The sequence below is a fragment of the Microcaecilia unicolor genome, chromosome 5, assembly GCF_901765095.1.
Source record: "Microcaecilia unicolor chromosome 5, aMicUni1.1, whole genome shotgun sequence".
Classification (NCBI taxonomy): Eukaryota; Metazoa; Chordata; class Amphibia; order Gymnophiona; family Siphonopidae; genus Microcaecilia; species Microcaecilia unicolor.
Genome location: NC_044035.1, coordinates 133,814,368 through 133,886,456, shown reverse-complemented (window position 1 = coordinate 133,886,456; position 72,089 = coordinate 133,814,368). Strand labels below are relative to the sequence as shown.

At 40.7% G+C, this 72,089-nt stretch overlaps 1 long non-coding RNA gene across 1 annotated transcript; it reads left to right on the top strand.

Annotated features, from left to right (window-relative positions):
• The first annotated feature begins 23,436 nt into the window (after positions 1-23,436).
• Positions 23,437-36,007, top strand: LOC115471182. The gene is made up of 3 exons (XR_003942289.1): positions 23,437-23,686; positions 31,094-31,159; positions 35,773-36,007. It is a non-coding gene; the product is annotated as an uncharacterized LOC115471182 (long non-coding RNA).
• The last annotated feature ends 36,082 nt before the right edge of the window (positions 36,008-72,089 follow it).

Sequence of the window (72,089 nt, the reverse complement as noted above, 5' to 3'; positions counted from 1 at the left end):
CCCTCTCTCCTGACCCTTGCAGCACCAATCTAAAATGGCTGCCACAACCTCTCAGAGCAACTCATGGTAGTGTAGTACCGCGAGCTGCCACAACAGGTCACAGCAGCCTTTTTAGAGAAGCACCACAAGGGGCATGAGAAAGGGGGGAGGGCCTGCCTCCATGGCTGGGGGGGGGCTTCTGGGGAGGATGCCAATATGGGCTGGGAGGGGGAGGAAAAGAGTGGACACTGGCGGGGGGGCTTGAGGGAACTCGAGAGCTTAAAGAAAAAGTTACACCGGCTGGCTGGCTCGATATTCAGAGCTGGCACCTGCATGGCTAAGCAGCCTTATTTAGGATAGCTCTTGAGCTGTCCTAAATGAAGTCACTTAGCCATGTAGGTGCTTGCACTGAATATTGCCTGCACCTGTATAACCTGGGGCTCTTCCTCAGTGTTGTCCATGACCTGCCCAGTTTTTGTTTGGCTAGTCTGAGGGAATGTTTAGCAGCACTCTCCAGTTAAGTGCCACTGAATATTCCTAGTTAGGCGGTGGGAAGCTTTTTAAGTGGGCAGGAGTCTCTCCTGTCTGCATAAATTGCTTTGAATATCGGCCCGAAGGTAATAATTTTTTGTAAATTTTTTTTGAGGGGATATTTCAGGAGTGGAGAGTGGGATTTCCAGTTAGTGCATCTACATTACCGCGCTATAACTAGTTAATGTATAGTTAACACATGAGTCCTTACTGCCACTTAGAGGCAGATGCACTAAAGCTAAATGAGCCTTTAATGACTCTCCAACGAGGAAAATTTGATCCGTTGCATGCATCAAAGGGCTTTTACCGAGGAAGCCAGCAGCTAACGAAAACGGAATGGAGATGAGCAATTAGTGTGAAAACCCCATTGAAACGACATGCACTAACCTTTTCCGATTGCCTTTACGCAGGAAAAAGGCAGGAAAAGTAACGAGAGGTCTGGCCCACTCGTTAGGTCAGCTCTGTGGCAGGAAAAATCATTAAGAGAAAAAATAAACAAACTTTGAGCCAATCCCAGCGCATTAGCAGAGCTAAAAGCGCTGTGATTGGTCCAAAGGACGTCAGAAAAACAAAATAAATAAAAATAAAAAAAGGATTGGGAGGGGGCAAGGGCGCTCATCAGGAGCGTCCTGTACGGACGGCCTTGCCCCCCCCCTCCCCCGCTGCTCGCCACTTTCCGCCGCTCCCCCCACCCCGAAAAAGCAAAATTCGAGCAGCCCCTGCCCCCCTCCCTTCCTCACTACTCTCTCACCTGACGTCAGACAGGGGCGGGCCCAGCAGGAGAAAGACGCGCCATCGAAGCTGGGCGAAGGCAGGCATCAGGCTTTCTTCTTGCCCGTGCAGCGCCTTCGGACAGAGAGAGAGGGCTGCACGGGCCCGGTAAGAGGGAGGGGGCCCGATGGAAGAGGGGAATGGCGGTGACGACCCCAAAAGGGGGCGGGGCACAGGACGGAGGATGTCGGGAGGCGGAGCTGAGGTGAGAGAGTAGTGAGGAAGGGAGGGGGCAGGGGCTGCTCGAATTTTGCTTTTTCGGGGTGGGGGGAGCGGCGGAAAGTGGGAGCAGCGGGGGAGGGGGGGCAAGGCCGTCCGTACAGGACGCTCCTGATGAGCGCCCTTGCCCCCTCCCGACCCTTTTTTTTTTTTGTTTTGATTTGATTTGGGAGCCATGTGCTTGTGATTTGACTGTGTTTTGACTGTTTGTGGCATGCGCAGAGCAGCTAACATAACGCTTGGCTGCTCTGCGCATGATTTGGGGGCCGATTAACGATGTGTATTGTGATTCTTTGGTACATTGTACGTTTCAATACCGATCTCAGCATGTGTGACTTTTTTTTTGGTGCATTTTTCGTTATTTTAAAATTGTTAGGGACTTTAACGATTTAGATTTTTTTACGTTTGGTTGCTGCATCTGCCTCTTAAACAGGAGGTAATAATTGCTCCTGCAGTCATTTTCGTTAATGGCCGTGTGCTAATACTAACAGTGCATGCTCCCAGATTCTATATATAGCTCCCCAAATTAGGCGCCAATATTTGAGTGTGCCCAAATCCCATGACACGTGACTCAAAAGTGGGTGTGGCCATGGGAGGTATATGGGCAGATTGGGATGTTCCTATAATTTACAAGCGATGCTATAGAATACCAGAGATGTGAACCCAAATTGGGCACTGGGAATTACACCTGGATTCAGCAGGTGTAATTTTTGGTGCCAAAAATTTGGCCACCAAAAATTGATACTCAATGCTATTCTATAATGGGCACATGCTCATCTTTGAGTATCCATTATAGAATAGTGTTGAGAGCCAATTTTTTTCTGAGCGCCATTTATTGAATCCAGCCCCTGGACATTAATAAAACAAACTGAAAAAAAACCCCTTTTGCCAGCCATGACCATGTTTTAGTGTAGCTTAGTAAAAGGACCCCAATGTGAATTATAGGTAGCAAAACTGCACAGCCTCAAAAAATGTCCATTAGCTGGCCATTTCCAAATAAAGTCTTTAACAGCGGAGGTGCATCATGACAGTGCCCACAAGCTGACTGATCATAATTCTTGTGTGATATCATTTGCTTATCACAAACATTCTTTCTCTAATATTTTTGCTCCATTGATAGGCTATAATTGGATTCAAGAAAATTCAGAATGTAATGCTAAAACCTCTCCGCTAGTGCGTGCTTACAACAGAAAAAACTGCCATACCGTGGAGTGCACTGAGATGTCCCAAGGTAGTTCTGCCATTTACACACGCTTTTTTGGTGTAAGGGGTACGTCTGAGACAGAGAGTGAGCATCTATGCAAATCGGTTAGCATGTCAGCATTGCCGCACAATAACCAATTAGCACAGGTTTAGCCCGAAACCCTACTGCCTACAAAATAAAGGGAAAACTAGCATGTAGACTTTAATGGAAATTTTTGAAAATTGGCCATTTTATCCCTGTGGAAAAAATGGTCCTTAGCACATGGGAAAGACCCGCGTAAGGGTACGCTAAGGCCTCTTTTTGCTGCAACTTAGTAAAAGGGCCTCCAAGAATGGGCCATTTGCTTTGAAATTATAGAGTAAGAGATTATGTATGGAAATATCTTTTGAGTGTCTTTCTTCCTCACGAGATCAACACTAGAGACCTGCAAATTATACTCATCTTGATAAGAGGTGGAGTTGGAATCTGGTTTGTATCTACATACAGACGTTTGAAAATATATGCATTTGTGTGGTGTGAATCAATCCTGCAAACTGGTGCATGTTAAGTAGCGTTTGTAAATGAAAGCATCTACATTGCCTGGGTTAATTATTAGAGTGGAAATGCATGCATATTTTGGCTTGAAGGTTTGAAGGTTTGCTGGAATCTGCACTGAGATATACTTACACATACTGTTTATGCATCCATGCAATTTTCAATACTACAATCAATAGAGCAATCATTATTTCTGAATGGGAACAACATCTGGAATTCGTAGAGTAATTGGTCTGTAATAGGATTTAGCACAGCACTCTTTAGGATAATCTGGTCTAGATACATTTTTGTGATATGAACTCAACAGGTTAATTACTATGATTATGGATAATACCATAATTAGCACTCCAATTTGATATTTTAGTGAATATTTCATTCCAGTTGACATTATTCTTCGATGGAGGATGTGATTCACACTGAGGATAAAATACATGGCTGCATATTTTCTTTTCAAGAATTGGCATTATCATTTTTGGGGCAGAGAAGCCTGGAAGGGAGAAAGGTATCCTTGAGGCCTAAAAGATTAAAGGGTTTAATATTTTAAAAAGCTGATATTCCATAGGAAAAGGGTTCATGGAATTCACTGTGTGGAGCAGTTATAAAGGTAGCTGAAACTGTATGAGTTATCCAAAAAAACTCTGTAGGAAAGCTCTGAGTGTGTATCCTGAACCAGAGAGGAGGTGAGAGCAAGATCCATATATAAAAAGGCAAGCTGCAAGGAAAATACTGGTGGAGAGTGTATGGATTAAAGAAGTCGGCCTGGAGAGTAATCATGTAATAATTTGGGAATTGACAAAGATATAGAGGAACTCTGTCTAGTATAAATTGAAGTCGCATGTTTTGTTTTCCTTTATGATTATATGATACTAATTCAAGTGTTTAGCCTTCTAAACTCATGGCCTCAGTGTTTGAGATACTATTGAGAGACTAGGGGCATGACTAGGAGGCTCTTTTCTAAGGCACGCCGAAACATGACCTGCACTGGTGTAGGTGCATATTTTGGAAGCACACGGGTCCATTTTTTAGAGCACCTGGAAAAAAGGCCTTTATTTTTTGTGGCCAAAAATGGACATACGGCAAAATTAAAACCAGTGTGCATCCATTTTTGGCATTAGACCTGTTCCAGGGCAGAGAGAGCAGGGAACCAGCAGAGCCGACACTCCCCAGCGGCTTGCACCCGGGGCGGACCGCCCCACCATCCCCCCCCTTCCTACGCCACTGCACGCTAACCGGGCAGTAATCAGCGCGCGTAAACTGCTGATTTTGTCCCACTCTACTACCTTTTAGTAATAGAGTGGGACAAAAAACACACTGAACCACGAGCAGTATGATACAAAAATACCTTCATTGTTTAGGTAAGTATATAAGTATTGCCACACTGTGACAGACCAAAGGTCCATCAAGCCCAGCATCCTCTTTCCAACAGTGGCCATACATTTTATGCAGCTTATCCTAGAAATAAGCAGTGGATTTTCCCCAAGTCCATTTTAATATTGTTTATGGACTTTTCTTTTAAGAAACTATCCAAATCTTTTTGAAACCCTGCTAAGCTAACTACCTTTACTACATTCTGTGGCAATGAATTCCAGAGTTTAATTACACACTGAGTGAAGAAATATTTTCTCTGATTTGCTTTGAATTTACTACTTTATAGCTTCATTGCATGCCCCCTAGTCCTAGTATTTTTGGAAAGAGTAAACAAGCGATTCACGACTACCCATTCCACTCCACTCATTCTTATATAGACCTCTATCATTTCTCCCCTCAGCCATCTTTTCACCAAGCTGAAGAACCCTAGCCACTTTAGCCTTTCCTCCTAGGGAAGTTGCCCCATTTTTTTAAATCATTTTTGATGCCTTTCTCTGTACCTTTTCTAATTCCACTATATGGTTTTGAGTAGAGCAAGCGCTGGCTTTTGCTTAACCTTTTAGTGATATTAACCTAGACAATCATTTATGTTCAGAATGTTTTAAAGCAATAGATTGCAGGAGACTTACAGCAAGGAAAATGCCAATCTAAATTGTCTAATTGCTAGCCTTTGTTTACATTGCAATGGTTTTAATGATGATGGGTTTATAAACATAATTTACTCAGAATACACACTGGATGAAATTCAGTAAATGGAGATGAGAAAACAACACCGAAAAAATCCACAAAGGGCACTATTCTATAAACAATGCTCCAAAATTGTGCACCATTTATAGAATACTGCTTGGAGCCAATTTCCATGCTAAACTTTGGTCGCTAAGATTTACATCAACTGAAATCTGGTGGAAATACTGGTGCGTAAGTTAGGCGTGGTCCACATTATTCATTAATACTTTGTGCCCTTAAGTGAATGCCCCGACCCAACCATGCCCCTCCCATGGCCATACCCCCCTCTTGAGTTGCACACTATGAGGTTCTTTTACAAAGGTAAGTGAGGGCCTACATGTGTCCAGCACATGCCAAATCAATATTATTGCCTGGCTACCATGTGCCCCAGGTGCTAATTCTGAATTTGGCACGCATCAAAACACATGGTAAACACAGTAGAAATATTTTCTATTTTCTACCACATGGCTTACGGCAGTGCATGCCTACCATCCAGGTAGCGTGGGAGACCTTACTGCTAAGTCAATAGGTGGCAGTAAGGTCTCAGGCTGAAAATGGATGCGCGCTGGTTTTAATTTTGCCGCATGTCCATTTTCCATCACCTTAACAAAAGGCCCTTTTTCCAGGATGTGGTAAAAACTGGCCCGGCGCATCCCCAAAAGATGCGCTCGTACTGCCGCAGGCCAGTTTTTGCTGTGGCTTAGAAAAAGGGCCCCTATAAGATTTGCAATGGAGCTTTATAGAATAACGCTTAGCAAAATGTGTGTACAAATCCAAAATGTTATCAATTAATGGCAATAATTGATTGTTCGCACCCAATTACTGGCGCTAATTGGCTCGTTAGCCAGTTTAGCTGTGCCCACATATCAGGATAGCTCACAATTTTCCATGTGGAAATTTGCACCAGTTATCGAACCTGCCCCACAGTGTTTTTGTACGCCTTTGAGAACAGTGACACAAGAAAAGAATGCAACAGTTTCCTCGGTTATTGTTAAGACATATTCAGCATGGGTATTTCCCCTTTAACTGGCTACGACAAGAATGATCCAAAGACAGAGGGGTCCTTTTGCTAAGGTATGCTGAAGTTTGGCTTGCGGTAGTGTAGGCATGGGTTTTGGGTGTCGGCAGAATCATTTTTCAACACACCTGTAAAAAATGTCTTTTTTTAAATTTTTGCCAAAAATGGATGTGCGGCAAAATCAAAATTGTCGCATGTCCATTTTGGGCCTGTGACCTTACCACCAGTCATTGACTAGCAGTAAAGTCTTACGCAGTAACCGGGCGATAATGACCTACGTGTAAGTTTATATAGGAAATCAAATACGTTAGCGTTTAACTTTAAAAAAGGAGACTATGATAAAATGAGAAGAACGATGAAAAAAAAACTTAGAGGAGCAGCTGCGAGGGTCAAAAATTTACATCAGGCATGGATTCTATTCAAAAACACCATCCTGGAAGCCCAGGCCAAATATATTCCACGTATTATAAAATGAGGACGGAAGACTAAACAACAGCCAGCATGGTTGAAAAGTGAGGTGAAAGAAGCTATTAGAGCTAAAAGAAAATCCTTCAGAAAATGGAAGAAGGAACCGACTGAAAGTAATAAGAAACAGCATAAGGAATGTCAAGTCAAATGCAAAGCGCTGATAAGGAAGGCTAAGAGGGACTTCGAAAAAAAAGATTGCATTGTAGGCAAAAACATATAGTAAAAAATTTTTTAGGTATATTAAAAACAAAGCCGGCAAAAGAATTGGTTGGACCGCTAGATGACCGAGGAGTAAAAGGGGAGATCAGGGAAGACAACAGGAAAACAAGGAAAGGAGACCAGCAAGTTTGTTACATTTTTTACATTCTTCCATTCACAGTGTTCATCCATATCTCCAAAAATCCTTACTATAAGTCAGAACACCTTTCTTGAAACTATAAATGCCCCATTTTTCACAATCCCAATTGATATGAATATCTAAAGACCTTCAGTAGCTTAGCAAACTATTATAAGTTCACAGATCCACAGGCAACAGAATGGTGGGCCACTGGGTCAATGACTTGACCAATATTTTGTTAACACAGAATCAGCAACTAGATAGCTTAGGAATGGGAACGGAGTTTGGTTTGTTTGGTCCTTCCAACCTAAAAGGTGTTCCACTTCCACTGCCCCTGCCAAAATGTCAGTTCTCAGTAGGCAGAATTGTTGCAATTCATATGTTTTTCCAGTCAATAAGCATTTAACTGTTCACATATCACATATTATATTCAATAACGTGACTATAATTTCAAAGGAGACTCCCTTTTGTAAGGAATAAATTGTAATTCAGAAGAAAAAGGATTAAGGTAAGGCTCTGAGGAGTCCTTTTACTAAACTGTGGGAAAAAGGGTCCTGAAGTAGCGGCAGGGGCCGTATTTCCACACACCAGGGCCCTTTATACTTCCTGACATTATTCCTGAGTTGGCCCCCTTTCAACCTCTATTCATGTCCTCTAGTTCTACCGTCTTTCCGTTTCTGTAAAATGTGTGTTTGTGAATTAATATCGTTCAAATATTTGAACGTCTGTATCATATCACCCCCTGTTTCTCCTTTCCTCCAGGGTATACATGTTTAAGTCAGCAAGTCTCTCCATGTACGCCTTGCATATTAAATTTAAGTGGCCAGGAACCTCCCCTATCATTTAAATCACTTTAATGTTGACACCACAGCATATATTTGTAAAGACAGACCCAAAAATGATAACTTGATTCTTAAAAAAAGAAAATACACAGCTATTTGTTTCATTCTCAGTGTGAATCACATCCTCCATTAAAGAATAAAGCAGACCGGAAATGAAATATCCATTAAAATATCAAAAGGGAGTGCTAATTATACTTTTATCCATAATCATAGCAATTAACCTGTTGAGATCATATCACAAAAATGTATCTAGACCAGATTATCCCAAAGAACAATTATTCTACCAATTCTAGGTGTTCTTTCTATTCAGAAGTAATGCTCGTTCTATTGTGTGTAATATTGTAATTTCATGGATGCATAAACAGTTTGTGCAGATTCCAGCAAACCTTCAAGTCAAAATGTACATGTATTTCCACTTTAATAATTAACCCAGGGAATGTATATGTTTTCATTTTCAAATGCTCCTTAACATGCACCAGCGTGCAGGCTAAGGCCGGCTTGATTTATACACATATGCATGTATTTTCAAAAGTTTGTATGTAAATACAAACCATATTTCAACCCCACCTCCACTCAATCTAAGTAAAGTTACAGGTCTCCAGGCTGTTGATCTGGTAAGAGAAAAAGACACTCAGGAGAGATTTACATTTGTAATCCCTTAGTCTGTAGTTTCAACCCGGGTTGTCCATGTCGTATTTTCTCATAGGGAGATTTTGGCATTGCATTCTGAATTATCTCAGCCTTCAATTATAGCCTATCAACAGGGAAAAAAATATTGGAGAAATATTGACTATTTCTGCTAAATAAATTATATTACACAAGAATTATCATTATTCAGCTTGTGGGCACTGCAGCTCTTGAAGGCTCTGCTTGGAAACACCCAGCTAATGTGCATTTTTTTGAGATTGTGCATTTTCCTACCTATAATTTATATTTGAGTCCTTTTACTAAGCTGCACTAAGAAATGGGCTAGCCCCCAGATTCTCTATAGCATGCCTAAAAATCTGTGCCAAAATCCAAGCATATTCTATAACAAGATGCATAACTTAATTGTCTTTAAAAGCTAATCAGTATTGTTAACAGCTCTTAGCAAGCAATAATGAGCACTAATTGGCAATAATTAGAATTTATGTACACCACTCACTAAGCGCATTCTGTATTGCAGTGCATCTAACTTCTAATGCACATAGGCAAAAAGGGGCATGGTTATAGGTAGGGAAATGGGTGTTTTGTAGGCGTTCTGAAATTTGCACGCATAGTTATAGAATATGGCCCAGTGCGCCTAAATCTACTTGCTGGGATTTACACCACATAATTGTTGGTATAAATGGAGGCACGTAGTTTGGGGCACTGAGATATCAACTAGCATATAATATATACTGCGCCTAAAATGAGGTGCCAATTATAGAATACGCTAAGTCGTTATTGATTTCCACACCGATGTTTTTAGGCGACATATGGAATCACCCCTTTAGCGTGCCCTTACATGGGACTTTCACAAGTGCTAAGCCCATTTCTTTTTTTCTTAAATCATGTTTATTGAGTTTTCAAAGAAATTAAAACAAATTTAACATACAACATATGAAAAAGAGAAAAAAAGCCAAATGCATTACACAAAACTAAACATGAAACATAATTTTAAATATAAGAGATCTAAACTCAAGGAGATGCTGCTGTTTTGATGTAATGATCTAAAGGAGCCCAATGCTTTATAAAGGTGGATAAATGATTAAATTTAAAAGCTGCAGCTTCTTCATAATTTCTAATAGTACAGAGATGATTCCACCATTCATGAATATTTAAATGAGAGTTGTTCTTACAGTGAAATATATTAGGTGAGTGGCAAGAGGCATCTTAATATTAAAAAGTTTTTGATACTGTTCTTCAAATGTTAGTTTAGGGGTTGAAGAACGGAGTATTATCACATCGTATGACAGATCATCAGGAAAGGAGAAGGGAATAATTGCTTTTATTTTCTTCCATATTAGAGTCCAGAAGGTGCGAACATAAAAACATTCAAAGAGAAGATTCCTTAGATGACCATTAGGAGTCAAACAGGACCAACATGGTGCCTACATGGTTAGAGTGCGTGCTAATTGTAGATGCGTTAAAAATGCTAACACGCCTTAGTAAACAGGACCCACGGTGACCTAAACTTGTTTTTCTTTATTTTTTTTCTTTTATTTGGCATTTGGCCTAGACTCTTAACAGATGGCATTTCTTTTTTTTGCACTAGGTTAAAAATTTCAAGGTTTGGAGACCTGCACATTAGAATTTCTTCTGTATATCATATTAATATCCATTGAGCATTTATTTAATTTATTTATTTGTTTGTTACATTTGTATCCCACCTTTTCCCACTTATTAGTAGGCTCAAAGTGGCTTATATAGTTGCGGAGAGGTGGTTACAGAACTCCGGTGTGTACAAATACAGTATAGGGGTACTATTACAGTGACAAATACAGTAAAGTATCGGTTAGGGTGTGATCATGCGTCGGGGTTGAAAACTGTCCATTTCCTGATTAAAATGCCATATTTCATTATTCGGTATTTATGTCAGATACTGTGGGGTATGCATTCTTGAACAGGTGAGTTTTTAGTTTTTTTCAGAACTCTTGATGATTATTCGTAGATTTCAGGAGTTTTGGTAGAGAATTCCAGAGCTATGTAAGAGAAACTTGACACGTATGTTAATTTATACTTCAGGCTTTTACAACTTGGGAAGTGACGAGTTAAGAGAATCTGTATGTGAATTCTTAATTCCTACTTTTCCAGATGTAGGCTGCATTGTTGTCAAACAAAAAGCTTTCCAACTATTATGCAAAATGGCTAATTACATATGTGAGATATAATTAGTCTATAGAACCTGTTTCAACTGATGATCTTCTTCCATAGGAGAAACATTTTTTTAATTGCCATCTGAGTTAATTTATGCTACATACTTCCATAAATTAACACATATTATTCGCATAAATTGACCATGATCAAAAGCACCAACATTTCTTTGGCCAAAACTGCTATGTCAAAAAATGACAGGCATCCCTTAAATTATATTGTAATTACTAGTTTCATGCACAAATTACTGTTTTCCTTGAAGACTTCCTTGACAAACTCCTGTATAAAAGCATCATGTTGAAGTGATGAGACAAAGCTCAGAGTATCACTCCTTGGATCCTTCTTCTTGGCTCTACCATACCAGAAATCAAGAATGCCTTGCGGCCGTCAAAGACAATGCTGTCCAGTCACACCTCCCAACCGAAACCGCTCTCCCAGCCCGGATCGTTGCGGTAGACAAAACCCATGTAATAATCGTAAGTAATGCTACGGTCTGATACTATTGGGAACTATATCTTTATTGTAATTATGATACTTATCTACTTTATAATTACTGAACTTTAGAACTTGAGGGTGGCAGCTACATTTTGCTTTATTACATATGCTCTAAGCATATTTCAAAGCATGAATTAGTAGTGAATTATGTCAAGCAGGTAGAACCTTAGGGGTATGTTCACTAAGGTGCATTAGCGTTTTTAATGCACCTGTAAATTTAAGTCATGTCAAACGCTAATGTGCCTGTACATTTCTTTGGATGCATTAGCATTTAACTGCATACACCATTTACGTGCGTTAAAAGTACTATCATGTCCATAGCACCGCTTAGTAAACATAGAGGGGCATAATCGAAAGGAATGTCCAAGTTTTGATGAAGACGTGCTCGCAAAACGCCCCATCCAGGGGCGGGGAAACCTGTATTTCGAAACAAGATGGACGTCCATCTTTTGTTTCAAAAATACGGTCAGGGACACCCAAATCCTGAAATTTGGTCATCCTTAGAGATGGTCATCCTTAGACTTGGTCGTTTCTGATTTTCGGCGATAATGGAAACCAAGGACGTCCATCTCAGAAATGACCAAATGCAAGCCATTTGGTCATGGGAGGAGCACTGCACTGGCCCCCCTGACATGCCAGGACACCAACCGGGCACCCTAGGGGTCACTGCAGAGGAATTCATAAATTGTTCCCAGGTACATAGCTCCCTTACCTTGTGTGCTGAGCCCCCAAAACCCACTACCCAAAACTGTACACCATTACCATAGCCTTTACGGGTGAAGGAGGGCACCTAGATGTGGGTACAGTGGGTTTATTGTGGGTTTTGGAGGGCTCACTGTTTCCTCCACAAATGTAACAAGTAGGGGGGTATGGGCCTGAGTCCACCTGCCTGAAGTGCACTGCACCCACTAAAACTGCTCCAGGTACCTGCATACTGCTGTGATGGACCTGAGGACATCTGGCTGGCAATAAATATTTTTAAAGATGGTTTTTGAGGGTGGGAGGGGGTTCCACTGGGGGAGCAAGGGGAGGTCATCCACGATTCTCTCCGGTGGTCATCTGGTCAATTTGGGCACTTTTTTGTGCCTTGGTCATAAGAAAAACATGACCAGGTAAAGTAGTCCCAGTGTTTGTCAGGGACGTCCTTGTTTCTTTCGATTATGGGTCGAGGACATCCTAGGATTAGGCACACCCAAGTCCCGCCTTCGCTACACCTCCGATACACCCCCTTGAACTTTGACCGTCCCTGCGACAGAAAGCAGTTGGGGACGTCCAAAATTGACTTTCGATTATACCGATTTGGACGACCCTGTGAGAAGGATGCCCATCTTCCAATTTATGTAGAAATATGAGCGTCCTTCTCTTTCAAAAATGCGCCCAGTAGGCATTAAAAAATTAACTCAAAAATAAAATTCAGTTTATAACTATGGAAAGGTTTGGATTTTAGATTTAGTGGTCACTGTTTCCCATTCTAATCTCAAATTAAAGTTCAGGTACAAAGAGGATGACGTGATGTCAAGATCACAAAGAATTTCAGTTGAGAAAGCAGGATTTCAACTCTTGATTCTCTGTATATTAATCTGCTGTTCTAAGCACTAAGCTGCTCCTCCAGAAATGTTCTTGGAAGGGATATATTCTCTTCTGGTCCTTTGATGAAGGACTGTAAATAACTGAAATGTTATATCATTAAATCTAAGCAGAGAATTCCATGAGCAAATCTTTTCTTATGTTCTTTTTCTTTCATTTGCAGTTCTGTCTTATAGCCTTATTTTCCTGATTTTCCATTACTTGTTTGCCCAATTTTTCAGCACATTTTACTTTCCTATAATGGAATAAGTCTAATAAAAACTTGGAAAAAGTAATATATTAATGTAATAATAATGATCACAAATTTAACTGACCAGCTCAGAATGTAATTGTTTTCTGGAACTTTTACAATATTTGAAAAACCATTAGCTCTTGATCTTTTGATTTCTGATGAAACCAGAACAGCTAAAAACGTCCTGGGTGATATCATCATTATCATCACCTAAGCAATATACAGTAAAATCTGTTATAAAAAAGGAAAAAAAATTAAAACACTGGTAAGTAACATACACAAGGGAAAATGCAGGTTACAATCAAGATAATAGGTATAACAAAGACATTCAGCACAGCTGATACTCAAAGTCACAGAAGCCATTTTAAGGAAGTAGTCACAAAGGGCAGTGACTAGCCATTACTCCTGCTCATTTCCCTACTAGACCACCAGGAATTAAGCGTGTAAGCCTGCCATGATCCTTGGGGGTGGGGAGTCTTAATATTCTTGGGGAATGGGAGCGAGGAGCATCCTATGGGTGGGTCTTGGATGTTCTTCTGGGGTGGGAGGTAGGGGGGGATCCTCTGGGGGGTCTTGATGTGCATCTGAAGGAAGGAAGAGAGGGAGGGAGATCCTGGAGGGGGTCTTTATGTTCTTCCCGAGGGAAGGAGAGGGTTCAGTTGGAGGGGTTTAGGATGTTTCAGGATGTGGGAGGGGGGATTGGTACACTTAGGCTGGGATCCAAAAGTCATGGGGTGTCAGCAGATATTTAGTTAGAACTGCTCTTTATGCAGCCCCATTTGGTCATTTAGCTATACAGGCAACGGCACTGAATATTGCCGGCACCCATATAGCTGAAAGTTCTCCCCAATCCTGCCTTTTGAATGCCCCTTTCTAGCCTACTAACAAACCAACCGGTCAGAGTCAATATTCAGCAGCACTACCCGTTAATTGCCGCTTAACATCGGCAGCTGGCCTGCACAACATGGTTTAAGCAGTCAGGAGCTTAAATAAATGGTTTTGATACAACATTTTAGCAGGAATTTCAGTCTGTACGTTTGGAATGATAAGCTCCTTAGGAATTAGTTTCTCTGTGGAGTTATGGTGTCAGCTGTCACTTCAAGTGTGGCACAAAGTCAACCACTCTACAAGCACTGTGGCTTTATGTTTTAGTTTTCATTAGCTGTGATCCATGTGTATGGAGGCTATTTTGCTTGAAGGTAAAATACGGTCTTTGCAAGTGGCCTGAGAACCAGGGGAACTGGGACTTTGGATAAGTCACTTAACCCTCCATTGCTCCAGGTATACAAATAAATACCTCTATATAATATGTAATCTGCTTTGATTGTAACCACATCAAGGTGGTACAAAAAAATCCCATCCCCCTTAATTTAAATTAAGTATCTGGTTTGGATACTGTGGGTTTATCAAAGGGATATAGACTGCAAACTCTGACAATCCCCAGTGGCCCTCACTGGTTCACATTCATACAACCAAACTTGAGTTTTTGGCTTCAGCTTTGGTTTTGGCCGAAAAGGTGATGAGTTTCAGCTGCAGTTTCAGTTTTGGTCAAAAGATTTCAGACAGTTTCAGTGGCAGTTCTGGTTTCAACTGAAACAGACAAAAAAGCAGTTTCACTCAACCTCTACTAGATATATTGCAAGAAGACTGGAAAGTGTGAGGAGTGTAGGGAATAAGAAAATTATACAGATAAGAGGAAACACCAGAATAAAAGGTTTTATGGATCAGAATTAGAACCTTAAAGGAAATACAATATGTTATAGGGAGCCAATGTTCCATAGACAGAAGAGAAGAAACCCTATCGTGTTTGTTTCTTCAAAAAAGTATCCTAATAGAAGTGTTTTGAATGACCTGCAATCTGTATAACTGAGAGTGTGACAAATTGTGAGGTAACAGGTAAGGAATAGCAATAATAAAGAAGAGGTATAACTAGAGAAAGACTCCACACTTGTTCCACCCCAGTATTAACTAAATAGGGCTGTTTTTTAAGATTTGCCCTTTTTGCAGATGATACCAAAATATGCAATAGAGTAGACACCTCTGTTGATGGGATCTAGCAAAGCTTGAAGAATGGTCTAGAATTTGGTAGCATTCCTGTGGGAGTTACTTGCCTGTATTGATGCAGCTGGGAACATCACACGTTCCTGGTAGCAGTAAGGCAAGCATAATGGTCCATAATTCAGGTCAACTGTCTGTTAAAGGGGCTGGGAGTGGATTACATCCTTCCCATCCACTGACATCCCCACACCATATATGCCTACTTCTCTCAAAAAAACTCCAAACACTACCATGCAATCCCTTCCACTCCCTGGCATCCACCCTTACAGCTAGCAGGGGAGAGCCTGAAATCAAAATGGTGCCATTCAACCTCTACAGATAGTTTTACATTTAGCTTTTGATGCAAAGTACAAAGCTCTGAAAATTAGAAAACAGAATTAATGCTTGTTTTCAACGTTTGTTTTTTGCTTCTTGATTTCAGCATGGAAGCCTGTCCAGTGCTGCCCACAGAATAACCCGTATGTGTTTTATCGTACACCAGGTATGTAAAATTGAAAGCTTGTTCTAAGAAGTTATTAATGCGGTATACAATCCAGATCTAAGAAAAAAATCTATTTTAATAAATTTAAAGACTATAAATAATTCTATTTATTATGAAATTTTTAGTACAATCTCCTTTTGCAGACCCAAGCCTAGCAACATGTGTCCTTGCTCAGTAAGATCAGGTTGTGTGCCACAGAATAAAGTAAATCATACCTTGAATACCTTTTCCTCTCAACTTGATCTGAAAGCTATACAGTCAGAGTTAACTTTCAGTCTTAAATTATATGGTGATGGCAACATAGTATAATATTGATAGATTCGTGTGAACAGTGTTTCCAAGAAAAGAAATAGGACACATTCTTCTTTTTTATACTGTAGATATTCTTTTTATGAGCTACTGCTGAGAGAATTTATATATTATAAAAAAAATTAAAATTTCTGCAAGAAAAAAATAAAAAATTGAGCACACAATATTTCATAATGCTAATGAGTTCCGGATTTATCAAAACAATACAGTAAAATCAGTTTTTCAGTAATAATCAAGGGGCCCTTTTTCAAAGGTGCACTAAAAAGTGGCCTGTGCTAGTTATAGCAGGTGATTTTCCCAGGCAGCTGCCAAAAAGCCGAATTTCTATTTTAGGCAATAATGGCCAGGCTATAATTCCAGAATTAGCACCTGGCCATTTAGGAGAGATTCTATTTATGGCACCTAAAAATACGTGTGGAAATAAACATATTCTATAAGATTTAGGTGCATTGTATAGAGCAAGCTTAGTCAATACCGTAGCACTAAACCTACGCATGTCCATTTACACCAATAATGGTGTAAATCCTTGCACGTAGATTTAGATGCACTGACCTATATTCTGTAATTATGAGTGGAAATTTTGGAACACCCACAAAATGCTCATAAATATGCCCATAAAAATGCCCCTTTTAAACTATGCGCGTGTTAATTTTGAACTATGCATTACGCTTAGCAACTTCTGTACATAAATTGTAATTATTGCCAATTAATGAGCATAGAGAGAGCAGCACTGACCCACACCACCCACCCTATGGCCAGAGCGGTCATTGTCGTGGCCGGGCCTTACGCTATGTTCAGTTATACATTGCCAGCACCGGGTACACAGCATCTGAGCAGATAACAGTTATAAGTTTGATGTTAAATCTTTGGAATAATGTTGAAATGTAATTAAAGAAAGATATGTCCGCATGTTAGCGGGATATGACAGAATGAATGGTGACACAGCTTGTCTCCCGGCTTGGACGGTCGGGAGGTCAAGATCATCGGGTGTTTTGAAAGAAGTATAGGTGCATCCTTCTATGGGATACGCCCAAAGAACAAGTGCTCAGAGAGAAAGCTTGTTATTGCTCGTTAAGTGATATTAAAGAAGCCGATTACCTTGTACACTTATTAAGTTATATGCGTATATCCGCATGGAATTAGGTGTCATATATAGAATCCGTGGGTTATTGTGTGAGCTGTTATCACCTCTTATTTACTTGGCAGTAAGGGCTTACCTGCTAATCTCACGGTAATTGGACGGTATGTGGCAATGTGGCCATGCTGCCGATCGCCACCAATAACGCCCCCAGTAGAAATAGAAAATTATCTTCTACCGCAGGAAACTACATGCACCAACTTCAGAACTACTGCCGGGCCCCTATGCTACCCACTGGTAGGGCCAATGTGACGCATGCTACCAACATAGTAAGCCTACCATGCCTTTGTAAAAGGGGCCCTAATTTAAGCATTATTTAAAAAGTAATTAGTCAAGAATAGAATGATTCATTTTTTTGCATGTAGAATACTTCCACAAGTAAATCACTGAAGCAGAGCATCATAAGCAAATGATCATCTGCTCTGCCCCTACCACTCACGTTTCTCTTCCCCTAACTCATCCACATCTCTCTCTCACACACACACGAACCCAACTCCTTTGCTCTCTCTCTCTCTCTCTCTCTCTCTCTCTCTCTCTCTCTCTCTATTGAGCAACCCCTTTATCGTTCCAACATACTCCCAACACTCTTTCTTCCTCCCCAGCTAGTCTATCACTCTTTTCCTAGAAAAACATCCCCACAATTTTATTTCTTCTCATCCATTCACCATCACACTCTCTCTCCTTGCCCCTTGCCCCTATCAATGCTCACACTCTCTTTCCCACCTCTAATGTCCACACTGCTCTTACTTACAACCCTACTACTATCTATTTCTTTGGTCACCCCAGTCCATCTTGACAGGGAATAGCAGCCTCAGCAAAATTAATTAATTTGGGTTTCCTCCCTCTCCAATTCAATAGGCCACTGATACCTTCTTTTCCATCAGAAGTCCCAAATTCTGCAGAGAATGTTAAGCATTCCAGAGGGAAGGGAAATTCTGTGCCATCTATGTTGCTAAGAAAAATGGTTACGAGGCTCATTTTCAAAGCACATAGACTTACAAAGTTACATAGATTACTATGTAACTTGTTAAGTCTATTGCTTTGAAAATGAGTAAATATGCATTTCAAATACAAGCTAAGTCTTTACATTGCTACAAATAAGTACCTGTATATAATATGTAAACCGCTTTGAATATAGTTGTAAAAACCACAGAAAGGCGGTATATAAGTCCCATTCCCTTTCCCTTTCCTTATCCGATCAGTAAATACTGGCATAGGTATTTAAATTAATATGGATGCTGCACCAGCTGAATTCTGACCCCATAGTTGCTACCTCTTCCTCTGCTCCTCCTCTGAACCATAAGCTTCTGGTTAGCACCTGAACCCTTACAGCCCACAAATGGGTTGTGGTAGGGACTCATTTGCTAATGGCCACACGCTAGTGAGAAAATTAGCATGTGGCCATTAATGGGGAAAACAGAAAAATTGGCCATTTTACCCGGACAGTAAAAATGGCCTTAGCAAATCGGAATGACTCATGTAAGGACACATTAAGGCCGCTTTCTACTGCAGTTTGGCAAAAATGCCCCCTTAGTGAGTTAAACAGCCTTATAAGTGAGTTATACATTCCCCACCAACTAGGAAATGCATTACTTTCTGTGAATATCAAGCTCCAAATATATTTCAGCGTCTTCTTTACTGATTTGCTACACCACAAAAGATTTTACAAAGATCATTTCACCCACTGACAAGTCAGGATCTAAAACTATAAAGGTTGTGCATGAACAGAGGAATAAGTTATTGTTTTTATAACAATGTCATGTGCTACATTCTTCTTTAATTCTGACTTTTTAAAAAATTTGCTCTAGGTTCACAGTCCCAAAACAGATGTTGCCAAGGCCCTGTGAGACAATGCTGCAAGAAGTGAAGATGCTACACTGAAAACTATCATTCAGCAGTCTTCTACAGTACTGCCAATTAACCAAAATCATCTCTCTCTCTCTCTCTCTCTCTCTCTCTCTCTCTCTCTCTCTCTCTCTCTTTATGTCCATTTCTATTTGAAAACATATTTCACTATTAAAATGTTCCTAATAATCAAAGCATATTCGGCTTGTATGTTGTTTCTTTAAACAATAACCTAAAGTTTGTTTTAGCTTCTTACAGGCAAAATGTAAATATGGATCATCTTAGATTTTCTCTCGGCCTGTTCAGTGACAATATCTTAAAATTTAAGTTAACTGATTTTGTTTAAAATACATGCATAACAGTGAATTACTAACTGTTGATCTTATATTTCTTCAAAATTACCTTTACTTTTTGAAAAAAATAAACATGTATATTTGTAATACAAGTCACAAAATGGGACAGACTTGCTCACAAATTTGACCTAAAACCTTGAAGAAAAACCAGGTTTAACAAATCATCTTTCTAAATCAGCTCAACCCTGTCTAGCTGGACCAACTGGTCCCCTGGCCTCCCTGCACACATCCACCCCATTCCTTATCTACCCCATCCCCCATTGCATGGATAAATGTTTGAGAGAGAATCATGGGATTTTGGTATGAAGATGACCACAGCTATAATAGCCAACAACAGCTTCAATCTTCAACACTTTTAGTCTTTCGAAGCAAGGGGACTCAGCCAGGAACCTATTTTGAACTGCACTGCTACTAGAATTATAGTCAGCAAGTTTACTGCTTTGTTGTTGGAGGTGGGATGTAGCCATCTCATCCCATCATTGGGTGAGGAGACCTCAGCATGAGCTGTGGTTAAGCATATTCTATATAACACACCTAAATCTAGGCACTGCTTATAGAATACTCTTTGGTGGAAATGTATTCTGTGTGGATTTCTTAGGCACCATATATAGAATTCCTCCCCCCCCCCCCCCCCCCCCACGGTGAGCCTCATGGCCATTTAACATACAAGCCAACTAAATTATCTACTATAATAAAACTCACCCTCAACGTTCTGAGGACACTGACGTCAGTGAAGCCAAGCTCTGACTTCCTTCAAAAAGATTTGAAGGTTTGTGGTGGTGAAGCCACCAAAATCGCTCCGGGTCCCGCAACAACAAGGGTTGGCAGGGAGGGAGGCAGAAAGGCGGGAAATCGCTCCAGGCCCCGCCCTCGAGGGCGGAGCAATGGCAGAACAACGAAGGGGTTGGCAGGGAGGGAGGCAGGGAGGCGGGGGGAAATCGCTCCGGGCCCCGCCCTCGAGGGCGGAGCAATGGCAGAACAATGAAGGGGTTGGCAGGGAGCGAGGCTGGGAGGCGGGTGGCAAATCGCTCCGGGCCACGCCCTCGCATCAAACGTCATGACGTTGGGGGCGGAGCAATGGCAGAACAATGAAGGGTTGGCCAGGGAGGGAGGAGGGGGTGTTGGTGACGAAAACCTTGCTAGCGCCCGTTTCATTTGCTCTGAAACGGGCTTCTAATAAACAAAAAATACAGAATCATAGTAATAACATACAGGCCAAACTCTGGCCAATAAGACAGAGAAGGGGGTGGGACAGCACAACAATAAGTGCCTAAACAAAGCCAGCAAACAAAAGAAGGAGCAGTCCTAGAAGATCTGAACTGATGGTAGGGTTGCCAGCTGGTTCCAGACTTTTGGAAGAATTTGATCCAGTCCTGGTTTTATCCCACTGCCTACCTTGTAGTTCTGGTGGCCCTATTGATTTCCCTAAGAAAAGCAGGACCACACCTTCAAATGAGCAGCAACTGGATCAGCCTGTCATGCAAATATGAAGCCTCTTGGTAACTCCAACTGATAACAATCTTTAGTTAGCCTTTTGGCTGACATGGGAAACCTTTACAGTACCTTCATTCTTTCACATGCCACCTGACCCCTTCGGGGGTGTTGATTTTATAACTATTGCCAAAGCAGGAGCTGTTACAAAATAAAATTAGATTATAAACAAATTAAGATGTAGCTGATACCATTTTATTGCAGAAGTGGTAGACTCTTGCCAGCAATCTGAAAGTTTATGACTCCCTGAGTGTATTTCTCATTCTCAGCTCTACTCAGGCAATACAAGAACAAGGTTAGAGGTTCATGCTGCCTGCAGGAAGTCACGTAGAGCTGGCAAACAGATACTGTAAGGACAAACTGCTTATCCTAAGACAAGCCTCCTCCCAGTGTGCTGCCAATGCTTAAACCCCTCATTCTCTGCATTTTCCTGGAGTCTCCCCCAACATTTTTAGTTCCTGCCTTAAGAAAATCAAACAAACCCTCTTGATTTCAATGTTCTATGAAGCAGCAAAGCCTGAACAACTAAGGGGCTGATGTGCTAACCTAAAAGAAATTTAGCTACAGGGCCCGACTGGCAAAAATAATTAGGCCTCTTACTTTTCTTTTCAACACTTTTCAGTCTATCTGTTCCTGAGTTTCATTCTTTTTCAATTTTGTTTTTGTTTATCCTATTTAGTTTATATTTATTTGTTTTATCTATTTCAGTAAGTTTTCCTCCATTTTCACCATATTTTCTTTTCCTTTTGGTCTTTCTTTCTTAATTTCTGCTGAGCTACCTGTGCTGAGACTTCTGTGTTATTTGTCTTTGATCCTTAGCTGGATTGGTAGAAACTCTGACATGCTTTCAGCTGTGTTGTGCTTGTCAAGTCATAAAACCCCTTTTTTGTATTCATATAAACACTCAGTAAGTTTCTAGAATACTAAAAAAAAAAAGCTGAGCAGGAAGGATTAGGGTCCTTATAGAACCTGAAATCATTATTTTTATTCACTATCCCCCAAATTGTATAAATGGCACCTTAAGTTGTGTGCGCTAATTTGTCCACATAGCCAAATTATGGGCACAACTTAATTGATTAACAAGTCAATCAGCGCCAATAATTGGTAATTAACCAATTGGCGGCACTAATCGGCTTTAATTCAAATTTACAAGCACAATTTTCTAGGCATATTCTATAATGTGGTGCATGTAAATTCTACTGTGCGCAGCTGACTAGGGATGTGGAATGGGTGGGCATTTCTAAAACCTATGTGCACTATTATAGAATACACCCAAACTGTGCCTAAGTTAGTGCAGGTATTTCGGCCTGGTTTTAGGTTGCCTAAATGGGTGCACCTTTTAGTCGCAAGAACAGTCACTAAGCATATTTTGTAAACTATGCCTAACTTTAGGTGTAGTTTATAGAATCACGCTAAGCACGTGGTTTTTTGGCACTGATTTTAAGGCACCTTTTATAGAATTTGGCCCAATATTCTGCCTTTCCAAAGGAGGAGTGGAGTGGCCTAGTGGTTAGGGTGGTGGACTTTGGTCCTGAGGAACTGAGTTTGATTCCTGGCACAGGCAATTCCTTGTGACTCTGGGCAAGTCACTTAACCCTCCATTGCCTGCTACATTGAGCCTGCCATGAGTGGGAAAGTGTGGGGTACAAATGTAACAAAAATAAATAAATCTTACTCAGTGTGGTGTACAATAAACACATATAGTAAGGATGACCAAATTAAAATGAGGGAGGAAACCCAGTTCACAAGTTGTTTATCCCTTTTCATAATGATGGACTCCTAATGCAGGCAGTCATGCCGAAATATAGCCTGTGTCAAGTCCTTCAAAATTTGATGGTCTGAACATTTCTGCTTCCATTTGAATAAAAGACATCTTGTGAATTGGGTTTCCTTCCACATGCTGATTTACCCATCCCTGCTGTATATGTTTGCTTTGGCAAGCTGTAGGGTTCCAGTTCTTCTCTTGCATTTGTGTACAATCATAGAAACACAATCAAATGGATCTGTTTTCAAGTGGAGAGGAATTATAAATTTACTAGAGACCAGGAAACATATACTTAAGCTATTGGTGTATTTTTCAGCCACTATACAGATAGAATGTCTAACCATTTTGACAGTCCAATTAGCACATAGGTTGATGGGGAGCTATGACATGCAACAACACTCTGAGCAATTTCCCTCCATTTCTGTCCTGTTGTGCTTTGTTTCCTTCCTTCTTCTTGCTTCTTATGTTAGTAATATTCATATTAGTGATGGTTGGTGATTCTCTTCTGAGACCTGATGTCCAGGGAGGTGTACTATTTACCTGGAGCCAAGATTCGAGCTAACCAAAAAATGTATTTGATAAAAAAGATATCATCTTATGTTTTGTTTTATTTCTATTTATTACTGTTTAAACAGGAATGGCACCCCATAAAGCACACTGTAATTACTAGTTAACTCCCAAAACATAAACTAGTGTGTTTTTTGTCCTTTCATAACCCTGACTTTCAAGAACACACTGCATTGTTAAAACAGGAATTGCACTCTATAAAAGAAGGCTAGGCAAGAAATGTATGAGATTAGTCCAATAAAAAGGTTACCACCCTATAGTCTCTTGTTTTGTTTACCTCTACTTCCATAGTTTCATGCAGAAATGCTATTGGTGCCCTAAAAGGCTCCCCTAGAAAACTGCTGTATAAAAAGTGCACATTCAAGTGATGAGACAAAGTGGAAAACATCAGTCCTTAAATCCTTCTTCCTGAAGAAGATCTAACTACACGGAACGAGAAACAACAATGTCTGGGCACGGGCATCCAGGACACTGCCAGGAACACAAATCCCAGTGTCATGATCCACATCACAAGCAAGATATGGGAAAACATCGTAAGTAGCAATTTGTTCTGAAAATACAGTGATTTTTGTTTTGTTACATTTGTACCCTGCGCTTTCCCACTCATGGCAGGCTCAATGCGGCTTACATGAGGCAATGGAGGGTTAAGTGACTTGCCCAGAGTCACAAGGATCTGCCTTATACCTCTATTTTAAAAAAGAGCACAAAATATTGATAATTCAGCTCTAGAATTCACTGAACATCTCAACTTGAGGGTGATATCTAAAGTGACAAAAATGTAGGGGCCCTTTTACTAAATGAATGGGTTGCGGCGCATTTGCCATGCCGGGAATCGCTAGCGCAGTTTAGTAAAAGAGGCACTATGCCCTTACCCCCAAATTCTATATGTGGCACCTTTAGTTGTGTACGCTAATTTGACTGCATGGCCAAATTGCGCACATAACTTAATTGATTAACAAGCCAATCAGTGATGATAGCTGGTACTTAACCAATTAGTGGCACTAATTGGCTTCAATTTGAATTAATGCGCACAACTTTCTAGGTGGATGCAGTGCACATAAATTCAATTGTGCACAGTCAAAAATGGGTTGTGGAATGGGTGAGTTGTGGGCATTTCAAAAAGTATGCACGCTACTATACAATACACTCGATCTATACCAAAGTTAGACGCAGGTATTTTAGCCTGGTTTTAGGTAGCCTAAATAGGTACACTTAAATTTTAGTCATAAGAACAGTGCATGACCATATTCTATATACTAAGCTTACCTATAGGCATAGTTTATAGAATCATGCTAACTGTGTGGTTTTATGGTGCCAATTTTTAAGGCACCATAAATAGAATTCCCCCCTTATTGTGCAGTTAGCACGCAAGAACAGGCTACCGCATAAATGTATTAAAAGTGTTTTGTGGTATTTTCCCTGTTTTCATGTACTAATCCAGGTGCTACAAACCTTTTAATAATATTTTTGGGAGGGGTGTAGTATGGGTGGGGAATGGGTGTGTCTGCATTAACTAGCTAATGTGTTTTGATTAACACACGCTAACTGGTTAACGCAGGCAAAAGTTTTTTAGGTCTTACATGCTAATGACAATATTAGTGAATGACCTGAAAAAAATCTAAAAATAGAAGGCCCTTACAGTTTTTCTAAAAATGACAGTCTTTTATGTTCAGAGCGAGCAAGGAGAGTTTAAGGTCATTGTTGTACAGTTAGGTAGGGATTCATAAGATGCATCATCTTGCTGCCTTATCTTGAAAGTTAAGCACTAATAAAATTATGCTCTCAGTAAACATAAGGGAGAACTGGAGGGAAATTGTTTTTTGGATACTACCTGTATTGCACACGTGGCAGTTGTAATGGATGATATGTAGCACTTGGTTTTCAAATTTAATAAAAATGTTGAAAAATAAATGAATGGGAAATTCCTGTGATAAGCTGCGCTAACAGCAAACAATAGAACATTTTAGTAAAAGACTCTATAATGTTTGTGGGTTATACCATTTGCATTGCCAGATACATTGTAAAAGTGTTTCAATAAAATGGATCAGTAGGGAATTATGAAAAAGTATACATTTCAATGTTATAAAATATAGGGATCTATTTAATGACTTGAACAACACATAATTTTCCTACTAGCATGTGGCCTTAGTGCATAAGCCCCTACCGCTACCCATTATGTAGGCGATAAGGGCCTATATGCTAACCATGTGCTAATCGTTTATCACACTGCAATGTAGCTGTGCTAACTGATTAGTGATGAACACGCCCCCCTCTCTCCCCCAGTGCTAAAAAAAAAGAAAATAGTGCATGGGTAGCACATGCACATGCAAAACTTAGTGGAAGGCCTCAGTGTGTGCACACATTAGCGCTTATCACAGCTTAGTAAAAGGACCCTAAGGGAGCTTTAAGAGTTCTGAGACCTCTACCAAATATCATATTCAACAATGTGCTCGAGATCAGAATGGTTCCACAGGAGCAGAGATGAGAAGATGTTGCATTCCTTCATAATAGCGGCAATGAGTCCAGTAATCACAGTTCAATCTGTATGAACAGGGACATATAGATACCATTGAATGAGCCATGATCCCATAGCTCATACTATGAAAGTTCAGCCCACATCAGCCCAAGATGACGTGATCAAGTGGTTCATTAGCTGCCTTGAGGGGGATGATAAAAACCAGGATAGGGAGGTAGCGTGGCAGCAGCATTGTGCGGTGTGTGTCATGTTTATCTTCTTACAGTTCCCAGACTATAAAAATGTTTTATAGCCCAATGGAAGGGTAAAGAAGTACAGAAGTTTTTCCTAAACTCTCCAATGCACACTCCACCCTCCCTGCAAATCAACTTGGACACTTCCCCTCTCTTGCACTTCTGACATTTCTCTGCTTACCCATCTCAGAAGCCCTTCTCAGATTGGACTCACCCCATGCCTTCACTATGCACCCAACATTCCCTCCATGGTTCCTCACACACACACACACACACACACCCTGCCTCATGTTACCCACCACTAGCCATCCCACATAACATAGATACAACTCAACTACAAAACACTTCCACTCATTTAATCAGTACTGTGCTTCCTACATTTACAAACCCCTATCCCTACAACACAGACATCTCACCCACAACAAAGACACATTATACACCCCTACTGCCTTAGGTACCTCCCTGCACAGCCCACATGTACTCCCCTACTCAGCATACCAAAACCTCAGTCCAACACTTGCACCTACCCCTGATATCCACTCCTACTCACTGAACCCAATACCCCTCAATTTCTACACATCCTACCCCCCCCCCCCCCCCCGCCCGCTCCCATTCCCTGACTGGAGCACTGAACAGGATTCCCCCCCACCCCCAGTCCCCATTATCTCAGAAAGAATGGAAATAATCTTAACTTTTCCAGTTGGGAACCATGAAATCATAGCTAAACAATTGAGTATGACCTTTTTTGTACGTACACAAATAGAATACCTTCTCTTTTTGATGTTCATATAATTCCTTGTATACGTTTTCACATTATAGTCTGCTGTCTACAAAATACAATTTAAAATGCATTAAAGTAGGAGCTATTTCATTGATCTATGTAACATATGCTACATTTTCAATGGGAAAGAAGAGTTTTAGAACTATTCAAAAAAGTAATTAAGAATTTAAAAAATCCTAATTGCATAATTGCTCACACCCTTTTTCATAAGAAACCCAAATTAGTGTTCCCAAAAATTACTCTGGAATGAACTCATTCGAAGGTACAGATGGGAGAAGGCTATGAGAAATTTTCAGCCCTTGCTAAAGTCTCCAATGACGGCCAGATCCAAAGGTCTGTATTGTATCCTCATCCTTCTTGATCTATCTGCTGCTTTTGACACTGTCGGTCACCACCTACTACTTGAGACACTGTCCTCAATTGGATTTGGGGGCTCTGTTCTTTCTCGGTTTTCTTCTTCCCTCTCCCATTGCACTTTTAATGTGTGCTCTGGTGGATCCTCCTCCACTGTTGGGACCTCTTCTTTTCTCCATCTATACTTATTCCTTTGGTGCTCTGATCTCCTCCCATGGTTTTCAATATTATCTTTATACCGATGAATCCCAGATCTACCTGTCCACACCAGTCTACCTATCTGACATTGCTGCCTGCAGTCTCACCACCATCTGAAACTCAATATGACCAAGACTGAGCTTCTTATCTTTCCCTCTAAACCTACCTCTCCTCTTCCCCCATTCTCATCCTTTCTGTCTCATCAGCTCGTAACCTTGGGGTCATCTTTGACTCCTCTCTCTCTCTCTCTCTCTTTCTCTTGCTCTGTACAAATCCAACAGACTGCTAAAACCTGCTGTTTCTTTTTCTATAATATCACCAAAATGTTTCCCTTCCTTTCTGAGCACACTATCAAAACCCTTTTCCACACTCATCCCTCTCGCTTAGATTACTGTAACTTGCGTCTCACAGGTTTCCCACTAAATTATCTCTCTCCCCTTTAATCCATTCAAAATGATGCTGCATATCTTATATTGTGAGCAAACTCTAAATAACATAAATATTCCACCAGTGTCACTACCTGTCACAATATTGTCAAACAAGGAGATAATTTCCTCTAATTCTTCACACTCCCTTTTGAAGTAAAGAGAATTGCTCTCTAGGGGAACTCCATTTTTGTTTTAATTTCTTTTGTTGTATTCTTGTTTCTAGGGATGGGCATTCATTTAAAAAATTAGAAATTGTTTCCAATGTTATTCTATGTCAATGTTATTCTATGAGAAACCAAACAAAACAAATTGTTGCTCTGCTTGCCAACTCCATATTCTGTAGTACTGGAAGATACTGTTTTGACCTTTTGACTCTTTTTGATGCCACAAAAGCCACTTCCATTAGGTCCAATTTGCCACTAGTCACAATATTTATCTCTTAGGATAAGTATTTGGAAGCAATTTATTTGCACGTGTAACCCTGGTCTCACCACATAGTTCCGGGCACCAGCTAGCTCTTTGGGAAATACCCGAACCAGGGCCACAAACAAAAGTTTTATTTCTCCTGAGCTGGGCACAGGCCGGGGCCGGGCTTGATCCCAGTAGGCCATAGGGTTTTAAGCCACACTTTATTATTGGTTTTCTTTATCAGTCTGGGAGTAAAATGACTTCACTCGCACTCCAAAGAAACTCTCCACTCCAGTATGTTTGTATTTTATGTAGAACAGAACTTTACTGGAACAGGCTGATATCCAAACTTCATACTCTTCTTAAAACAATTTTTTTAATATCCAAACAGTTCAATTTGCTGAAAGAGTTTTTTTGTGCTAGTCCAAGACTCTTGGTACAAATCTTAACTACTTAATTGTCTCTTTATAAATCCTAAGGTCTATGGTATTTACATATTTACAGAACCACCAGTCCTCCAATACCCATCCTTTCTGGCAGCACAATCCAAGGCTGTGCTTGCCACTCTTCTGCAATAAACTGTCCCGCTGGACTTTTCCCCAGCTGCCAGACCTCCTCAGAACCAGACCTCCCTGTTTGTCCTTTAGCTCCAAAGATATACTTCTTTGAGCTGCTGCCTCTGGTACTGAACAGGCTGATCCTGCTGTGCTCCCAGGCTGGGTTAACCCTTTCTACCCACCTTGAGCATTATTCACGCTCCACTTAATGCTCACTAATCATAGCACTTATATTACCTTCCAACTTCACCCCAATTATCACACCTGCTGTCAGTTACTCCCTTCTAATGTTCCCTCTGGGTTGGGCTTTCCACCCTCTGATCCATACTGCTCTCCCTCTCCCCAGAAAAATCTGGAGAATTTTACATCAGTCTAGTAATCCCCTGAGAAAATTTCCAAACTCAATTTACCAGGGGATTACACATATTTTACAGTTGTCTAACTTGTTCTTCAACAGATATCTCAAAAATTAATCTGACTACATGTTTTGGCATTGCCGAGATAGAATCACCCTACTGGAGAAAATAGAGAATTATCTTGACTCCAACACACTGCATCATCTATTTATTTATTTATTTATTTATTTATAGCATTTATATCCCACATTTTCCTACTCACGGGCAGGCTCAATGTGGCTTACATCTGTCTGCAAAAATATACATCAATTTAGCAACAAACCGTCAAATACATTTAAGTTAAAGAGAGATGGGAGTAAAAGTAACGGAGAGGAAAAGGTGAAAGAGTAAATAGAGTTCAAATGGTGTTCTGACAGTAACAGTTCAAAAGTTAGAGATGCTAGACAGGTCTTTAGCATAAGCGTCTCCAAATAATAAGGTCTTTAGTGATTTTATGAAGGTCAAATGATCCTGAATAGACTTTACAGTTTTAGGTAATCCATTCCACGATGTGAGCGCTAGCGTAGGGAAGGTGGATGCGTAGATGGTCTAAAGCAGAATGGTCTTACCAAAGGAATATACCAAACATATCTGATGGATTTATATGAATGGTGGACTCTTAAACTAGGAGGTCTCTTTACTAAGGTGCACTAATGGATTTAGTGTGCTAATGATTAGCTTGCGCTAAATAAGACATCCATTATATTCCTTTGGGTGTCTTATCATTTAGTGCACACATTAGTAAAAAGACCCCTAGATTAAGGACAAGCATTGAATGTGCTATTATTAGATTTTAGTACATGTTCCACAGAAAAGGTTCATTAACAAATTGAGTTGTGTGGACCTGGATATTAAACTAAATTAGAAACTGAGTAATAGATGACAGTTTAGTGATAAATATTTTATTTATTTATTTATTTATTTATTTATTTACTTACTTATTTATTGCATTTGTATCCCACATTTTCCCACCTATTTGCAGGCTCAATGTGGCTTACATAGGTCTGTTATGGCATTGCCATTCCAGGGTGTCAGTCAGATACAAGTAGTAGTGCAAGGGAATAAGGATGGGGAAGAGGTTCTAAGAGAATGGATATAGAAGGGAGACTTTCAGACTTGGGTGGATTGGTGAGGTGGTATAGTTGAGCTATAGGTCTTCTTTGTAGGCTTTATTGAAGAGATACGTCTTTAGGGATTTGCGAAAGTTAGTTATTTCGTCGTTTGTTTTCAGGTCAGTTGGTAGTGCGTTCCACAATTGCGTACTCATGTAAGAGAAGGAGGTTGCGTGTATAAGCTTGTATTTGAGTCCTTTACAGCTAGGGAAGTGTAGATTAAGAAATTTTCGGGATGATCTTTTGGCATTTCTGGGAGGCAAGTCTTTGAGGTTTAGCATGTAGGTCGGGGCGTCTCCGTGGATGATTTTGTGTACAATCGTGCAGATCTTGAACGTGGTCCGTTCCTTAAGTGGGAGCCAGTGAAGTTTCTCTCTTAAGGGTTTTGCACTTTCGTATTTTGTTTTTCCAAATATGAGTCTGGCGGCTGTATTTTGGGCTGTTTGGAGTTTTTTGATGGTTTGTTCTTTGCAGCCAGCGTATAGTGCGTTGCAGTAATCCAGGTGACTTAGTACCAATGATTGTACCAGGATGTGAAAGATGGATCTTGGGAAAAAAGGTTTTACTCTTTTGAGTTTCCACATGGAGTGAAACATTTTTTTTCGTTGTATTCTTCACGTGGGTTTCGAGTGTGTGGTTTCGGTCAATGGTAACTCCGAGAATTCTCAGATTATTTGAGACGGGCAGTGAGAAGTTTGGTGTGGTTATAGTGGTGAAGTTGCTTGTATTATGCTGTGAGGTGAGTACAAGACATTGTGTTTTTTCTGCGTTAAGGTTTAATTGGAAAGCATTCGCCCAGGAGTGCATGATTTGGAGGCTTTGGTTGATCTCGTTAGTGATTTCATTTAGGTCATGTTTAAACGGGAATTCATGCCAGTGAAGAAAGGGTCATCACTTTCAATGTCAATGTGAAACTCTATCAACTGAATGTACTACAGAAGAATCAGAAAGGTCATTTATGCTCGGATTCAAAGTGCTATTTCTGTTCTTAATTTCAGCATGCAAACCTGACCAGCACCATCACGACCATGACCACGGCCACCATGAGCATCATTCTAAACCAGGTATGCAATATTACAAATTTGGGGCCGAATTTACTAATCCACAATAATATAGTGGGTGTTGTGCTATCGTTCCATAGAAAAATTTACAGTAGACTCTGAAAAGCAGCAGTTTCTCAGTTCCACAGGTTAATGAATCCTGCAGTTACATTTTTTTTTTTGTGCAGCAATTGGATATAAGTTCCTGGCTGCAGCATTTCAGGTACTTACCCCCCAGGACACATTCCTTAATATAGAAAGTGAGCTTCAGCTTTTTTCTGCCATTTATGATGGCCTCAGTTGCAGCTTGATGATGTAGCCTGCTACAATTGGGCCTTTGATGATGCACCTTGGCTCAGTTGGTCCTCTCAGAATGCATTTTCTACTACTTACCACTACTACTTATCATTTCTATAGCGCTACTAGACATACGCAGCGCTGTATACTTGAACACGAAGAGACAGTCCCTGCTCGACAGAGCTTACAATCTAATTAGGACAGACAAACAGGACAAATGAGATAAGTGAATATTAAAGTGAGGATGATAAAATAAGGGTTCTGAACAAGTGAATAAGGGTTAGGAGTTAAAAGCAACATCAAAAATGTCGGCTTTCTCTGATTGATCTCTTTAAATCTCCATTGCACCTTGCTCTTGGATAATACTGTTGCTGATAATTTATTTGTTATTTATTTGTTACATTTGTATCCCACATTATCCCACCTCTTTGCAGGCTCAATGTGGCTTACAATTCGTCATGGATACTGAAATAGAAGAGAGTATACATTTGGCTTTACAGAGTGTTTTGGGTTACATGAAGATGAAATACATGATAGTGTAAGAGCAAAAGGCATTATAAGATAATGCTGGATGTATTAAGGGTTGTACAGTTACATGTGTTGCTCATTGTGATATATCTTGTCAAAGAGATAAGTTTTTTATGTTTTACAGAAGTTGGTCAATTCATAGACCGTTTTCAGGTGACGTGGCAACGCGTTCCAGAACTGCGTACTCATGTAGGAGAAGGTAGATAAGTGCATTAGTTTGTATTTCAGGCCTTTGCACTTAGGGGGATGAAGATTGAGGAATGTACGAGAAGATTTCTTTGCGTTCCTGGGTATAATAATGGCTTGTTTTTCTGATATTGTTTTGCCTGTCCTAACCTGTGCCTGCTCATTGACCAAATTCCTGTCTGCTAGTTCTGGAGAGTCTGACTACATTCTGGAATTGTTCTCTTGTGCACCTTCAACTTCCTACCAATACCTACAAACTGAAGTTATGATGTCTCTGTAGAGAGGACCTTGGACTTATGCTTAGATCCCTGGCATCCTCTAAATACCAGAGGGCTCAACCTGTAGGCAAATGGGGCTGCTATAGGTGACCATGCATGACTTAAGCCCAGGGCCTCTGGTGTTCCCCGAGGTGCTATACTCGATCAAGACACTACAATGCAAAATAGCAGACACCAAATCGGGTCCAAGATGTTTACAAGGGCTGGGGTGGCATTCTGGCCTCACCTCTGATCCTTCCTTGAACTGTGTCTCTGTTCCTGATCCTCCTTTCAATTGAAAAAAAGACTCCCAATTCACCTTGCAAATTACCTCTGCACCTCTATTTACTTTTCACTTGTACATGATCCTTCTATCCCCATTCCTTTAATGTCTCATCTGCTCTGATTCCTCTTCGACACACCTCATCTTTTGTGAATTTCCCTACCCTGGGACCTACCAGAGGACTCCAAACAATGCAGACAATATCAGTCCCACACTATTAGTAAAATTACAACCACCAATAAGGACTAACAGTAAATGTAGTTGAATTTTAATCTTCACACTATGCTTTGAAAATGAGCCTCTATGTTGTTAAGGGAGAGAAAGACCTCAGAAACTGCTGGACAAAAATGACTTCATACAACGTTTCTTTTATATCTAATGTGGTTCAAGTTTCTTTCATTGGTCTTAAAAACTCCCAAATAATGATGTGATGCCAAATGTGACATATATTTTTATAACATTTTAACGGTCTTTTTGTAATTTGTGACTTGTAAAAAATGCACCAAAAAATGAGCTGTGAGCTGACAGAGCACTAATTTCAAACCTGACAAAGGCAGTATTACAGCTTGGGATCAGCCTGCTATATAAGGGGATTAGCTCCTTATATGGCAGGCTGACCCGTAGTGGTAGTACCACTGGATGTTGGGATATGAATTCTTTTTTTTTTTTTTTTTTTCCCATAAAGACAGAACAAAACCAAAATTTCAGTGTTTTCCTGTGTTATAAGTAGTGCACAGTATTGGGAAAGTGTATACTATTGGGAAATAGTGTACAGTCTTTCAGAAGAGTGTATACTCCCTATAAGAGTGCTCACTACTAGCAATATTGCTCCTGAAATAGAAAAAAAAGAACAAAACAAACATTTCTATAAACATAGGAAAATAAACAAAGCAGAATTTTTTGGTTGCATACCCCTACTGGATATATATAGTGTTTGGAAAAACAGGACCCCCAATATGTTTTTCCAAATTACCCAAAAAACATATTGCAGCAGAAACATCTGCCTGAAATTTGAGATGTTTTGAGTACTTTATTTTTGAACAGGATGGAGCTCCTGCAGATCAAGCTTGCAAAACAGTTGAACTCTTAATTAATGAAACCTCAGAATTCATATAGGGGCCCTTTAACTAAACGGTTGCTACATGTCAACCCAGAGCTACCGTTGGCCCAACGCAGTCTCTGGTGGTAGTTCTACATCAAGTGTGTACCTTTTACAGTGCCACGGAAAATAATTTCATAATTTCTATCATGGCACTAACCTGGTTACAGCCACCTCAATGGGCAGCGGTAAGTGCTCCCCCTCCCCCTGCATGGCCACACGGTAAGAATAGCCTTACAGTATGGCCATGTCTTTTTTTAGGGGCTTTTTACCCGGCAGATGGCAAAAACAGCCCCCGCTGCTACCGGGCCCTTTTTACCACAGCTTGGTAAAGAGACCCCTGAGCCAACAGTCAAAGACTTTGTGAATGCGTGAACGCTGAAAGAGGACACTTTGAACACAAATTATGAATTAGCTAAGAACCCCACCACCACCACTATCAATGTATTTTGAAAGGCCTACGAAATGCTTAAATAATTGCAAAGTATTTTGAAACTATGTAAAGGGTCCCATTTTTTCCAGAGACCATATAGAACAGCAAGGCTTGGAAGATATGCCCAACCAAAACTGATACTGTAATATTTATATATTAGGGTTTCAAGAAGTTGCCAAAGGGATGGACATGATAAAATTGTTGTTAAAAGTCTAACAAACCTGAAGAGTTTGTAAGTCGCCAAGGACTCAAGGACTGAACGTATTCACCATATTCCCTCCCAGCAACAGAAGGTTGCCTAGTATCCTAAACTTTTTGTGGTTAATTATTGCATCATCAAGTTCTGGAAATATTCTGCAGCAAAGCTTAAGGTCATGTTAATTTAGCTAAGTTGATTACATTATATAAAGAGTGCCTGCTTAAAATACGAACACAACTAAAATAACTTAAGAGATAATGTAGTTTGTTTTATCCTGCTCCTATGTCAGTCATGGTGAACAATACCTCCAAAACCTTTGAAGAACCAGAGACACTGTAACACTTTATTGATGAACTGCCTAGAATGTTTACTGTTTGTTATGCACCTTAAACCTTTTACCGTCCCTTTTACAAAGCCGTACTAGCGACTGCCATGGAGTAATGCCAACATAGCCCATTCATTTAGGAAGTGGAAATGTGTGCAGGCAGGGCCGGTCTTAGCAATTGCAGGGCCTGTGCAGACCAGTTCAGTGGGGCCCCGCACTCACCCACCCCCACCCCTGCCAGCACTCCCTGTCTGCACCTTCCCTCCTGCGCCCGCCACCATAAGCTATAATTTATCATAGTTTAAAAGGAGGTTTAGAGTTCTCAGAACCCCACCTCACCCTGTACCTTGATATGCATTCACCACGTTTCAGTACAGAGCAGTAGACAGTGGCAGCAATTTTCATATCTCATCAGCTGCCAAGCCCAGAGCCTCCTCACTGCTGCATCATTGAGGAAGCAGGATGTGACATCAAAAGGGAGCAGGATGCAGCAGCGAGAAGAAGGCTCTGGGCTCAGCAGCTGACAGGATATGGAAATCACTGCTGCTGCCTGATGCTCTCTACTGAAATATGGATGTACATTAAGGTAAGGAGCAGGGAGATGTTCCGAGACAGGGGAACAGACATGCTAGAGATACGGGGCCCCTAAGGGCGTGGGGCCCTGTGCGACCGCCCCTATTGCCCATGCCTAAGACCGGTCCTGTGTGCAGGTACTTTTCCCCAGATAATATCCAAATTGAATGTGTGTATGTACTGTTATAGTTTGAAAATCCTGCAAAGTCAGCATATACTTTCTACAGTTGTAGTCAGTTAAAAATCACCCCTCAATTCCTCAAAAATCTTTACAAAAATCATTATACTATTGTCTGACTCTGAGACTAAAAGCGTTGACAAGTCAGGTTCCAACAATGCAAACTGTTTCGTCGAGTCATATAGGTTATTCCTGAGTAGAAAAACAACTTACTTTTTTCATAAAAATAAGACATGATTCATTCACCTGTTATTCTGGTTCTCTTGTTATATTCCACAGCTCACCACGATCCATGCCACCCAACCCACGACCACAGCCACATGAACAAATGTAAGAAATGAAGATGTTATGCTGAAAAACCATCATCTTGAAGTGTTGTACATTTTAACCCTTACACTTAAGAGGATGTAGAAAATTTTGATCATTTGTATATCACTTTTTGTGCTTCCAAATGGCCAAAATCATTATAATTACTCTCTCTTTTCATTTCTATCCGTCCATGTTCATCTCTATATCAAAGTATGCTAATTCTTTATTAAAAATATTCTAATGGTCAATGTACCTTTTGTTTGTCTGTTTTTTATGAAAGTCCAAATATTGCTTTATTATTCTAGAAAGCAAAATGCAGACATGTCTCCTAAAAACTATACCTTACCAGTGCCATGGCAAAACTCTTTTCATGTGTGTTGCTATTATCTTGTGCAAACAGTGACATGTAGCTGGCCATCAAAAGGCAGCTTGCTATGTTCCTGTTAAGCTTTTCCTAATAGGGACAAATTAATGTTACCACTTACAGATCGAATCCTTACAACAGATCCTAGCCCTTACTACTACTACTACTTAACATTTCTAGAGCGCTACTAGGGTTACGCAGCGCTGTACAGTTTAACAAAGAAGGACAGTCCCTGCTCGAAGGAGCTTACAATCTAAAGGACGAAATGTCAAGTTGTAGGATTAGGATTTATTTACTGCCTTTTTTGAAGGAATTCACTCAAGGCGGTGTACAGTAAGAATAGATCAAACATGAGCAATAGGCAATTACAGCAGTAAAAATATTCAAAAATAATACAAAGTATGTCATGGTATACTACTTGCAATGACTGCACAATACGTAATAGAACATTATAATTGGTAGTGAAGGGTAAGGCAAAGTTGTAACATATAGATGAGTAAGAAAGTAGGAAGAATTAGAAAGTAAGGTGACTGATTTGACTCAAAGAGTGGAAACAGTTACAAAGAAAATACAAATACAAAATCAGACAAACCAAAAGAACGCACTACAGAACTATAATAGGACCAAATTACAAGGATACACATAAACTCTTTTCACTTGTAAATAATCTCCTAAACACCACACATGTGTTGTTCTGAGAAAGGACGTCATATTTTGGACCAAGATTTTCTAGCCATTAGCTCGCAATTGCAAATTCTTCAACTTAGAGGAAGATCTCTCAGCAGCCAAGTGAAGTTCACTTCATTTGTACTAATTGACGATTTCACATGGAATAATTTAACATTGATCTATCACATGTATCTATAAGTTAACTAAGAGAAACACTGTATAAAAATTCCAGAGCAGGGTTTCCCAAACTTTTTTGATTCATGGCACCCCCCCCCCCCCCCCAACCGCCCTCCCAGGTCTACCTGAGTACACCCTGGTGATCTAGTGGCCTTTTCGGGGGCAACAAAGAGACCTACTCTTTCCTTCCTGCTGCCGCCGCTCCCTGGCTTGTACCACCACTTTTTCGAAATGGCCACCAAGACTTCAAATGGTAATCTCGTGAGACTGCCATAGGAAGTCTCGGTGGCCATTTAGAAAAAGCAGTGGCACCGGCCCAGACCAGCAGCAGTGAGCAGGAGTGGAGTTCTTTCGTGCCCTGAAGAGTTACTCTCATTCAGCTCCTACCTCATAGGTGAGTGCAGGGGCAGGCTAGAAAAATAATATTGATGGTCTGTGCATGCAGGCAGGGAGGGAGCTGTTAAAAAAAAGTGGATGCTTTATGTGGGTGGAGGGAGGGAGGGGCTGTAATAAAAAGGTGGATGCTGCGTGTGAGTGGAGGGAAGGGGCTGTAAAAAGGAAAAGGTGTGGGTGCATGTGGGATTGTGTGGAGGGCGGGGGCTGGAAACAAATATGGATGCTATGGGTGCTGGGAGGGGGCTGAGAAAAATTTAAATGGTATCTGCATATAGGAAGGCTGTATTATTGGTTAAATTGTGACAAACTTGCAGAATTTGCAAATTTTGTGCATAGAAATTTGCAGAATTTGCAAATGTTTGCACAGAATTTTGATTTTTTTTAGGCACAGAATTCTGGCAGGAGTAATGTGTGGTGATATGTGAGGGGAAACTGATAATTTATAAAGTCACGAAGTTTGGTGATTTCTGGGGATAAAGTTACTAAAACTGTAGTGAATATATGAAGAGTTAAGTGAGTTGAGTTTTGATTGTGAGAAACTATCATAGACAGCGAGAGTGAGGGAAAAATACTAAGGGCAGAGCATTGCTGAGAGCTGGATTAACAGATGTTCTGCTGTTCAGTTGTGAGTGGTATAGAATGTCATAAGATTATATTTAACTTGTTTTTATATCTATGCTGCATTTTGGTGACAGGTAGTATAAACTGAGGAAGTGCGTGACTGTGAGTTCAGATTGTAAGAGCCAATGAAAGATACTGTTGGCTGATGCTGTGGGCTGGGAAAATTAGGGACCCATAATGTATTCATTTTAAAATGATAGTAAATGCAAATAGTAATATGCTGAAGCAGGATGCATTTAAGGGGTAAATACACTAGGTAGCCAGACCGTACGGGTCTTTATCTGCCGTCATTTACTATGTTACTATGTAACAGTATTGCTTATCTGAAAAGCCGTTAGGGTTTTTCTTATTGATTTGATTAAAGTCAGAGTAGGAAGAAGAGTCAAAAAGAAAACCTAAGACCCGGAGATCTTCAAAGCCAGCCAACATTATCCCTACAAACAGAGAATCGGACAATTAAAGCTATGTGACTTTCTCTGACCAAAATGTGCACACTTAAGATTGAACAATACATGGAAGCATAGGAATAGAAGGAATAGAGAGAAGAAAGATAGAGGGAGAAAAGAAAAGTTAACCTGATTGGAATCCTGTTGGAAGTGGTGTGCTTTTGCATTTGAAAGACAAAAAGGAATAACAAAGCGTCATGTTTTTGATGTTTAAAAAAATTGTTTTAACTGTGTTAGTTTAGGTCAATGTTTAATCAAAATAGTTATACTTATCTGAAACTGTTTCTGTGATGTTATTCAGTGTCTGAATGCTAAAATCCAGGGAAAACTGTACAAACTGATATTTGTTTGGCTGAATAAGAATTATATTTTCTTAACTTTCAGTTAGTGTGATACGTTCCCTGCATGGTGTTGAGTTTACTGGGAAACCCATTACCACCTGCCTTGACTTGTTAACATCCATTTTCTTAAATTCTAATACCACATCAACCCAGCAGGGGGCTTACAGAAACTGAAGGGGCCCTGTTTACTAAGGTGTGCACACACACACACACACACACACAGATTTAAAAGGTAAAGTTATACTTAAATTTTACTTTCATTTTAATGCATTTTTTCTACTGTGCTTCTATTTTATCATGAAGTATTTTTTTTATCTTGCTGCTCTTTGTATATCTAATACTGATTTTTAAAACATAGATTTGTTACATGATTCTGAGAAGTTACTGTACATCACCCCAGAAATCAAATGAAAGTGGAAACCAAGTAGTCATAGTAGCATAACATATAGTAGATGACGGCAGAAAAAGACCTGCATGGTCCATCTAGTCTGCCCAAGATAAACTCATATGTGTATACCTTACCTTGAATTTGTACCTGTCTTTTTCAGGGCACAGACCGTATAAATCTGCCCAGCAGTATTTCCCGCCTCCCAACCACCAGCCCCGCCTCCCGCCACCGGCTCTGGCACAGACCGTATAAGTCTGCCCTCCCCTATCCTAGCCTCCCAACCACCAGCCCCGCCTCCCGCCACCGGCTCTGGCACAGACCGTATAAGTCTGCCCTCCCCTATCCTAGCCTCCCAACCACCAATCCCTCTTCCCCCCACCTGCTCCGCCACCCAATTTCAGCTAAGCTTCTGAGGATCCATTCCTTCTGCACAGGATTCCTTTATGCATATCCCACGCATGTTTGAATTCCGTTACTGTTTTCATCTCCATCACCTCCTGCGGGAGGGCATTCCAAGCGTCCACCACCCTCTCTGTGAAAGAATACTTCCTGCCATCTTTTCTGAGTCTGCCCCCCTTCAATCTCATTTCATGTCCTCTTGTTCTACCGCCTTCCCATCTCCGGAAAAGATTCATTTGCGGATTAATCAACAGATTTCTCGCAATGCCTTTACATTTGGTTACCTGCAGTTTGCTTCTCAGTTTGTTTGTGTTTTCTTGTGGTGTAGGGCATCTTCTGATAGAGTTATTTCATGTGGACTCCTGGAGGTGGTCTAGAGGTTTACTCCAGCAGTGGCTACAGAATGACAAGATCCTCAGACAAAATAGCCAGAGTACCTAAAGAATAAGTTAGCCCTCTACACACCTTTGAGGCCTCTAGAGGAGCATCGCTATCTGTACCCCCATCAAAGGAAATTACATGATATCATACCCACCAGTGAGCCTTCTCAGGAGTAGCCTCCACACTTTGATTTACTCCCAGAGGGGCTGCATCTAACTCAAGACTACCTCTACTTCAGGAAGCAGAGTGAAAGCTTGACTTTTCTCCCAAGCCTTTAATACATGTGGTTGTGACTGACTATCACTCCCACACCTGGACTAGCTGCTGTACATTCTGTATCAGACCAGTTCATTATATCTTATTCAACTGTACATATATGTCTTCAGAGCTATTTATCCCAATGACTTGATACTGCCGTGTCTATATATCTCAACTGCACTTGCCCCCTCAGCTATCTACTAAGCTATTTCGTTGTAACGGATGAACAGTGTTAGCATCACATCTATGATACTTGAACGTTTTGAGTGCATATTAAGGTATTGACATCATGGGTATCTATGCTATTTGAATGTTCTATGCTGCCCCTTATGGAATCATTTATATTTCTTTTATATGACTGTTCACAGTGCTATTCAATATTTATATTTCTGATACTGTATCATTTTAGACCTATAATTTTTATTTTATTTTTTTGTTACATTTGTACCCCGCACTTTCCCACTCATGGCAGGCTCAATGCAGCTTACATGGGGCAATGGAGGGTTAAGTGACTTGCCCAGAGTCACAAGGAGCTGCCTGTGCCTGAAGTGGGAATCAAACTCAGTTCCTCAGTTCCCCAGGACCAAAGTCCACCACCCTAACCACTAGACCACTCCTCCATTATGATTTGGTTGGCATCTCCAAGTCCACCTCATTGATTGTATTTAGCTTCTATTTAGCTATTTTACTAATGATATGCTGCTAACAAAATTACAATTTTTAAATCAGGCTGTACCTGCTATACACCACTTTGCCTGAATAGTTTAAATAAAGGCAGTTAATAAATAAATAAGATCTTTAATATTATATGAGATGATGCTGACACCTTGTGGTCATGGTCACTTCAGCATTTTTATGAACTAAGAATCAACAACCAAGTTGTATGCTATTTTATTTATTTGGATTTTGCTCACACCTTTTTCAGTAGTAGCTCAAGGTGAGTTACATGCAGGTACATTGGCTCGTTCTGTGTCCCAGGAAGGCTCACAATCTAAGTTTGTACCTGAGTCAATGGAGGGTTAAGTGACTTACCCACGATCACAAGGAGCAGCAGTGAGATTTGAACTAGCCACCTCTGAATTTCAAGACTGGTGCTCTAACCACTAGGCCACTCCTCAGCATACCTTTTGTCTGAACTTACTTAGGGGCCCTTTTAACAAACAATGGTAAAAGGTAGCCTGCAGTGATGGTGCGCAGGTTTGCCACAGACTGAGACCAACTTTTACCACCACTGGTAAAAAGGCTTTTTTTTCAGGAAGACCAGTAAATGGCAGAGCGGTAAGCAAAATATTGCCGTGTGGCCATATACAGCTGGAGACCTTTCCGCCTGCTATTTAAGAGACGGTAACGGCTCCAGCACTAACCCAGTGGTAACCGGGTAGCAATTACCTCCAGGCACACCCCCTGCACTAGAAAATAAAAATGTATTTTCTAGCACCAGAAGTGATGTGCAGCAAAGTCGGGACTATGGCCGGGCTCCTGGGTGAGCCCAACTGTAGACCCAATTTTCCGTGTGCCAAGCCCATGCTACCACTTCCACCCTTTAGTAAAAGGGTCCCTTAATGAGCGACATTTTAGAAACATTCAATTCAGAATATAGATGTTCAAGTCAGAACGTCACATATGGAAGTACGTTTCTCATCCATTTTAGAATAGGATCTGGTGACATATAGCCTGTTCTAAAATACATGAGAAATGTTTTCATTGAAAATTAAAACACTTGGAGAATTATATCAGATGTTTAAATCTTAAGAGTTGAATTTTCCAAGAGCTGTTGGGGTTTCCCCCCTGGACTTATTTAAAAAGTTTCTTCTGGAAAAACTGAAGGGTCACTCAGAACCTATTCTCCCATTTAACAAAATGTATTATTTACTTGCTATAATTAAAAATCTTACTGGAGAAACTAGACAGAACAATCAATTTCAGGGTCCCATACAAGAAACTGGTTTACATGATATCTCTGCTATATTAGAAGAATCTTTGTCATATGTATAGAGTAGAGCAACATTGTTGGTCTCCTTCATTTTTGAGCAAGATTTAAATGCCATTTTGAGATTATATTTTAAGAACTCTGGTCCTTTGTTTTGTGGACAGAGAATTTGACTATAGCCTGACGTGACAAAATCAACTCAGGTGTGCAGGTTTCCTATACATTCATGAACAGTAAGTATTTTTCTGTCCCTGGAGAACTCACAAAAAAAAATCACAAAGAGCTAAAGTGGGATTTGAATCTGGATATGCAGCCCTATAAAGCAATAAAATAAAATGGGGGCACATCCAGAAAAATCTGTTCCGAATCCTTTAAGTGGTTAAGTTGACCATGTGAACACGATGGCTGTTTTTTACTGCCATATTTTTTCTTTTCTGCAACCTTAGCAAGTACCTGCAACTTTAAAAGACAGAATGGAAGTAACAACTATTCTACTACTGCTACAAATCATTTCTATAGCGCTACCAGTCGTACGCAGCGCTTCACAATTGAACATGAAGAAAAGACAGTCTCTGCTCAAAAGAGCTTACAATCTAAATCAGGACAGACAGACAGGACAAATAAGGAATAAGGGAAGGACAGACAGGTAGGACACATAGGGAAAAGGGACTATTGAAGAGAGGAAGGCAAGATAAAGGTTACGAGCAGGTGACAAGTTAGGAATTGAAAGCAGCATCAAACAGGTAGGTCTTTAACTGTACACAAAGGGCCCCTTTTACCAAGCCATGGCAAAAGGTGGACTGCACTGGCATCGGCATGTGTTTTTGGCACATGCCAAGGCCCCCTTTTAGAGCAGTGGGCAAAAGGTAGGTCTTTTTTTTTTTTAGGACATGGCCATGTGGCACGTGAAGCATTTGCCACATGGCTATTTCGGGGGATAGCCCTTACCGCCATCCATTGAGGTGGTGGTAAGGGCCCCCACGCTGCCCAGTTACCACCGGGTACACACCGGCGCACTGGGGGTGGGAACTACCATAGGGATGCTGCGGTAGCCTGGCGGTATTTCCTTTTTAGCGAACAGTAAGCCCATGTTGGGCTTACCGCCTCTTTGTAAAAGGGACCCAAAGGTAACAGTGGCTTCAGTGTGTGTATGTCTGAAGAAAACAAAAGTACCAGCACCTATCTATGCATGTTGTTCTGCACATAACTATCAGCATCACAGAAATTTTATGTATGAAAAATGTTTGCCAGGCTGATATTTATTCACAGATATGATGGCATTTTCATTTTCTTTGGTCATGTGCACAGTGAAATCAGCCTTCTTGCAGAACCTGTGTTTACATGGCTGGCAGGCGTTCCCTAGTTAGCTTTCAACTTCTACGTAACTTGAATTTGCATCTCATTATTTTACTGCATCAATTAAGACCAATCATAGCCAATGATTGGTTTTTAATGCCAATTAGCAGTTAATTAGGCTATTAAGTTATGCGCTCAGCTGCAATTATTCTATAACTTGTGCATGCAACTTTGTGCACTAAGCCCCTAATTCTATAAAAGTTGCCAAAATTTTTGCACACAAATTTGAAATATGTATGCACAAAAAAATTAAATAACAAGCCAATTAGTGCCAACAATTGGCTTTTTAACAAGTAATTGTTAGTACTAATTAGATTTAATTGATATTTATGTGCATAAATATAGGCGCAAGATCTACGCCTAAATTTTCACGTAGCCCAAAGAAGGGGGTATGGAAATGGGAAGGTCATGGGCATTTCGGGATGAAGTGTAGGCATGGTTTTGAGTTATGTGCACAATTGGGCATTTCCACCACATTTTTGTTAGTGAAATGGCAGTGATTAAATTTACATGTGACCCCTGCGTTTAAGCGCTAGAACATAAGAACATAAGAGTAGCCATACTGGGTCAGACCAATGGTCCATCTAGCCCAGTATCCTGTTTCCAACAGTCACAAATCCAGGTCACAAGTACCTGGCAAAATAGTAGCAACATTCTTGCTACCAATCCCAAGGCAAGCAGTGGCTTCCCCATGTCTGTCTCAATAGCAGACTATGGACTTTTCCTCCAGGAATTTGTCCAAACCTTTTTTTAAACCCAGATACGCTAACTGCTGTTACCACATCATCCAGCAAAGAGTTCCAGAACTTAACTATTCATTGAGTAAAAAAAATATTTCCTCCTATATGTTTGAAAAGTGTTGCCATGCAATTTCCTTGAGTGTCCCCTAGTCTTTATACTTTTGGAATGAGTACAAAAAAGTCAATGTACTTCTACTCATTCTACACCACTCAGGATTTTGTAGACTTCAATCATATCTCCCCTCATCTGTCTCTTTTCCAAGCTGAAGAGCCCTAACCTCTTTAGCCTTTCCTCATACGAGAGGAGTTTCATCCTCTTTGTCACTTTGATCGCTCTTCTTTCATTCTATAAACTGCATCTAAATATGTGTGGCTTATAGAATAACAGGGTTTTTTATGGTGATTTATTTAGGCACCATGTATAGTGACCCTCCCCCCACCTCCCCCGTGATGTGGCCTTTGATGAGAATAAAGGGAGAGAAGAAATCTGGTTGAAGTGCTTTTAAAAACCACAAACAGATTTATTCTTTCTGAGTTTATAACTGTCAGTTGCTTGACTTAGAAAAAGCTGCCAGGAGTTTTGCTGTTGGTGAATTTTGACAGTTTGCAGGAGGGGAATGGGTCCTTCAGCTTTTCCTGAATGCAAATGAGGGCCAGCAGACTTGTTAATGGGAGTATTTCCACATACTTTGAGGGGAGTAATTCACTGAAAGTAATACAGCTTATGGGTCAAACTATGCCTACACACTGTATGGAGAGAGCTGAATCAACCTGAAGGAAATGAAAACCTGCTCACTGCGAGTTTAGGGGGGAGGATAAATTATGGCATGAATAGTGAAGGGAGTTTAGAAAGTGGTTTGGTAAAGAGCTTGAGTCATGCTGAACCATCTATATGGTTCTGGGTGGGTTTGGTGATTGCTCTCTAGTGGGGAAACCCTGGAACTAGTAAGTACAGAGCCTTGATAAATGCTAGTACATCTGAATCCCAGCAGGGAAAGTACCTTCAGAGGCTTCTCTGAAAACACAGAAAGCAGAAGCACTTGGGAGTACAGCAGCTCAGGGTAGAAGGAGGAGCAGCTCGGAACAGTAGAAAATGGCCTGTGGGGGCACTATCGGTACCTAAGGCAGGTAGCCCAGAAGCATAGCCAGGTTGAAGGCACAGGGGGAGCAGAGAGTGTGTTTCAAATGCAATGGATCATATAAAAAATAGGCACCGGCAGAAGTCTGTTTGGGGGAGTGGCCACTCCCCTGGTGCCCAGCCTAGCTACGCCTTTGAGGTAGCCCTCTAGTGGGGAACCCTGGAACTTGTGGTTACAGAGCCCTGTTTATGGGCTGATAATCCTGAACACCAGCAGGAAGAAATTCCAGAGGCTCACCTTGAAGAGAGGACCAGTGAGAGACAAAGCCTCCACGGTGCATTCGGCAGTAGGGGCCCAACAAAAGTAAAGGCCTCTCAGGTGCAATCAGCACTAGGGGCCCAGCAAGGGTGAAAGCCTCTGGGGTGCAGTTGGCACCAGGGGCCCAACGAGAGGGAAGGCACTCTGGGTGCAACTAGCTCTAGGAGCCCAGCAGAAGAGGACAGCTCTTGGGAGGACAGCTGGTCCACAGAGCCCAGGGAGAGTCTCCAGGAAGCCACAGCCTTAGCAGGCCTGGGATCAAGCACAACAGCCACCAGCCCAAGAAGTCTCCTGCAGGAGGAATGAGATCTGAGGGGACTGGGAGAGGGTTGACTTGCAAGGGAAAGAAAGGAGTGACCTAGGCCACACAGCCATACCCCCACACTGATTTAGCTGAGCAGCAGGAAAGAGCTTACAGCTACTACCTTGGCAAGCAAGACTGACAGGGTCTGAACAGTGTGTGAAGGACTAAGTCACTGCCTTGGGTGAATTTCTTCATAAAGGCAGTTAATAAATCCAAATACTGTAAATAAATGTCACTGATTCTGAATACCTGAGTCAATGACTGTTAATATTAGAGTGCATTTGGTTTAAGAGGATAAGTACTAAGACTATTGGTGTTTGTGTATAATAGCTGAATATATATAGATCTGTGTATATAATTAAATAAAACCTGTGTAATTTATTAGCCAGCCCTTTTCTTCCCCAGGTGGAGGCATTGAGCGCCAAGTGAGTAAGGGACAGATGGAGACTGCCTTCGGGAGACTCCAGCCAGGTCAGACCTCGCATCCAGGTGCACCTGAGCGTTAGAATAGAATTCACCCCTAAGCATAAAATTGGGCATGCAAGTTTAGAGAATTGGGGGGTTAGGTTCTTCAGGTAGAAGGGTAATATGAGATCATCTCTTAATAGACTTTTTCGTTATGGATTTCTCTTCAGACAAAGTGGATGTTATGGTTTTATGTTTTGTTTTTTTTTAGCTTAATATACCGCTCTTCAAAAGTTTTAACAGAGTGGTGTACAAGTCAGGATAAAACAATAGGGAGAAGAGTAGAAAGGAATGCTATTTCAAATAGGAAAGAGAGAAGGAGAAATAGAATTAGTAAGCAGAGCAGAATTAGTTCGCTCTGGGATCAACTATCAAGGCTAGCAAATTAATCACTGTCAGAAAAGACAGCTCTATTCGTAGGGCCAGAGGCATAGAATTCCATAATAATGTGGCATCAGCAAAGAATGCACACTGAGTTGAAACCAAATGGGCCAGATGAATAGGGGAAATGTATAATCGGACGTGTATGGAGTACAATACTCAAGAGTGAATATGTAAAGTAATTGTGGAAGCCAAATAGACCGGGATGTTAGTTTGAAGTAACCTATGTGCTATCATAAGAATTTTGCATTTGATACAGTAGTGAACAGGTAACCAATAATATTGCATTAGAAGTGGTGTGACATGGCCCCACTTTGTAGAATGAGAGAGGATTCTTATGGCTTTATTCTGTATTGTTTGTAAGCATTTAACTAAGTAGTAAGATAACCCAGTGTAAATGACATTCAGTCATTAAGCTGCAATGTTATAAGAGCATAGAGTAAGGTTCTTTGGGAGGCAGAATTGCCTTAGCCCCCAAAGCAGAGTTTGTTTATTTTTTTTATTTGTTTGTTTTTAACAGGGCAGCAATTAAAGGACAGATGTCAGTCTATCAACACGCCTAAATATTTGAATTGTGAAACAAGGATGAGAGCATAATTGTTCAGGGTAGGAACCACCGAGCCAGATGGCTACTGTTTTAGATGGATTTAGTGATAAGTGATTCTGGAAAAGCTATTTTGCAATGGAATCTAAGCATGAATAAATTCTGATTAAGTCCATATATGAAGGGTTCATGTTATCAAGTAAAAGAATGTTATCCGCATAATAAAATGCGTTGATTTCATAACTTTGGATTAGCACTGTAAGGAGATTGAGAAAAATACTAAATAATACCGCAGCTAAAACTAAACCCTGGGGTACATGACATGACATAGAATATTGGGCAGTGGTTGAAGATGCACAAGATAAAGAGAATGTTCTATGTTGCAGAAAGAAGTAGGTCAAGAAATAAGCGCAGGCCTGCACAATAGAGGGGGCAGCCCTGGCCAAGTGGGGCCAGGTAGAAAAGACCAATCAGGTAGAGGAGGAGGCAGAGCCAAAAGGAAGAAAAAGGGCAAGGACAGGGTGCTCACGCCATTCTGGAGGTGACTCCCAGCACGAGCAGCGACACTTGAACTTGAGCACACGGTTTTAAACAGCCCCAGTGGCCCAGCACATCCCCAGCAGTCCCCCCAGCGTTAACTTTCCCAGCGCTAGCTGCAAAACCCGGTGACAACTGTGAACCCGACAGATGCAGTGTACCTAGACGCAAACAGCATTGAGCCTTCAGCAATCTGAATTGGGCACATATTTGAAAAAACACCCCAGCGGCACAATTCAGCACCAGCTGCTCCCGGAGAGACCCACAGTGCAAGTCGGAGGGTGCCTTCAGCAGTGCCAGCTATGCTTCACTGTAGCTCATAAAATTTGAGAATCTGCAGGTAAGCCCCTTCCGATGTGGTTTCGCAACGGGAGGGTTCCAGTATTGTGAGCATAACGCGGATGGGTGTACAGTGGCTGGCAGTGGTACTTTTAAAAGAGCAGATTAGTGGTGCGGTGATTAAGGGTTAATTCAAGAGTATGCCACGTGGTAGGTGCACCGGTTACAAGGGATTGTAGTCCGCACGGTGGCGCAATTCATGGGGCGTGCCATCTATGGGTCACCATATGTTCACTAGGCATGGGCGACGCCATTTTGGGAATCATGTTTGTACAACTCCTAGGGCACCGCCATCTTGGATGACACATGGATGGCGCCATCTTGGAATATCCAAAAAAGCAATAAACCTGCTTGACTGTGTGCTCTTATTTAAAAAAAAAAAAGAAAAAGCTGTGTTTACATGCAGTACCATAGGTGGCCTGCAGAGGGCAGCAAACAATAATACATAAGGGCAAATTTTGTTAAATTAACACAAAGCAGCAGGAAGGCTGCATTGGGTATCAAAACATTGTGTTGCTCTAACCAACTTTTTACAGCTAGTGCTGTGTTACTGGAGGTTAACTTACACATGGTGAATTTAAATCTAATTCCTAATCTACTGCACAATACTATCAAAATATAGCCACATTTCATATCTCTCTATATAAAACGCACCGCAAACGTTCTGAAGCCTCCACAAGTCCCAACGTTCTAAATGCATGGTGGTGAAACCAGGAATTCGCCCATGAGTGCTGGCCCCGCCCCCGGAGTCAAACGTCATGACATCGAGGGCGGACCAATGACACTCAACCAATCACATCGCGAACCCGTTAGTAAGCGACGGAATGTGACATAAGACACATCGCGGAACAATGAAAACCAGCAGCACACAGTTGTTACGCGACGTCAACAGCAACGCTAAAAGGACCATATAGATCTGTGCTCTCCACACAAACAACGGACATGGAGGGCATAGGAGGGAAGGAAAAAAACCAGCACATACACACACACTATCACTCTTAACTGGGACACAGAGGGGATGGAAGACAAGGAACGAATCGTTGGGTATGGAGGGGGCGGCAGGGGAGATAAGGCAAGAACTGCCTGAATTGTTTGTGCTGTGCTATGTACAATTATAATGCTGTCTCTTCATTTTGACCCTACTCTTTCACACTCTCTTTCACACAGATGCACACACACACACACACTCACACTTACACTGTCTCTATCACACACGCACCCACACACATATGCACATTCTCTCACACAGACACACAAACATGCCTCAAATGGTTCAGCTGTCCTATGTAAAATTTCACTGCTGTCTCTTCATTTTCACCCTACCTGTGCACACTCTCTTTCACACAGAGACACACACACACACTTTCTCTGTGTCACACACACACAGACACACATACATATACACACTCTCACTCTCTCTATAGCCTTGCTAGCGCCCGTTTCATTTCTTTATGAAACGGGCCTTTTTTACTAGTTTATAATAAAACACAATTAAATAGATTATTTAATAGTGATTTCATGCCTATATAATACACGTCCCTTGACAGTTCTCTTTGTTTTCTTTATTCCTGCATTTGTACCACACTTTTTCCAACCAGTCAGCACTATTTCATATAGACTTCTTCCATAGATATGCCTCCAGTAAAAAAAATCCCACTAATAGGAAGCACAAGGACAAGAGACAGACAGTGGCATAGGCAACCCACACTGGCACGCAGTTGAGAGACAATGCGCCAGTACCGTGCACTAGGCCACCAGAAAAAAAGAGTGGAGTAGAGGAGTTAGTCCAAGAATTGAGATAGCAGGTGCAAACACACGGCATTGAGGAAATACGGCAACAATTATGGACACCTGACAATTCGTCACGACAGGGAGAAACACAAGCCGTCCTAGAAATTAAACTTAGAGACAGTGTGTTTTGTCTAGCAAAAAAAGGTGCCGGTACTCAAATGCTAGGCCACCCTTCAAGGGTGGGGAGATCACTGAGGGACCCACCCCATAATAGCCAGGTGTCCTGCAACCAGTCACAGAATCTATGACAAGGCAGAATTGGTATGTAGAGCCTGAGCTCTTTCATTAAAACTTGAGGTCCATGGGTCAATTTTAGCAGAAAATGGAAAAGGTGCCGGTACTCAGTACCCCCAAGTATCCCCTCAAAAAAAGCCCTGCTTAGAGACATATAAGTGCAGCTAGCTAAAGTCAACGTAGAGTCTGTATTCAGACTTTTGCCAGTTTACCCCGCATCATTCCACCTCTTAGGCTTCGTGTAAGGCCAGGAATATTTCTACGACAAGTGTTTGCCCTTGGGATGTTCCATTTCTTGTTGATATTTCAAACAATTTAGTACGTTCATATACTGGGTAGTAGAACAGATTGTAGGGTTCCCCTGCATCGTGTACTACTTATACGATTTCTAATAATAGGAAAAGCCAAACACAAATGCACTGCCTCACTTGAGATATTCCAGAGAATCGCCCAGTGTTTTGGGGTGCCCCTAGCTCAAATAAAAATGATGGGTCCAGTTAGTACACTCACATTCCCTGGTATTGAAATCAATGCAGCCAATCAGATATCACAGCTGCCTCAGGATAAGTTGGAGAGGCTCAAACAGGAAATAACATGGTTCAGGGAGGCCAAAAAGGCCACCCTCAGGCAATTCCAATCCTTGTTGGGTATTTTGAACTTTGCAACTGGGATAATACCCATGGGAAGAATATTCTCCTAATGCTTGGTATTAGCTACAACAGGTGTCAGGAAAAGGCACCATTTCATACGAATCACACATGGCATCAGGGAGGATCTCCAGATATGGCAATGCTTCTTACAATCTTTCAATGGACAGGCCTTCTGGCAGGGTGACCCAGTGAGCAACAGGGACTTGCAGCTGTTCACAGATGTTTCTGGGGGACATGGTTTTGGCATCTATTTCTCTGGCTCTTGGTGTTCTGAAAGATGGCCCACCAAGAGGAACATCAAAGGGATTACTACAGATATAACATTCCTAGAATTATTTCCAATCATAGTCACACTGACTTTATGGTCTTCGAGCTTAGCGAACAAACACATTGTCTTCAGATTAGATAATATGGCGGTAGTTGAGATAATAAACAGTCAGCCAGTACCCTTTCACTAATCAAGGTAGTGAGGGAAATTGTACTGCTATGCATGCGTTTTAACATTACTTGCAGAGCATTGCATGTGCCTAGGGAGCATAACACTATTGCAGATGCATTGGCTCATTTTAAGTTTTCAGAATTCTGGTGCCTAGCCCCCAAAGCCTACTGTGCTGCCACCCCAGTACCTGCATCAGTTTGGCGGCTCAGCCCACAGAGGCATGGAAGCTAATATGGGAATGTGCCTATCTGTAGGCGTAGTTTTTAGAATACGCCTAGGTGTATTTTTTTCAGCATCAATTTTTAAGGCGCCATATAAAGAATCTAGCCCATAGTGCCTAAATGCTATTCTATAAGTACATCCTAAAATTCCATAGTGCATAATTGTCAGAGGGGTATTTACATGGGCAGATAAGATAAATGCATAAATGTTTGTGCCTGTACTTAGACGTGCCACTGTTGACTTAAGCACATAAATGTCTTATGGAATAGGTGCACTGCTGGCAGAAATATGGCACCTAAATTGTGGTGATCACTTATAGAATTCCCCCTAATTGCTAGATTCTATATATTGTACCTAAAAAATCAGCTCCAAAATGAAAATTGACTAAGCATATTCTATAGGGTATGCCTTAATTTAGATGTACTTTATAGAATAAGCCTAAATTTCCATGAAGTATATATAGAATATGCTGAACGTTGCTCCGTGGGCAGTTACGCCAAGTAAAACTTGGTGCAAATTCCGACTCCTAAATTATGCGCAGATCAGATATATTCTATAACATGTGTATAGATTTTAGAAACGTCCATGACCCACCTAGTCCATGCTCATGGCCACACCCACTTTTCAACTATATGACTTAGAATTTACATGCAGCACATTATAGAATACGCTTAGAGAGTTCTGTGTGTAAATTCTAATTAATGCCAATTAGCACTAATAATTGGTTGTTAACATCCAATTATCAGCGCTGATTAGCCTGTTATCCAATTAGCTTATGCACATTGTTATGGAATGCACTTTGATTTCTGTGTGAAAATCTCAGCACAATATCCACGGAAAATGTGTGCTCATGTAATTTATAAAATGCTTGTGTCCCTTGTAAATCTGCCTTTGTTCTGTCCAAAACATGCCCCTGGGAATGCGTACACATAACTCACATAAAAGTTTACATGCATGTGTGGTCACTTAGGGACCCTTTTATGAAACAGCGCTAAGCCCAACGCGGGCTTACTGCTCACTAAAAGGGAAGTACCGATGGACAACCGCAGCAGCCCGGCGGTAGTTCCCTCCCCTAGCGCACGCCATTTCCGGCGCTGCAAAAATATTTCAATATTTAACCTGGCAGTAATTTTTGTAGTGCCAGTGTTACCGCTGGGTTAGTGACCCCTCTTTTTTATAAAAGCCCTTGTCCACATATAAAACAGGCTTAACACATGGGGAAAAAAACTACCTCCAAAAATGTATCACTTTGAAAATTCTTGCCACTAGTGCCCTTGCAGCAGGTGTTGAATTTTTCCTGTTATGCCCTTTCAGGAATGAGATCTGCCCTGGAACCAGCAGGGATGTTGTAACTGGGTTTGGAATGTGCATCCAAAACCTAATTTAGCAAATATTATTTTTAACATGATACTCATGAACTTAACAGCTGTTATTCTTTTTCTCACAGATGACCAAACCAATACAATCTGATGAGTAGTTTTCTGACTCAGGTAAACTGAACCTATGTCAAGGTGAGAACAGAAAATAAAGTAGTAATTAAATCTTACAACAAAAGCAATCCAACCTACAAAGTAGGACCCACCCACAGGTATTCATAAGTTTCACTGTTCAGATCATTCAACAATAGAGTACTGGTTTCACCAATTAAATCTCAATTAAAATATTAATTTCCTATTTCTTTTAAACTATTTCAGATATATAAGCTGAATCCCTATCAACTGCTGCAGAACTGACCTTTCCATCAACCAATTCCTGTTTTCCCCTTCCAAACTGACACTTTAATGCACCCTCAGTTATACCAATCATAAAATGTATAAGCAGGAGCCCTTATGTCCATGGTCTGTGAATGTATATGCCCCCTTGCATTTATACGCTATACAACTTATGTGTACTCTTTTAGAAGAGCACTTACATAAGAACACAGGGATAGCCATACTGGGTTAGACCAATGGTTCTGTATCCTCTTTCTAACAGTGGCCAATCCAGGTCACAAGTACCTGGCAGAAATTCATTTTAATTGATCTTTCCTTCTGTAGCTGATCAATTAAAATGAATCTTTCCCTACACTACTTTGGTTCTCACCTTGCTGTTTCTGCTGTTATATGTTCTCAGCAACTGTAGTGACACAGCTGCAAAATTATATGTGGGGACATGTAGGTGTCACTGGGTCACGTGCTCAGAACTTGTGAAGGGCAGTTCCATTACTGGCACCTGTATTTACACATCCCTTGTGCATGTAAGTTTATAGAATACAATTACTGCGCGTAAGTGTATACTTACCCATGAAAGAAACAGCAGAGCATCTAAGGGGTGTAGAACAAGTAGAAGTGAATCAACTTTTTCAAAAAGTGCAAAGACTAAGGGACACACAATGAAACATGGAAATACTATTAAAAGAAATAGGAAGAAACATTTTTTCACTCAACAAACACCTGAGCTCTGGAACTCGTTAATGGAGGATGTGGTAACAGCGGTTAATGTATCTGGGTTTAAAAAAGGTTTAGACAAGTTCCTGGAGGAAAAGTCCATAGTCTGTTATTGAGATGGACAAGGGGGAACCACTGCTTGCCCCAGGATTGGTAGCATGAAATGTTGCTACTATTTCGGTTTCTGCCAGGTACTACGCAGATGACATAACCATATGCATCCCCTTCGCTAACGACATACTAGATGCGCTTGATCTGACCAAGCCACGACTTTCAAATTGAAACTTAACAGAGAAAAAACAAAGTTCATGATGATAACCAGCCCTTTCAAACCAATAATCAACAACAAATTTTGTATTGATCAAACAAACAGAATATTCTCTAGACACAAACATCAAATTGCTGGGAATAACACTAGACCAGTACTTACTTAGAACCGCAAGTGTCTGCCCTAACATCAAAAGTATTCCGATCACTATGGCAACTGCAATGACTAAGAGCCCACTTTTCAAAAAACACCTTTCACAATATAGTCCAAAGTTTTGTCCTCTCCCAGATAGACTACTGTAATGAAGTCTATGTGGGATGCAGAGAATACATCTTCAAAAAGCTACAAACAGTACAAAACACCTCTGCGCATTTGATCTGTGGCACATCTAGATTCGACCATGCTACACTACTACTGCAGTCCCTGCACTGGCTACCAATAAGAGCGAGAGTATGGCACCAAATCGCTAATTATCCACTAATTATCCACTTTCCTAGCTGCAAAGAGGTGGTCTACAAATCAGTCCATACCGCTGGATTTCCGTATAACATGGCCAAATGGTGGACTGCACTGCTCAAAGATATATGACAATGCACCACCTACAAATGCTTTTGTAAAAAACTGAAAACACTTTTATTTAAGAAATTCCTGGTAATACTACTACTACTATTTAGCATTTATATAGCACTACAAGGCGTACGCAGTGCTGCACAAACATAGAAGAAAGACAATCCCTGCTCAAAGAACTTACAATCTAATAGATGTGACTTAATCTATGTTGTAAGCCATCTTGATAAGCACAACCAGAACATATATACCTCCCCTCTCCTATCCTAGCTCTGTTAACCAACCCTCTGTTAACCATAGGCTCCGTGTCCAATCCCAAGGAGCTGTCTACCCCCCTCTAGGTCCCCTCCACTAATTCTTTTTCCAAAATAAGATCTGCTCACTGCTTTCTCATACATCTTTGACATATATTTGTATATCTGCTTAATTTTATGTAAGCCACATAGAACTGAGTTGTCAACTCAGATGATTGTGGGGTATAAATCCAATAAAGTAAAGTAAAATAAAGGATATGATTGAGGTCTACAAAATCCTGAGTGGTATAGAGCAAGCGGAGGTGAATCAATTTTTCTCTGATTCAAAAAGTACAAAGACCAGGGGAAACTCAGTGAAATTGTGGTCCTCAAGAACCATGGTAGCCCACCCTTGGTCTAAAACATGTTTGCTTTATGCAAGATTTGCTTATTGAGTTCTGATTCCCCCCCCCCCCCCCCCCCCTCAGTTCTCACCACCTTGAGATACGCACATATCTTACATAGGATGTATTTTATAAGTAGGTATATACAGGCAGTGTCTGGGTAGAGTGTGGGAGCAACTCATACATAACTGATAGAACCAGGGAAAGTGGGTTCATTCCCACTGTAGTTCCCTGTGACCTGGGTAAGTCAGTTAATTTTCCATTGCCCCAACATTAAAAAAAACTTAGGGGATGTTTTTATTGCACGAAAATGATTAGCGTGCGGTAAACACTAGAGATGCCTGTAGGAATATATGGGAATCTCTAGCATTTAGCGTGCACTTATTTTTAGCGTGTGCTAAAAATGCTAGCACACCTTAGTAAAATGACTCCCTAGATTGTGAGCACACTTAGGACAGCTTGACGATTGAGCTGGTTCACAGCGCTACTCAAAGGCAGGATATCTTTTGATGCGCAATACTGGTGCAGTTATTTATTCTCAGTACACAGGATTAGACCATTGTGTAATTGGACTTTTGGATCACTGTCAGATGCTCTGTGAAGGACTTCAGCCCACCCACTCTCCCCAGTCATCAATTACATAACCACCATGACTTTTGTATCGCTGTCAGATGCTCCATGAAGAGTTTCAGCCCATCCATCCTCTCCAGTCATCAATTACTTGACCACCGCATAAGCAACACCGGCCAGAACTACTGGCAGGCTTTTCTTTAAAAACTGCTCCTAATAGTTGTTTGGTTCTGTTTTAACTTTACTTGCCTGACTCAATGTTTGGTTTGATTGTGCTTATTTCTTCCAGGACTTTTGGATCACTGTCAGATGCTCCATGAAGGGCTTCATCCTGCCCATTCTCCCTAGTCATCAATTATGTGACCACCGCTTAAGCAACGACGGCTGGAACTACCAGCAGACACTTCTTTAAAAACTGCTCCTACTAGTTGTTTGATGGGTTTGGCGCGTGCCGATATATTTGTTTACCACCTTTTGAATTCTTCATTCACAAAGGATTTTTGCCTGACGTTTTACCTGGTGAGTTGTCTTCTATTCTCTTGCTTCCTTCGAATGAGGTCCACCTCAGAACCACAAGTACATTTGTTGTCATTACCCTTACCCATACCTGTTTTATGGGGAAATCGCCCACTCCCTTGGTGTTATCGACAACGATCTCCATCTCTGTTCTTTCCTCTGCAATATGTCTTCAGTCAGGAGAAGCCCCCATGTCCCTTTAGATATCACCATTGGCTTATTAAACTTAGATCCCTCCGTTCTAAATCACTCTTTCTTTATGATCAAATTTTAAATACCAATTGCTCCTTATTATGTTTAACTGAAACATGAATAAAATATGGGGACAAATCCCACCTCTTTAATACACTCCCTCCTAAAGGTATGATGTTTTTTTCTGTGCCAGACTATTTCTCAGGTAACTTCTCTTTTTTCTTACTCAGAACTAATGATCATTAAAATTGACTCAAATTGCCCATTATATCTTTTATTATTGTATTGCCCCCCTTCATTACCTGCTGAAAGATGGGATTTATGCTTACAGGCCATTCATTACCAGAATTGACTAATTAAAGGTGACTTTCATGTCCATATTGATGACCCTAGAAATTCTCGCACTAAGCTTTTCCAGGACTTTCTGTTTGAACTCAGTCTTCGACAGTGGATCTCCTTTCCCAACCATTAGGTTGGTCATACTGTGGACCTTGTACTCCCCCCCCCCCCCCCCCCCCCAGTGCCTATTTGCCCATCGTCTTTCACTGCTTTCCCTTTGTCATGGTCTGATCATATTCTTATTATTTTTTCCATAACAATGGTCATGAAACCTCTTCCTCTCTCTTCATCTCAGGGTTACTGGGTTAGAAATCTTTCTAATGTTGATGCTGCAACTCTGTCTCTTTTTTTTCAGTACCTTAAAGTGTACAGCGCTGTGTACGTCTAGTAGCGCTTTAGAAATGATAAGTAGTAGTAGTAGTAGTATTAGATGAGCAGACTGATCTCTGATTTTCTACCCTTTCTAAGGCAGTTGATACCATTGTACCAAAACACTATGTTCATCCTAAGTCCTCTCAAAAGAAACCGTGGTATCATGCTGACCTCCATTTACTAAAAAGGCAACACCGTAGAGCAGCAAAAATTTGGAGGCAGATAAGATCTCTGGCAAATCTACAATTGTCTAAACAGTTGCACAAGGAATATAATTATCAGCTTAAAAAAGCTAAACAGCCCTATGTTCTCAAAAGACTTAAACAATCCAATAATCATAGTCAAGATCTTAATTCCATATTTCACTATTTCTCAACCCCTCAGATTATCTCTCCTGGTCGTATGCCTTCAGTCGAGTCCTTCTCTGATTTTTTCTCTCAATAAAATTCAAGATTTACAGACAGCAAATTCCTTTGCATCTCTGACTTCTGTTCTGGTTTTGACTCCTGCTAGAAAGCATGATAATCTTAACTCTGCTCCCTGTCTTAACCCTGCTGGTGAGTCTACCTGATCTAATTTTCAATTGCAAAATTGAGTATCACTGTCAAAAAATATGGCCAATATGAGACCGTCTTTTAGTCATTGTGATCCTTTTCCATCATCTTGGTTTAAATTATCCAACTCTGCTTACCATTATTAATCACAGCCTGGGAAGTGGGAAATTCCCAGTAGCTTTGAAACTAACCCTATTTCGTCCTATTGTGAAAAAAACTAATTTGGGCCTTTCAGTTTCTGGTCACTATCACCCTATATCCAATCTTTGTTTTATAGCAAAAGTTCTGGAAAAAGTTGTTTTTTTCTCAACTTACCCAGTTTTCAGAAAAGGTATTTGCGTGGTATCCCAGGCAATCAGGTTTTTGATCCCATTTAGTACCGATACCATTATGACAGCTCTAAGTGAATTACACTCCCACCTTGACTCTCATAAAATAGTTCTTGCAGTTTCATTAGACCTGTCAGCTGCATTTGACCTTGTAGACCACTCTCTGCTTCTTTTACATCTTGCAGACCTTGGAATTACTGGTACAGTTCTTTCATGGTTTACTTCATTTCTTTCATCTCGTTCATTCCAGGTTAAAACTCAGGATACCATATCTATACAGCGCCAACTATCATACAGCTCAAGGTTCAGTTCTATTCCCTCTTCTCTTTAATTTATTCTTAAGTCCCTTGGCTTCTCTTATTCAGTCTTCCAGCATATCAACTTATTTTTACGCTGATGACATTTTGCTTATCTATCCAACCAATCCTTTCTCTCCTGACTTATCACTTCTTCAGACATGCCTTAATAAAGTAGACAGTTGGTTAAAGATCACAAATTAGTTCTTAACACAAAGAAAACTGTTATCTGCTGGTTCACTGGTACCATGCCACAGCCCACCATTAAAATAAAACTTTTGGATTCAATCTTAATCCCTGTCCCTTCATTCTGTTATCTTGGAATTATTTGGGATTCTGCATTATCATTTTCTCCACAAATTCCAAGTCTGATAAAAATCATGTTTCTGTGCCTTCTGACAGCTGTGTGGTATTCAACATCTGTTTAGTCACGACGATTTTCATGCCTTAATACACTCATTTATTATATCCAGACTCGATTATCGCAATATTGTGTATAGTGGTTTGCCCCCCGGTATTCCTTGAAAAAGCTCCAAACACTTCAGAACACTGCCATTAGACTTCTTTGTCATGCCTGTCATTCCGATCACATAACCCACCTGCTTAAAAGTCAACATTGGTTGCCCATTGAACAAAGGGATGTCTATAAAGTTGCTCTACTCACCTTTAAAGCTTACTGGACTGGTGTCCCTATCTGTCTAACCTTATGATACCCTACTGTCCTAACAGAGTTCTACGATCTTTTAATGATCATCGACTTGTTCCAAATCCAAAATCTGCACACTATGGATCCACTCGATATACAGCGCTTTATTTCTTGGCACCTTTTACTTGGAATAACTTACCTGTATTCTTATATGCAAATTCATTGATTAAAAATTTTAAGGCCAATCTCAAAACTTGACTAAAGATGCATTAGATGCTCCTGACTAACTTTGGGGACCATCAATCTCAAAACTTGACTAAAGATGCATTAGATGCTCCTGACTAACTTTGGGGACCATCAAGTGTGGTGACTAGTCGGCGCACGCCAACTGCTGATAACCGAAAACAGTGTGCATGGGAGGAAATAAATAAATAATTCATACAGACATTATGAGCACACGCCAAATCTCAAATTAACACCAGGGGGTGTGCTGGCCTGCTGGTAGCCTCATTTGGACACATGCTGCATGTGCGTACTGTGGCTTAGTAAAAGGGCCCCTAAGTTTGTTCCTGAGGAAATGGGGGTTTAAGTGACTTACCCAATGCCACAAGGAACAACAGTGGGATTTGAAGTAGCCACCTCTGGATGTCAAGACCAGTGCTCTAACCACCAGGCTACGCCTCCACTCCAGGGCTATAGGGGCTAAGAAGGTGGAGAAGGGTAGTTAGGTGTGTAGTTTAAGAGAAATATTTAAAAGAGCTGATGATTTTCTGATTTCAAACTGTTCCAGGTTGCTTTAATAGAAGCAATAACTTGATTACCATATAAGGTACAGGTTAAATTTACGATTCTTACACTGGTCTTTCAAGTATGCGTGAGAATGGTCTGAACTATAACAGGCTGTATTGGTATTTCTGTTAGAATGTTGGACTTGAGCCAGCATTCATTGCTTGCCATTTCTACTTTTAAGATGATGAAACAAGTGAAGCAACTGTGTGTGGAGATGTTTATCAACTGTTCTTTCATTACTGAGGAATTTGCTATCAAAGAATATCAAAAGTGAGCTGAATTATGCAACATTTCAGAAGAAAAAAATCCAGAAAATGTAATGGTTCCCAAAATAAGGTTGATGGGGAGTGGTGCTCTAATATCCCACTATCTTTGCTCCGTTGTGATTCTTTATTGTGCATGGAGGCTGTTTGTCTTTTATGTTAATAGTTTTTACTGTCTTATACTGAAGTTCTTTTCTTTAATATTTTATTGATTTTATATTGAATTTTATGTTTTAATCATTGTACACTACCTTGTGTGATCCTTTGAGTTCTAAAGAGTGGCCTACAAAATATTTTATTAAAAAAAAATACAATACAAATAATCAACTCTTAAAATACAATCAATTATAATAAGGCATGAAAATGACAGCAAAATGGAACAAAATCATGGTTCCCATGGGGAGATAATTGAAAAGAAAGAGAAAAAGCGTGGTGGATCCAAGAGCCACCTGCCAGAATGCTGCCTGCCTGAAAACACTCTCCCCTCCCCCTGGACCACCAATTTTCAAAAGGTTGCCCTTCAAGTAGGTGAGGTCTATCTTATAAGTGGGTGTGGAGGATGGTGGTGTGGAAGTGTCTTGGATTTTGTGTAGGGGTGAGGAGTGGGCAGGACATTACCCAGGGAGGTCATGTTTTCAAAGGAAAACTCTTATTTATAAGACATTCTCTCCCTCCCCTTAGGACATGCTTTTTAAAAACTTACACATTCGCAAAAAGAGTGGCATTTTTCATGTAAGTGCTAGCATCCAGTTGTGTAGGCACCAATTTTGCAATTTGCCCATGTATTTGCCTGGATTTACACATATATGTTCTGGATTTTTAAAAGCTGAGTGTACTAGATGAGCCAATTAAGGAACCCAATTTAAATAACTCTACTGAATTTTCGAGATGGTGTTAGACACCAAGGAGGTTAGCATAATTGAATCAGTACTGAAGACTGTATGTCCAAATGAGCAGAAAGCTGGTATTTATGCATGCTTTGGAGCATGTGTAAAAGCTGACATGGAAATGTATTAAACTGTAGATATATCCCATTCAGTTCAGTTTACACCAACCATGCCTCAATCGTGCCCCCTTAAGTCACTGCATCCTGGCCATCTACATGCGGAAATAGCAGCTTTCTGAAATCACCATTTACATGTGTATGCAGCAGGGGCGTAGCTGCTATGGGGCCATGGGGGCCTGGGCCCCCGTAAATTTGGCCCTGGACTCCCCCTGCTGAAGCACCTCTCAACCCCCCTCCCCCCCCCGCCAGCCCGTGTCGCCGTCTGTACCTTTGCTTTCGGGGGACCCCAAACCCCGCCAGTCGAAGTCTTCTTCCTGCATTTGGTTTCTTCTGAGTCTGACGTCCTGCTGCACGTACAACGTGCAGGACATCAGACTCACAGAAACAGAACAAAACCCTGCAGATCGCAAGGCTTTGTTCTGTTTCTGTGAGTCTGACATCCTGCACGTTGTACATGCAGCAGGACGTCAGACTCAGAAGAAACCAAACGCAGGAAGAAGACTTCGGCTGACGGGGGTTGGGTCCCCCGCCAGCAAAGGTACAGACGGCGACGGATGGCAGGCGGGTCGAGGGGCGGTCAAACTTGTTGGAGGTGGTGCTGGTGGCAGGGGGTGTCAGCGATGGTGGCAGGGGGGTGTCGGCGATGGCGGTGGGGGGAGTCAGCAATGGAGGCGGGGGGGTCGGCGGCACCGGGGGGGGGCTAAAATGTGCCCCCTCACCTCGGCTTTGGCCCCCCTACCGCTGAAGTCCAGATACGCCCCTGGTATGCGGTCCATACATGTGTCACTATTTCCACATAAAGATGCTTCTAAAATGGCCTCCTTAAGAAGCAGCAGTCTTCTGCTAACATGCAACAGTTTTCTGCTTCATTTTATGGAAAATACTATCAAAAGAATCCCTTAAGGGAGAAACAAGAATTTGACCTAATACTGCTAAGTCAATCCCTAAATTACTGGTAGAATGTTAGGGGAGGTAACTGGATGTCCACAGAGAACTTCTACAACATTACATCTGCCTAGACTCTGGTTTGAAGAGCAGAACAGGAGGACTCAGTATAGGCTGCTCCTGCAGCCCAAGCTAGTTTCCAGTGAGTCATACCGCTAAACGCGGCTCACCTGTACAGTTCTATACATCATAGCTTGTTCTCCAGAGGTTCACACTCCTTTTTTTTTTAAATTCTTTTGTGTAATCTCCTTGCATAAAGGGAAACCCCTTTAAACAAAATCAAATCATAAGTTCTCCCCAAACATCCCGCATCCCCTAAGTTCACCTAGAGGATAACCAAAATTGCTGAAAATATCATTAGCAGAGTGTCATGTCCCCTACCTCAACGCAAGCGGCGCCCTTGGGCTGCGCGGGGTCCCGTCAACATGCACAATTGACTGGCACTGCTTGGGCCATGTGTGTGTAGTCCTCTCTGGGTTTGTTCAGAGAGCGGTGGTTGCAGACTCCTTAATTGCTTTGCTTCTCCTCTCTCTCTCTCTCTCTCTCTCTCTCTCTCTCTGCCTGGCTTCCAGGCTCCTTGATTGCTTTGCTTCCACCCACCTGGGTCTGCTCTTCCTCTGCCTGGCTTCCCTTGCTTTTCTCCTATTGGTCTTCCGGTTCCTCCTTCCCCTGCTCTTGTCCTATGGCTGTGCCCCTTCTCCCTGCTGATGTCAGATGCCAGCATTTTATCAGCTGAGCTCTCCCTGGACTCCATGCTTCGGCTTCTAATTTGGTAGGTGTTTCTAACTCTGTAGTCTGCTTCTTATCTAATGGTCCCTCATTGCTGACTTTGCCTGTACCTGGATTACCCTTCTGCCTGACACCTGCATACTGACTTGCCTGTACCTGGATTACTCTCTTGCCTGCCGCCTGCCTACTGACTGCCGCTTGTATCTAGATTACTCTCTTGACCTGTTGCCTGCCTGGCCGATACATTCATCACCCCGCTTCCAGCTCCGTCCCATAAGTCCTGCAGGCCGCCTGCACCTAGGGGCTCTGCCTCTGGAGAACGGCGGTCAGCACAGGTGAAACCTGGGGTTCTCCAGCCGCCAAGCAGAACCTGGTCCAAGTACCGGGCTCAGCAGCGCTCTACTTGGTACAAGAACTCACAAGTCTGACACAGAGCCTAATTATAAGAAAAACTCTTTTAACTCAAAAACACTACCGACACTGGACATGAAGGACCCCACAAGAGCCAACTTATCTAGGCTACTTGTAGTTGTGATATTCACTTAGGGGTTCATCTGCGTTCAACAGAAATTTCTGTTTCAAAACAAGCTCTTCCTCAGGGACGCCAGTTTGCTTCTATATTGCTCCTCCATTTAATGGCAAAGGCACCCTTTAAAAAGGAAGTAAATGATGTCAATTATGTCAATACATTACTCTAAGTCCTCAGCACCTTCACTACAAGGCACTGAGGAAATTGGCTTAGGTAAATTATATACAGCTGTGACTTCCACTCTAAACTATCTATGAATGGATCCTTTCACAGCATTACAGCCCATTCCACACTCTCATTCAAACCTTTTGGGGCCACTGACTCAAGTTCAAAAATCCAAAATTGCTCCCTCATTGACAGATAACTATCCCAATCCCCTTGAAAGTTCAAATTGATCTGTTGTATAATAAACCACTGCATGTTCTCAAACATATGGCCCAATTCAATGCAGTGATTCAGCATTGGAGCAGTCAGAACTTTGTTCTTTAATCTGCTCCGATATTCGCTCAAGCGTTGACGTATAGTCCATCCCGTACGTCCCACATACATCTTGGAACACGGGCATATTATCACATATACCACTCTAGTTGATAACAGTTAGTGTCCACTTATAGCTTATATCTTTTCAACATCCTAGGATGTTGCCAGAACTATAATGTAAGAGACATTGGACAGGCTCTGCAATGGCCACAAGGCTCATGACCCTTGTATATGTGATTTTGCTGAATCTGAGAGGAAAATAGCAGCCTATACTGAGTCCTCCTGTTCTGCTCTTCAAACCAAAGTCTAGGCAGATGTAATGTTGTAGAAGTTCTCCGTGGACATCCAGTTACCTCCCCTAACATTCTACCAGTACTTTAGGGATTGACTTAGCAGTATTATGTCATTTTATGGAAAGCAGAATGTTGCTTTTCTATTTTTTCACTTTGTCTTTTCTTTAATTTAAAATCTGAAGATGTGCTCTGAATAAGCATCACCCCAGAAGCACTGGTAGCTTGCTGGTACAATCTAACTGATGGCTGATGAGTTAATGGCTGACTTTCATCTCTATCTCAGGTTCAGAAAATTCTTACCTAGACAATGTATTGTGATGAATATTTTTAGAGTTTACCCACATTTTGAACTGTCACAGAATAATATCTAACGAAGTTGTTGATATCCCCCATTTTATTCAATGCACTTATAACATCCTTGGGCTATAGATAAACCCAATGAAGTTGTGCTGGATAGTTTATGGACCTTAATTGTAGACTTGGGAAAAGCAATAAGTCCTCAAATACATGAATTGACTCAAGAATTAACTATCTTAGAGCAAGACACAAAATATTGATTCTAGAGTGGAAACCTTAACGAAACAAAATAAGGAACTTGAAAAACTTCAAAAGACACAACTTTATCAAGAAAGTATAATTAAAGACAACATTTCTGGGAAGAAAAACTGAGTCTTTGGAAAATTCATTTAGAAATAATAATCTTTGTTTTTTTGAATTTCTCCAATTTGTGATTTCTCCAAGAGATATGTTAAGGAAGCACATAAAAGATATATTAGGAGTGGCCGAAGAAGCCATTCCTCCATTCTCACAAATATACTATTTACCAACGAAATTATAATCTAATCAAAGTAATCAAGAACTAGTTGTTTCAGTTTTATTGGAAGCTTTTGATAGTGAACAGGTAACACCGTCGACCTTAATTGCAACTGTGGCTTTAACCCCGGATAAGAACTGGTTAATGAGACTATTCTTTCAGAATAGGGAGAAATGTTTCCTTGGATTGAAAATTCGGGTTTTTCCTGATGTTACTAAAGTCACTCAGAACAGACGATAGCAATTTCTTTTGATGCAGTCAGGGGTACTTCAATTAGGGGCAATTTTTTTCTTAAGATACCCTTGTAAATGCGTTATTAAATATCAGATGATTAAGTATGGTTTTTTCAACCCTCCTCAACTCACTGCCTTTTTAACAGCTAAGCAAACTATAGGGGGGATTTAATAAAATAGCTCTTTTGTTAGCAATAACTGGAACTTTTTGGGTATTCAGACTTAACAAATTCCTTAAATCTTTTTTCCTTTTGGAAAATTAACTTAATATCCATATGAGTAACATTTTGAATCTTTATTATGGACGAGTATTATCTGGTGAAATAATTACTTTTCTTATTGAATTTATGTTTGATAATTTGGAACCAGGTTACTTTTCTGTACACATATTAATACTTGATTGTAAATAAAACATAAATAAATTAAAAAAAAAAGAATTTGCTGGATTTAAAGTATTTATGTATGCCGATGATATTATAGTTTTAATTCCAATAAGCATGAGTGTTGAAGATTTGAAATTGCAAATAGAGAAATGTATGTTGATGATCTCTACATGGATGGTCGATTATTGTTTAAAACTTAACAGTGCAAAAACTAAGGGGTCCTTTTACAAAGGCATGATAATGTTTTTAGTGCACGCTAATGATTAGCGTGTGCTAAATGCTAGAGATGCCGATAGAAATAAATGGGCATCTCTAGCATTTAGCGTGTGCTTATTTTTAGTACACATTAAAAATGCTAGTGTGCCTTTATAAAAGGACCCCTAAGTTTCTCCTGGTTGGCTAAAATTTTAAGAGTAATTATTGACCAAAACTTGACAAGGTAGATTCAAGTGAATCTTATTGGCTTATGAACAATTTAAGATGAGCATGGAAATATTTTGTTCAAGAGAAATTTAGACTATTAGGGCAAGCTTTAATCCTGACTAAAATTGACTATTGCAATATCATATGTTTGGGATATACAAACAAAAGCTCCACAGGTTTCAGAATATGGCCATTTGACTCATCTGTGGTTTAAAGGAATTTGTTAGAGTTTCCTCCCATCATGATCGGCTCCACTGGTTACCAGTGGAAGCTTGGATATGTTTTAAATTATGTTGTTTAGTTTTTAAACTCTTCCAAGGTTTTGCCCTAATTTATTTATTCCCTTTGATTGCAGTACTAATATCAACATACAATACTCAGAATTACTTACGTTAATCTTTGCCTTCTTTCAAAGGACTGTGTTCCAAGAAAATGTTTTCCAATTCTTTCTTTTATCAGGAATGCTTTACCAGTTTCTACTATTACTCTTTCCTCCTTCATATCTTTCTGTAAACTTCTTAAGGCAGTACTTTTTTAGGAAACATGTACTCTCAGGCTAATGATGATTAGCTGTTATGTTATGATTTATTAAAACCTTTTTGTAAGCTTCCAGTTGATTCTACTGGTTTCTATTGCCATTGTAATCTGCTCCAAAATATTTTCTGGTGTGAGCAAAATAGAAATCTCTGGTAATGTAATTTAGTGTAAAGGTGGCTTGACATTGATAGACTTATGTTTCAACTGTATCATGAAACCATGTGGAGTGGAATTAATGTTTAAATTATGTTTCTCAACACATGAATCTTCAATTAAATAAAATAACTGACAGACAAGATGATGTAAATAATATATTTATTTATTGAATGGATGGTGACTGAACATGCTTTGATACTAAATAATTTAATTTTTGTAAACTAATGAAACACTTAAGGCTCTTTTTACTAAGATGTGCTAATGATTAGTGTATGCTAAATATTCCGATGGGCTGCATGATATTTAGAAATAAAAAAAACAAAAACAAGAGGCACTGATCTGCCTACTGAGGTATGAACAAAGTAAAAGCAGATCACAAACTACCAAAACAAGTAAATAAAAAGAAGTGATATTTAGTGCACACTAGATTAGTGCACCTTAGTAAAAGGACCCCTTAGTTATATTATCATTTGTTAACATTCCTTATTTCATTCTTTATACAATGGAGTAATATATAGTTGCATTCTGTGTCATTAAAGATAGTCTTCACTTCTTGCATCCTCCAGGGTATAATTTCACCTGGTCCTGGCACTGGGGTGGGCATGGCTCGCAGGGACCTACAGTGAAAGAGAAACAATATCAGTAAACCACACTTTTGTTCTGAATTTATATTTGTACTTCACAATAGTATAGAAAAACTGGAGAAAGGCTGCAGTTCTTATGACTTCTTAAACGTAAGTTTTGTAAATGTCATATATATGAAAATCAATGCATATTTTTTTCTTTCCCAAACTTTGTGGATGAATGACATAAACCTGTAGAAATAGTTTATGGATCCTAGTCAAATTGTCTTATTGTCTTTGTTGGACAATTTGGAGTTTTTCTACTAAAACATGGTAAAGTTTGCACTTATCACAGCCTAACTTCTGGAAACTCCTAAAGACTAACCTGTTCGAAAAGGCATACCCCAACGATCCAACCTAAATGCCTTAACCCCGCAACACAACAATATAAAGTTCGTACTGGACACAACCAACTCTTTCCCTTATGACCCCCAATGTGTTTATCACACCTGATCATTACTTTGTCATAACCTCACTTTGTATTTGTTCATACCGGTATTGGCAATCGCCTCTACTGTACTATTTTTTTAGTGCAGGCCATGCATTAACATTAAGATTAATGCGCAGTGCCTGCTCATGGCTAATTTGGAAGCACGGGTGAGCTCTGGCATCCCACGGTAGTTTTGGGATCAGTGCATGGTGCCCACATGCTAAATGGGAATAATGGGAAATGGGGTTATTTTACTGCCACGCTAAAAGTGGCCTCAGCGTGCAGGAAATAGTGCTGGCCACTTTTTGGTGTAGCATAGTAAAAGGGTCCCTAAGTGTGGGTAAGGCACACTAATATTTGTGGAGTGCTAAACATTAGAGATGTCCATAGGAACATATGGATATCTCTAATGTTTAACATGCCCTAAATATTAGCATGTGCTAAAAACACTAGCGCACCTTAGTAAAAGACCCCCTGTGTTAGGCAGTTAACATGTGGTTAATACAGTGCATTAACTGGCAAATGCATTCCATGACCAATCTGTCCATAACACACCCTCTAACACAAAAAGCATTTAATGCTTAGTTTACCACATGTTAACTGCAAAAACACTGCAAAGCCCCTTAACAAAGCTCTGCAATAGCAGTTAACATGGCATTAACTGTATGTTTACTGCTTAATACACTTTAGTACAATGGCATCTAAGTCAAGTAGTACATGAAAGAGGTAAAAAAAAAAAAACCTAACAACAAAAATTATGATAGTCAATGCAAAAGTAATTGAAAGAGAAAATCAATGATTTTATTTATTTATTTGTAATTCTTATACCCCACACTTTCCCACTCACTAGCAGGTTCAGTGCGGCTTACGTGGAGGGGCATAATCGAACGGAAATGCCTATCTCCATGGGCGTTTATCTCCGAGAACGGGTTCATGAAGGGGCAGGCTGAACCGTATTTTCAAAAAAATGGACGTTTTTGAGCTGGGCGGGGTTTTTTTAGCGATAATGGAAACTAAAAATGCCCAGCTCAAAAACGTCCTAATCCGAGCCATTTGGTTGTGGGAGGGGCCACGATTGGTAGTACACTCACCCCCCTGATATGCCAGGACACCAACTGGGCACCCTAGGTCAGTGCGATGGACTTCAGAAAAAGCTCCCACATGCATAGCTCCCTTACCATGGGTGCTGAGCTCCCAACCCCCTCCCCCAAAACCCACTACCCACAAATGTACAACACTACCATAGCTCTTAGGGGTGAAAGGGGCACCTACATGTGTGTACAGTGGGTTTTGGAGGCCTCCCATTTACCAGCACAAGTGTTACAGGTGGGGGGGGGATGGGCCTGGGGCCACCTGGCTGAAGTGCACTGCGGTACTCACTAAAAGTGCTCCAGAGACCTGCATACACGCAGGCCTCTAGGACTTGTTGCTGCTATATAACATTGGCACACCAGTTGACACCTGAAGACTAATCTCTCCGAAAACGTCCTTTATTGGAATAACCGCGTTTACTCACAGTTAACTGCAGATCAGAGGTTGTGCCCCACTGGCAACGAGTCTCCCTGGTACTGAGATGAGCAGTAGGTCAGAGCTGGCAGAATGCTGTACAATGCCCTCTTTCAGCCACATTCAAGGTAAGAACTAAGTTCTGTAACGTGGCTAACACAGGAAAGGGAACTAAAACTGGCTTACAAAAATGGCCACTACCGCATGGACTACAACAGGAAACACAACAGGGCACACTCTGACCCAGTAGGCAGGGGGAAAAGCACCATGGGAGAAGAGCCTGCCAACTACCAACATCGTGAGACTGTAACACAAGCTAATGAAATCACAGAGCCCAATACCCTACACCCACCACAATGCAATGCTGATGTGACCCAAAAAAAGTGACCCAAAACCGCTGTAAAAATGTCTTTTTTTTCGATTATCAGCTAAAGACGCCCATCTCTCCTCGGCTGATAACCACGCCCCAGTTCCGCCTCCACCATGCCTCCGGCACGCCCCCGTCAACTTTATTCGTTTCCGCGATGGAGTGCAGTTGGAAACGTCCAAAATCGGCTTTCAATTATACGGATTTGGGTGCCTTTGCGAGACAAACGTCTATCTCCCGATTTGGGTCGCACTATAGGCGTTTTTCTCTTTCGAAAATAAGCTGGATAGTATATCAGGTTAACAAAGTAATATAGAGTGGATGCAGCTGTAATATAGTAAGTAAAGAGGTGGTCGTTTGGATGTGGATAGGTAAGATGGGCAAGAAAGGAGGATGGTAAAGGTGGGGGAGTGGAAGGAGGGTGTATATTGGGATTAGCATGTTGTTAAGTATGGGAGAATGCATAGGGAGGGGTACGAAAAGGGATGTGTTAGAAAGGATTGAATAGGGAGCATATTTCAGGTTCAGTCTTCATAGTCTGATCCAGGTAGCGCATGATGGAATAAAACATATGTACATATATTCCTATACTAAGATATCAGTGCAATTACACTGAATGCAAAGATACATATTTAAAAATAAGAGATAACATTTAGAAACTGAAACCAATCAAGAACAGAAATGAAAACATACATAAATCAGTGGAAAAAACCAAGATACGAACATTACAGGAATTATTGTGTCTGGTTTTTGATATTTTTCTATTTTATTTCAATAAACCAAATAATTTCAATATTTCTTCCTTTTCCTGTTTGTTAACATTTTTAAAAGGCATTTGGGTACCTAAAACAGAATTTGAGGTGCAGAAGTTACCTTTTATCGAATTGCTGGGTGTAAAGTTGTGTATACACGTTTGTCTGGCCTGGTCAGTGGTGCTACTAGGGGTGGATTTGGGCGGAGGTTCACATATGGATTTTTTTTATTTTTTTTTAGAAAGTACAAGGTAAGCAATTAGCAGCAATAATTGTATAGAATATTTGCAAAACTAGAATAAATTTATCACGGGAAAGCTTATAGAAAATTATTTCTCATACCTGGTTGAGCACACTGTGGAGTCTGATCCTGGCACTTCTGAACAGGTTCGCAGGCTGAAATGAAAAGATAAAAAAATAATGAAACAAAATAGTTTCCATTTTTCAGGCTGTAATTAAGAATCAAATTTGTTATGGATTAATGCAAACTTGTTTAATCTGATGGATTTGTTTTTACTTTATTTGATGTTTATCCAGTATAGTCAGAAAAGGAAGATTAGATCTTAGAATTGCCCTTACGTATTCTGCTCCTTGCTAAATGAGATCTAGCTTTCAATGCACATATTAGGCTGCAATGTCACTATCCTCATAGAGTACTCTTCTGTTTAGAAGTATAGGACATTGTATTATCAGTGTTGTATGGAACTTTGTTATTAGATGAAATCTTAAGCAGATGAGGATTGCCGTTTTTAAGAACCTATTACATTAAAGTATTTTCCCTTAGGCACAGATGAGAGAAAAGACAGAGTGAATCAAGTCTTGGAATGCTTTACCTGTCGTTACTTTATATTCAATGGTGTTGATTAATTGTTATCAATGCTAAATATATCTATAATTTGAAACTGTCTAAATCAGAGGTTTTGAATTATGCACTGCCTGTCCTGCTCAATATTTACTTCTAGATTCATACTTCCTATCCCGGTCCTCGAGGTACACCCAGCTAGTTGGGTTTTCAGGATATCCACAATAAATATGCATGAGAGAGAGATTTGGATACCAAGGAGGCAGTGTATACAAATCTCTGGATACCAAGAAGGCAGTGTATACAAATCTCTATCATGATTATTCATTGTGAATATCCTGAAAACCTAACTGCCTGTGGGTGGCCTGAGGACTGGGTTGAGAAGCACTGCTCTATTTTGCACTATTTTGCAAATAAGAGCAATGCAAAACCTTAATAGCTCTCATGCATTTTTTTTCCTTCTTAGCTGCAGAAAAGTGAATCATTTTAACAAAAGATAGCTAAACAAATGCAAGACTCCTTATATATTCTGAATGAGACAATACTTACGATTTTGACATTGGTCTGGTATTTGCCGGCATGGCTGTGGGCGCTGTTCCTGCTGTTGGCATTGACTGTGACCACCCTTGGCAGACATGGTTTTCTCTGGCACCGTAAGGCAGACTGAGGCAAAAGGACTGGAAGTAGGATTTTCCAAGCTGTGTGTTTGTTGCTTGAAAGCTCTTCTTTTATATAGGAGGGATTTG